General features: G+C 44.8%; 1 protein-coding gene across 1 annotated transcript; it reads right to left on the minus strand.

The window, feature by feature from the left end:
* Positions 1-23,179: 23,179 nt before the first annotated feature.
* Positions 23,180-60,632, minus strand: LOC310792565 (sphingomyelin phosphodiesterase 3-like; the record flags this gene model as incomplete). The annotated part of the gene is made up of 9 exons (XM_083654264.1): positions 23,180-25,780; positions 33,854-34,022; positions 34,538-34,601; positions 36,890-36,979; positions 38,401-38,562; positions 41,513-41,588; positions 56,207-57,440; positions 57,770-58,021; positions 60,331-60,632. 9 exons carry the CDS (start codon positions 60,630-60,632, stop codon positions 25,679-25,681), a joined length of 2,451 nt encoding a protein of 816 aa, XP_083510390.1. The 3' UTR covers positions 23,180-25,678.
* Between the last annotated feature and the right edge of the window lie 7,934 nt (positions 60,633-68,566).

Below are 68,566 nucleotides of genomic sequence, written 5' to 3' on the forward strand. Positions count from 1 at the left end.
AGGACTTTAACAAAAGTGTACTTTTCACAAGTACACTATGTTAGAAGTGCTTGCACTTTAGTATACTTTTTTGAAGTACACTGAAATACAGCTTAAAATGAACTTATATTAAAGTTCACTCTTTGCAAGTACACTTAAATACACTTATAAATAATTCAATTTAAAGTGTACTACAATAAAGCATACTGTTAGTGTATTACAATTGACTTGAAAATAAGTGTACTTTTCACAAGTATACTAAATGACCACTTTACGTATTTGCAATTTAGTATACTTTTTAAAAGTACACTGAAATACAGCTTAGAATGAGCTTATATTAAAGTGTACTATTTGCAATTCCACTTAAATACACTTATAAATAATTCCACTTAAAGTGTATGAGAATAAGGTATACTAAGAGTGTATTACAATGGCTTGAAAATAAGTGTAGTTTTCATAAGTATACTAAATGACCACTTTATGTAGTTGCAAATTAGTATATTTTTTAAAAGTACACTAAAATACAGCTTAGAATGAACTTATATTAAAGTGCACTTTTTTAAAGTAGCCTACACTTAAATGCACGTGTAAATAATAGCAATTAAAGTGTACTACGATAAAGTATACTAATACTTTATTAAAATTGACTTAAAAATAAGTATACTTTTTATAAGTACACTATATGACCACTTTAAAGCAGCTACGAGCAACTTTTTCGATTGTTATTAAACAGTATAAATTTAATATCAATGCATCACATCTTACCTCTAATAGTCGACGATACCAACGCAGAGTAGTCTCGCTTGAACCCCGAGTGAATCGGCCAGTGTTAGTGTGTCTGTAGCCAGGGCAGATCAGGAATTGAAATGAAACGGTTTGCAGCAGCCACTTCGGCCATTACCACAAAATAACTTCCAAAAAACCTGTTAGAATATAACGAGAGATGTTCCCGCGAGTATGCGTGGCGTTCACATTGTTTATGTTATGTTGCCAGGCAGCGCAAACGGCGTAAAAAGGCAGCTGCGTTTCACTTCCTGGTTTCACTTCCGCGTTTCACTTCCGGGTTACCCGGTCCGGTCGCTCTAGAGAGCCCCCTGTTGGCGCGAATTTAGACAGACTATAGACTTAATAATCACCTAAGGGAGCAATCTCAGATACACACGGCTTTGGTCTCGTCGACTATTAGAGGTAAGATGTGATGCATTGATATTAAATTTATACTGTTTAATAACAATCGAAAAAGTTGCTCGTAGCTGCTTTAAGTATTTACAATTTCGTATACTATTTTAAAAGTATACTTAGGTACAATTTATAATACACTTGCAAGAAAGTACGCTTTTTAAAAGTAAACTAAAATACCACTTTAAGTATTGGAAAAATGAGTATATTTATTTTTAGTACATTTAAATTGACCTTAATAGCATCTTTTTTGAAGTACACTTTATAAAAGTACATGTTAAATATACTTTATATTAAGCACAAAAAGTAAAAGTATAATTATAATAACTTTTGTATACTTAAATTATATTTAAAATATACAAAAGTATACTACTTTTTCAGGGTCATCTAAGCATTAATTTGTTCATAACGTGAGCAGGTGCAAAACAATCATTAAATCAACAAGCATGAGATGGCAGATGGCAGGATATAGAATCAAAAGGTTATGTGTGAGATCTTACTTTATTATATTAAATGTTACAATTGCAAACCGTAACAGTTATTTAGGCCTACTTAGCCTATTGCGCAGGCATATGAATGTGTATTTTTTCTTGTCATTCTAAATTTCATTACCTTGTTTCCTCTGATTAATATTTAAATTCAAATACAGCCCGCCCGGCAGCCCGTCTTTATTGTCACACGAACACACTACAACACATGCATGCGGCCACTACACACACTCATGCTGAAGGTGGCGGGTGAAATATGTCCTCTGCATTTGACCCATCCAGGCTTGTCCTTTCCTCCAGGGGGCAGGCCAGGAGCAGTGGTCGCTATTTCTTTCCAGCGCCCGGGGACCCTCATTGGACCATCATTGGACCAACTTCAGATGTTGTCGTCACTGGTCGGATGACGATCTTCTGCTTGTTTTTAGTGGGGGGTTATGTATGGAGGAACCCCCTGGGGGGTACGGGGAGAACATGCAAACTCCACACAGAAAGGCCCTTTCGACGAGATAGCCCACCTGGGCAGTAGGCACTGAAGATATGGGGGGGTCACAACTCCAGCGCCCACAGCGTCCCAGGTGGGAATCGAACCCATGTCATTCTTGTGTTACAATGAGCTGAATTAGTTAGATATATTACTATATCAAAAACATAAACACACTGGCGTCTTTCATGCAGGCTAGCAAGCGTAACTGTCTGCTGTCAGTCTGAGTCTGACCCACTGAGTCTGACGGTCTGACCACAGACTGTAGAAAGAGATGTAATGCAGGTTAGCCAAGCGAATGTGTTTGGATAGAAGTTTGACGCTAGGCCAATCAGAGGCAGAGAGGGGCGGGTTATGCCTTCGCATAGGTTGAGGCTGTACCAGGAAGAGTCAGACTCTGTTAGTAAACACTCCAGTGTAGATCCAGACTGAAGCCAGGGAGACCTGATCCACCATACAGATTTTACTGAGGAATCCTTTCTCCTTTCTGTGGAAACAGCAGAGCCACAGTCCAGCTGTCTGCACAATACAGCTGCTGACTTCAGGTTCAACTCAGAGTACCACTCATCCACTGGTCTCCACACTCCATGTTGTTTCATCTCCAGTTCACCAGCACAGCTGCTAGCTCCTCCCACCAACCTGACATCATCATCTGAACAGAGACAAAAGAGTCCTTATTTAAAAACAGTTCACTTACTTGCAGTTGAAAATAAAAATCAACTCAAATCAGACAAGCTGCTTCTCTGTCTTTTCTCTATTTACCTGTTGACTTGTGTTTTTCTTCAGCCTGGAGTCCTGAGGAGAAAAGATCATCATATTATTATCAAGATGAAATGATGTATTTTCTCATGTCATTGTCTCATTGTCCATGTCTCTGTCAGTCCACTGTTTGTCCATGTCTCTGTCAGTCCACTGTTTGTCCATGTCTCTGTCAGTCCACTGTTTGTCCATGTCTCTGTCAGTCCAATGTTTGTCCATGTCTCTGTCAGTCCAATGTTTGTCCATGTCTCTGTCAGTCCACTGTTTGTCCATGTCTCTGTCTGACCATGTCTCTGTCAGGCCACTGTTTGTCCATGTCTCTGTCAGTCCAATGTCTGTCCATGTCTCTGTCAGTCCACTGTTTGTCCATGTCTCTGTCAGTCCACTGTTTGTCCATGTCTCTGTCAGTCCAATGTCTGTCCATGTCTCTGTCAGTCCACTGTTTGTCCATGTCTCTGTCTGTCCATGTCTCTGTCAGTCCACTGTTTGTCCATGTCTCTGTCAGTCCAATGTCTGTCCATGTCTCTGTCAGTCCACTGTTTGTCCCTGTCTCTGTCAGTCCACTGTTTGTACATGTCTCTGTCAGTCCACGGTTTGTCCACATCTCTGTCAGTCCACTGGGAGGATCATTCCCTCCAGTCCCTCTTTCTTTCTCTCTCTCTGTCTGTCTGTCTGTGTGTGTGTGTGTCTCTCTGTCTGTCTGTCTGTCTGTCTGTCTGTCTGTCTGTCTGTCTGTTTGTCTGTCTGTCTGTCTGTCTCTCTCTCTGTCTGTCTGTCTGTCTGTCTGTCTGTCTGTCTGTCTGTCTGTCTGTCTGTCTGTCTGTCTGTGTGTGTGTGTGTGTGTGTGTGTGTGTGTGTGTGTGTGTGTGTGTGTGTCCCTCTCTCTCTCTCTCTCTCTCACTGTCTCTCTGTCTGTCTGTCTGTCTGTCTGTCTGTCTCTCAATTCAATTCAATTCAAATGGCTTTATTGGCAAGACGTAACACTGTACATATTGCCAAAGCAAGCGTTTTACTTAGTTTCGAACTCAAGCTCTCACTAGTGCCTTAAACGCTGCAACGCAGCCCTATGGAAGACTGTTATTTTGCTCCAAAATTACTTTTCATTAAAACCTGACCACCCACCCGTAGGTGGCGTGGTACCCCCTGGGCCTGACACGGATCCACGTGACTACGTCACGTCCTGCCAGCCCAGGGAATAATCACTCCGTTTTCTTCCAGCCGCTGGGAAAGACGTGTTTGCTATAGCTCCACGGTTAACTTTGAGTTAGCTCTTATACATAGCTTTAGAAATACTAGGCTCGTTTCGTCTGATTTGCCCACCTCAAGGAGGTTCGCGTGGACGGGATAAAGCAGGCTTCGGGACCCGACCCTGTACCCTTCACCCTGCGGCGTCGGAACAAGTCATCAAAGCTAAGAGTTTCTTCCTTAGTTAACTGTTTATTGCTACCGCCGTGTAGCTCTACTGCTATCGCCGTATAGTGGTTATTGCTGCCGCTGTGTAGCTTTGCTTCGCTCCCCTGGCTGGGGCAGCGTTTTCGTTTGAGGGCCGATTTAGGTCCGCGCTCAAACTGTTAAGCTTTGCATACGTGCAAATAGCTTGTACCACGTAGCACAGGAACAAAGAGGCTAAGTAGTCCAGTTGTTACAGATAGCTACCTTGGCACCCGTGCGGGTAGTTTTCGTGTGCTAGGTACTTTAGGCGCCGGCTTTAGAGCGCGCGCGTTAGATAGTTAGCTAGTTTGCTCAGTGCAGCTAGCTTGGACTACCTTGTAGCACTCTAGCTATCTGGCTGCGTCCCCAGACAGGGTAACGCACCTGGTTTTGTGGCAGATAGCTAACGTGCACACGTGCAGTTAGTGTCTGTGTGCTAAGTACTTCGCGCCAGCTACCTCTGTGTAGGGCGCGCCTTAAGCAGAGTAGTAGCTAGAAGCCATGCTCTTCAGTTAGCTAGATACCAGTATCTAGTGATATGTGGCACTCCAGCTCTTACCGTTGCAGGCTTAGCTTGCACGTTAACCCCATTATTCCTGTTAGCAGAGAGAGGGGGGAACAGCTAGGTGCTGTATTAGCTGTGAGGCTACGCTGACCGGTTACGACCGGCACAATTAATTTGATGTGTGCATGCCTAAGGGCAGGAGCACCGCACAGGCGTTGCTGTGACCTACATAAATGTAGTGTAGCTTTTACTGGCGTCTGGGATTTTAGCTGGGCGATTCGCTAGCTAGGTGAGCTCGCCCCGCACCTTGTGTGGGCCGCTTCTCTCAGTACTTACGCCATCTTAGCCAGCTTGCTTGTCTGCTAAGTGTTGCTTGCCTCATGCAATTAGCATCTACTAGATTGCAACTCCCTTTGAGGAGTTTCTTCTGAGATTGACTAGCTTCGCGGGCCGCTGGCCTTTGCTTGCGGTCACGCTTGCTTCCCCGTATTACTCAGGGTAGAGACGCGCTGCACCGGCCTGTACGCAGGCTTGTGTTAGTGCACGCTTGTCTCTCAGTGCTTATGCTAGCTTAGCTAGTGGCTTCCACGTCTGTTCTCTCGGGTTAACAGGTTGTGGGTATTGGTGCCCCCCCTTCGGGATGGGCTATTGCTGCTTACGTTACCATTGCACGCGCACGTTCGCTAGCCTCCGGGTTGCTTACTGTCTAGCCTGTGCTTCTTGCTAGCCTGCTAGCTGGCTTAAGCAGTACTCCCGCTAATAGGGTGCGCCTTGCGGGAGCTTGCTATTAGTGGTTAGCTTCCTGCTTCCTCTTGCTACTGAGCAGGGAAGGTCAGGGAGGGGATGGGCCGTGTGTAAAACTACTTGGCCGAGTATGAATCGGCACGTTAAGTGCGTGTTCTGCCTTGGGCACGAGCACGCTGCACAGGCGCCTTGAACCCTCGGTCTTGTCCACAGCTAAGCTCTTGAGAGCTGACCAAGGTCCGCTCTCAAAGAAGTGTGAAAGCTAGCTTGCCTTGCATAGGTTCAGATAGCAATATTAGTACTGTTTAGCACAGAACGATAGTATTTTGCAGATAGCTGGCGTGCACCCGTGCAGTTAGTATCTGTGTGCTAAGTACATTGGGCGCGAGCTACCTCCGCTACAATAGACATACTGCTCCTTGCTGGCGCTACACGTCCAGCAGGGCTTACAGCTCGCCAAGGTCTGGGCTCAGTGCCAGCCTTTGGCTTGTAGCTCTAAGGACAAGCCCACCGCCCTTGGTGCCCAAGGCCCGGGGTGGTTGGGAGCTCTCCATGGGTCGCACTCCCGTGTTGGGACGCCCCCTGCAACTGCAGGGAGCCTGGCTGGGGGCACAGCGCACCTTGGTCCATGGCCACGGCCTGGCCTCGGTTGGCAACGCCCAGGTCAAGCCCACCGGTTGGCTCACCAAGGCTGGGCTTAGTTCCAGCCTGCGGCTTGTAGCTTTAGACCCACCGTCCTCGGTGCCCAAGGCCCGAGTTCGGTCGGGAGCTCGCCCAGGGTCTCATACCCAGCATCAAGGCTCGCCTTGGTCCATGGCTACGGCCTAGCCTCGGCTAGAGGCTCCTAGGACAGCCCACCATCAATGGCACCAACGGCTCATTGCTGGTCGGGAGCTCGCCTGGGGGCCGCACTGTCGGACAAGTCCACGTGCGTCTCGAGAAAGAACGTTACCTCCGCAGTCCCCCCAGCCTGCGAAAGGCGCACGGCAGGGGGGGGGGGTTACTTCGATACAACAGCGCGTCAGTAGGCGGAGCTTGCGTAAGAAGTTCTCCCCCTGCATGCACAGCTTCTACGGAACTGTCCATGCGGCGGGGGGGTGTAGCCTCTCACGTCCCGCCCCCCCATCAGGGCACCGGATCGAAAGGTGTACGTAGCCGCGATTCTGCTTGCCATAGGGGAATTGAAGGGAGCCCCGTGGGGGCGTACCCTTTGGTCTTGCGCTTCATGAAGGGGGTGCGTAAACTGCGCCCGCCGTCGCGGTGCGTTTTTTCCCCCAAATCGGACCTGGTTACGGTGCTGGACGGGCTAACGGGTCATCCGTTTGAGCCCTTGGACTCCGCCGATTTAAGGGTTCTGTCTTTAAAGACCGCGCTGCTGCTGGCCTTGTCGTCAGGAAAGAGAGTTGGTGACCTGATTGCCCTCTCGGTGCAGCAGGCCTGTGTGGTAATGATGGGCGCACGCACACACACACACACACACACACACACACACACACACACACACACACACACACACGGGTTAAACTTTCTTTCACCATTCATATGTTTTATTTTTGGTCCGAGTGAAATATGAAACATATGTCTCTCCTGATTCCAAATATAGCTGAATCGCTTGGTTTCACCAAGTAAAACTATTTTCATGAGCATTTTACAAAATGTAGATGGGAAAATGGAATGGCGGATGAAATCCCTTGGCTTGTATGCTGAACGCGGAAGAGGACATGACTTTGCACTCTATTAAATAAAATTGGTTATTTCCACAGACAGCTTAGTAGAGACCAGCCTCTCATACAATGGCACTTGACTACTGGATATTCAAATAAACACGCAAGACGCAGATTCAAATGGGAAAACTTTTTTTAAGCAGAAGAAAATAAGCAGTTTGTCGAAGAAGCTTAAAAAGAGAAAAGCTACTGATCTCCCCACTCGCCCACTGTGCCACAAGCAAGCTAGAGCTAGACTATCCTCTAACAACACCCCTCCATAAGTGAGGCATCACTTTACTAGCCTCAAGCATGATCAGAGTAGTACTCTGCATGCAGCTAGGCCTGCCTGGAGGCCTACCTGGAGGCCTACCTGGAGGCCAGCCTGGAGGCCTGCCTGGAGGCCTGCCTGGAGGCCTGCCTGGAGGCCTACCTGGAGGTCTGCCTGGAGGCCTGCCTGGAGGCCTGCCTGGAGGCCTGCCTGGAGGCCTGCCTGGAGGCCTGCCTGGAGGCCTACCTGGAGGCCTACCTGGAGGCCTGCCTGGAGGCCTGCCTGGAGGCCTACGTGGAGGCCAGCCTGGAGGCCTGCCTGGAGGCCTGCCTGGAGGCCAGCCTGGAGGCCTGCCTGGAGGCCTACCTGGAGGCCAGCCTGGAGGCCTACCTGGAGGCCTGCCTGGAGGCCTACCTGGAGGCCTACCTGGAGGCCTACCTGGAGGCCAGCCTGGAGGCCTGCCTGGAGGCCTACCTGGAGGCCTACCTGAAGGCCTGGCTGGACACCAGTCGCACAGCCATGGCTGTGCGGCCATAATCGGGCACGTCGGGCAAATGCTCGGTGGGCTGGCCTGGCCTGGCCTGGCCTGCAAAAAAAAAAAAAAAAATTGGTGCCCCCAGTCAGGCCACTCACTGAACAGCAGGCCAGGCGCTGCCTACGGGTTTACTAGTGGTTTTATTACTTTATTCACGGTTAAAGTGGGTGCATCTCATTGTAAAATTGGACTCGGCCCAAATTGGGCTTCAAACGGCCCAAATCTGGCTTCAAACGGCCCAAATTGGGCTTCAAACGGCCCAAATCTGGCTTCAAACGGCCCAAATCGGGCTTCAAACGGCCCAAATCTGGCTTCAAACAGCCCAAATTGGGCTTCAAACGGCTCAAATTGGGCTTCAAATGGCCCAAATTTTTCACACAGGCCTGGCCTGCTTGCTATCTGATGCCCGGCCTGAATTAGAATCCCAGTCTGCCCCTGCTGACCACGCCCCCAGCCGGGCTGAGCCAGCTAACCAGCGTCTATTGTGGGCGTTCCTAGAGCCTGTATGGGCGTTCCCAGACATGCGGACTGTCTCTATGGGGATCAGAGCTAGGTTAACGCCCAGAGAGAGAGAGCTGTTATTGGTAGCTTTGGGTCAGAGCTAAGGAGCTTATGATGGAATGATCAGTGTTGTCTGCTGACACACAGCTGATCACTGTGACTGGGCAGACGGTGGTGGGGCTGCTGAGGAATGGGCTGCTGAGGCGCGGGCCGTGATCAAACTTTCATAGGCGTCCTTATCCCTGCCGTCTGCTGGGAGAGGCTATGGATGGAGGGGAAAAGAGTTCAGATATAAGTTCTGTAATGGCTCGACCAGTGCTCACTGATCAGCTGCTGTAGGCTACTGACCAGTGCTCACTGATCAGAAGCTGTACTGACCAGTAGTGCTCACTGATCATGTGCTGTACTGACCAGTAGTGCTCACTGATCATGTGCTGTACTATAATTCCCCCTCTTCGGTTGAAGCTGTGTTAGTGTCTGGTGGGAATGAAAACCTGGACCTTTTGGACCTTGATGTCACACTGGAGACAATGGTCAAGATCAGTGTTTCTCAACCTTGGACTGCTAATTTAGTCCACATTAGCCCCCCTCCGCCCAATTTGATGAGATTTAGTCTCAGACCCAAATCTAAGATACAGTAATTCGATTTTATTCAGAATGCAGAAGAGATAACAGAGACAGTCTGACCAAAAACAGTAATTCTTCTACATTCTCTGTGTTCACTTCTAGTAAATGAAATAATGGTGAAGTTTGCTGGGGGCCACCTGGAGCCTCCTCAAGGACTCCTGGTGGTCCCTGGATTCCATGTTGAGAACCAATGTTCAAGATAAGGAAACACGCAATAGTAAAGTAAGTTCCAGCAGTTCTGTATTAGGAAATGGGTGCATTTCCTGGCCTGGAATCAATCAAGTCTTCTCTAAGATGGCAATTTCTAGTAAATACTATCATAATTCTCAGTGATGTTGTCATCCATTTATTTGTGTTCCGGGTTACCCCTAATCAACAACTTTTTCTTTTTTTTCTCTTTTCTTTTTTGCCAAACCTTTGTAATAGTGATGAGATATGATCCAAAATGGGCATTAATAGGGGATTCTGAATGGACAGAAATCATGTTAAGGTAATGTGTGTCACACCATTACAGAATGAGGAATTATGCAGATACTTCATATATTTACTTAACATACTACAATGACATATTACCACATTGGTTGGTTGTTGGATTTCAATAATGAGAGACTAGAAGGAAAGTACGATAAACTTTAATGATAAAACAACACTTAGATTTGGCGAATGACTCCATGGTATGATGACGCTCCTCTGAGACAAGAGGAGGACGTCAGTGATTTATAGGATAGAGAACCCCCATAGGGAGTTCTACTGGAGTCATGACATTGGTGGTGTTCAGGGGAGGAGGAGGGGCGAAGCAGCAGCTACGCAGGAACAGCAGCTATATGGGTGAACAAACAGAGTGAGTTACAACTAGCAAGAGTCTTAAATAGAACTTCATTTAGGTGATTGGCCAACAGCCGAAGAGAGGGAAAGCGTGGGAGACATTGATTGGACAGGGATAAAGAGGGCGTGCATATTTATGAATGGCTGATGTAACCTGAGGGCGTTGCTGCAGGGGAGAGAGAGATGAATGGAAAGGAACCATGGATTAGTGAATGGGATGGATAAACAATCATTGACTAGTGAAGTAGTCTTCATTATTGAAAACAGTCTGAGACATTATTAAGATGCCAATGGCTGGACTTAACATTTCAACTTTTGCAGCTCATAAACATTTTAATGGAGAGACTAGACTGTTGTGCCTACTTATTCTTGTGTTCCCTTTATTTTGACCATACCCTAGCTTTGTTTTGATTTTGCTTGTTTGTTTGAGATCTTTGTAACCGAGTAGGCTAACTCTAGCTTCTTACCTCCTTCACCTGGGTGTGCTTTTTCTTGCGAACCTGTTTCTACAGACAAAATACAACATGATAATTGATGGTGTAAGAGCCAAGACACAATGGGAAGGTGATTTTTTTTAAACTCGTTAGACAACACAATTTACTTACCCTTCCTCTTGTTTGAATCACCTGGTAAGCATCGGTGCCCTCAGGCCTCTTAAGATCCTAGAGGGGGAGAGAAGAAATACCACTCAGCAGAGTGTGTGCTATTTAGTTTAGTTCAACTTGATCTCTAAAGACTAGAGGAGGTCACCCAATTTGCGCAACTACTGCGTCACTAAGACAATCCTTCTTACCTGATAAATGCCCTCTTCCTTCTGTGAGAAATAAAACATGACAAACATAAGTCAAGTCAAGTTTATTTGTATAGCACATTTCATACACAGAGGCAATTCAAAGTGCTTCACACAAAATGGCCGACAAGAAAACAAAAGAATAAAAGAACAGAATAAAATGGACATTTAAAAGCATCACAACAAAACTTTAAGAAAGAGCATACAAAGTGCATTAAGCAACAGGCGCAGCAGTTACAAAAAGAGCTAAAAACTTATAGAGGACTCATAAAGTGAAATGGGTACATGCATACACAAATAATACACATTGACCTATATTGTGGCCCCCAAATTTGTATGAACCTCTTTCATCAACAGCAGCCATTGGCAAGCAAATACAGTGATAGATCATACAAGTGCTTGTCAATCAAATCAAACTCAAACACAGTTGTGATTTGGGATTAGACACACTTACACTTACACCTGCTGGATCCACATCTTCAGAAAACTGCACAGAGAGGAAGAGATGAAAGAACAGACGTTGAAGGAATGGCATTTCCTGTACTTTATAATATACTTTTAACAAGCACACTATAGCTTCCTGTATAATATGGCTGCACTTTATACCTTTCTCACGTTCTCTCTGAAGAGCAATGCTGTAACAATAATGCAGTAAAGGACCAGGAAGCCATCCAGAATGTAGCAGATGATTGGCTCAGTCAAATAAATGGAAGTAGATTCTACAGGACACACATACAGAAAATAATTATTGAGACTGAGACATAGGGACTTGGGTGTGTGTGTGTGTGTGTGTGTGTGTGTGTGTGTGTGTGTGTGTGCGTGTGCGTGCGTGCGTGCGTGCGTGCGTGCGTGCGTGCGTGCGTGCGTGTGTGTGGGCCGGACTGGGATCATAATTCAGGCCGGGCATTAGATACCAAGCAGGCCAGGCCGATACGGGCCGACGCGCGTGCCCTTCGGACGCCGGCGAAAAATTTGGGCCGTTTGAAGCTCAATTTGGGCCGTTTGAAGCCAAATTTGGGCCGTTTGAAGCCAGATTTGGGCCATTTGAAGCCAGATTTGGGCCGTTTGAAGCCCAATTTGGGCCGTTTGAAGCCCAATTTGGGCCAAGTCCAATTTTACAATGAGATGCACCCACTTTAAACCTGAATAAAGTAATAAAACCACTAGTAAACCAGTAGGCGGCGCCTGGCCTGCTGTTCAGTGAGTGGCCTGGCCTGGCCTGCAAAAAAAAAAAAAAAAAAAAGAATTGCAGGCCAGGCCAGGCCAGGCCACCGGGCATTTGCCCGCCGTGCCCGATTATGCAGTCCGCCCCTGCCACACACACACACACGCACGCGCGTGCGTGTGTGTGTGGGTGTGTGTGTGTGTGTTTGTGCACCTATTTAAGTATATCATTAGTATGCATGGAAAACAGCAAATTTACAGAGAAACATCAGAGAATTACGCAAGTCCCCTGAAATAGGAAATAAAACCCCCTCCTATCTGCAGTTCAATACATGAAGTGTCTTCCTGTCAGTGAGTCGGGGTGCGCTGTGGTTGAGGAGATGCTCAGCTTATCTCTCTGTGGTTGGAAAAGAAGCCGTGTTGTGAGAACATGGCCAGTGGTGGTGGTTCACTCATGCTACACTCATGCTACAGTATAACTTCCTGAACGCAAATAGATTTCAAACTGCTTCAACAAGCTGTTCTTGACCTACATGTGAAACATGTTCCAAATGTGTATCACAGTTGGCAAATTTTTTGTGGTGTTATATTATCATCCATCCATCCATCCATTCATTCATTCATTCATTCATTCATTCACATGACTGAAGACCATGATCACATTCTATGGAGCAGACAGAAGAACATACAATAATAACAAAATGATAGCACACGGTATGGAAACCAGAGTCAAATTCCTTGTATGTGTACATATGGCCAATAAAGCTAATTCTGATGCCTAAAGTACAACAAATCCTATAATAATAATGTGACGTGTCTGTCTGTCAGTGAGTGAGTGAGTGAGTGAGTGAGCAGAATTGTGTTCTGCTACTGCTATCGATTGTGTTGAATCTTTCAAGAAGTGTAAAGAGCACCCCTGCGGGTGACCTAACGGAGGCAGATTTTTGAAATAAGTAAGTAGGGCCGACTAAATTGGCAAAAAGTTAATGGCCAAAATCAGTGGTTCTTAAGCTTATTCATGTCAAGGACTCCTAAACTGGCACAAATTAGACCATGGACCCCCATTTGATAAGATTTTGTTCGGGGGTCTCCCATCTGAAGATTTTCGTTTTTAGATGTTTGATTTTTTTATCACATTCTTATTAGTTAGTGCTATTTCTCTCTTTTTTTATTAATTTATCCTGGTTGCTGCTCCACCCTCTGCCAATCTGGGGAGAGCCGAATCTGCCTCCATGCCTCCTCCAAGACATGCGCAGTAGCCAGCTGCTTCTTTTCACCTGACAGGGGAAGCTTCACCGGTAGGACACGAGGGAGGATCATGCTATTCCAACGAGTTCCCCTCCCTCCGCACAGGCGCCCCTAACGACCAGAGGAGGCACCACATCAGCAACCAGGATATTGCATGTTTTGGTGAGGGGGTTCCTATATGAAGGAAACCCCCAGGGGGCACGGAGAGAACATGCAAACTCCACACAGAAAGGCCCTTTTGACGACCCCACCCGGGCGGCGAGCACTCGAGGACATGCAGACGGGCACGCACTCCTTCAGCGCTCCACACACACACACACACACACACACACACACACACACACACACACACACACACACACACACACACACACACACACACACTCTCTCTCTCTCTCTCTCTCTCTCTCTCTCTCTCTCTCTCTCTCTCTCTCTCTCTCTCTCTCTCTCTCTCTCTCTCTCTCTCTCTCTCTCTCTCTCTCACTGAGTTTTAGGTGTTGAGCTCTTACATTGGCTCAGGGTGATGACAGCCAGCAGCAGCACGAACACAGACAGAGCGAGACGAGGAGCAGCCATGCTGGAGTGTGTGTGTGAGTGTGTGAGTGTGTGTGTGTGTGTGTGTGTGTGTGTGTGTGTGTGTGTGTGTGTGTGTGTTCTTTGTGGTCAGTACAGCCTGATAGACGTGACTGGCAGCAGTCACTCCTATCAAAAAGCAGAAGGACATGATGATTGCTGAGTGTTTCTTTCACTTCCTCATTCATGAGTGTGTACTTCCCCATAAAACTTGACCTCATTTACCCTGAGAGAAGATCCCCAGAGAACAAGCACAGAGTCACTAGCTATAGACGTATAGTGTATTTACATGTATTTATATGCAAGTAATTTGATCTCATTTCAGGTTCACCCTAACAGGATAAATGGTCATTAGCAAAGCACTGAGTCAGATTCAGATTTGACGATTTTGATCAGATTTTGATGATTTTGATTTGGGGGGAAAATGGGAAAAAAGAAAGAAAAAAGCACAGATACAAACCTTACAGGATAAGAATAATATATTAGTCATCATAATCATAATAATGTGAGTTGTAAAGAGACCAGACATAGTAGAACATACAATTATGCTTCCTATTGTCAAAATGAGTACGGATTCGCCCACATCCCCTCGAACCCCACAGTGACTTAGGGTCACATATCCTACAAGCCAACGTGCACATTCAGCGGAGTGTTATTGCATGTTTTGGTGAAGGGGTTCCTATATGAAGGAAACCCCCATGGGGCACGGGGAGAACATGCAAACTCCACACAAAAGATGCCATTAGAACTAGTTCAGGTTAAGGTCTTGTATAACCTGTAATGACCAATTCCACAATAAATATGTAATAAATGAAATCATATCAGGATCAGATGGATCACACTGACAGGACCAGTTTGCCTATAGAGCTAAGAGAGGTGTACAAGATGCCACAGCTACCCTACTTAACCTTGTCTGTGAGCACTTAGAAGGCGGTGGGAACCACGCCAGGCTGCTCTTTGTAGACTTTTCTTCAGCGTTAAATACGATCCAGCCTCACATTTTGCTTGAGAAACTTGTATGCCTTTTTTGTTTAGACTTGTTGGATGGATTTTTGACTTTCTTACAAATAGATAACAACAAGTAAGAGTAAACGGAACACTGTCCAGCTTCTTAACAACAGATTCATCATCAAGTACGCTGATGATTCCATCATTGTCAGCTTGCTTGATGAGGATGAGGTTGGCCATGGCCAGGTTCTTCATGATTTTCTGTCTTGGTGTGAAGAAGCCTTCCTCCAACTTAACGTCTCAAAGACAAAAGAGATCTGTGTTGATTTTAGACGATCCTCCCCAGTTCCCCAGAACAGTGTTGTCCATGCGCAACCAGTAGACATGGTGACCAATTATAAATACCTTGGCACTATTTTTGACAGCAAGTTGAAGTTCGATCTAAACTGTGAAATGCTGTGCAAAAAAGGTCAACAATGTCTCTTTTGCCTAAGGAAGCTCGCCAGATTCCAGGTTGACAGGACTCTGATGAAACTGTTTTACTGTGCCTATATCGAGTCTGTAATCTCCTTCTCTATCATCTGTTGGTATGGAAACCTTTGTATTCAAGGGAAGAACTCCCTCGGGAGGATTGTGAGAGCGGCTTCAAAAATATCCGGAGTAAATTTTAGTAGCCTGGATCACATTTTTAACAAACAGGTGCTTAAAAAGGCCATGTCCATCCGCATGGACGACACTCATCCTCTCCGCTCAGACTACAGTATATGCTGCTCCCATCGGGCCTTCGGCTAAAGGTTCCGAGGGCCACGAAAAACAGATACAAGTTTTCTTTCGTTCCTGTTTCCATCACAGCTCTAAATGCTGCTGAGAGGAGGAGATAATGCTCTCTCTCTCTCTCTCTCTCTCTCTCTCTGTCTCGCTCTCTTTCTCTCTCTCTCTCTCTGTCTCGCTCTCTTTCTCTCTCTCTCTCACGCAGCCTAAACGCTGCTGGGTGGAGGAGACGATGCACTCTCTCTCTCTCTCTCTCTCTCTCTCTCTCTCTCTCTCTCTCTCTCTCTCTGTCCCTCATCACAGCCTTATTAGATGCTGGGCGGAGGCGTAGTGCATAGTCTAGCTATGATCTATGCCTCTTAAGGCCTTAAGTATGCACTTTTTTCTTTCTCTTAGGTAGGTAACGTTGCTGCTATTAATAGAGATATATTTTATTTACTTTTACCTATCTATGCGAGCTCAAATAGTCCCTGACTTTTATTACTTTTAAGTACATTGTACGTGTCTTTTACTACTTTTAAGTACATTGTACGGATCCTTTGAGGTGTGACTTTTACTATTTCTGTGTTCACTCGATCCATTCTGCTGTAAAACTGCTGCACATGCTCCATGTTGTTTCACTTGTCCATGTTTTTGTTTTACATGTATTCGCTATGTTTTTATATCTGCTTGCACACAAATTGCCCTTCTGGGACAAATAATAAACTTGAATCTTGAATCTTGAATCTTGAGGAGTGATGTCATCTAGGACACCATGGCTTGATGCTGCTCAGAGAGCAGTAGCCAAATGGCATGAAAGAGAAAAGAAGAAGTTAGAGGTTATTGCATTATGATGGTATAATTCAGTAATTATAAGGTTTATAATCAGGTTTTGTTTATGTGTCTAATAGAGTACAAGGGGTAATCAATGTGTTCTAAATGTGTCTGGTGGATACATATGAAACTACAGTTACAGTGCAAGTACACCCCACAACCACAGCATCCGGCGCATGAGATGCAGCAGAACCAGAGAGAGAACACTCACGTGTAGGATGTAACATTCACGTGCGTGTATCTGAAATCATAGATGGGCTTATGACCATGGGTAAGATGGTAGGCTATGGGAGGTGTCAATGATCAATAATCAGTAACCAATTTTAATGTTGGGTTACACACATGCACAGGGCCTGGGGTTTGTGTGAGGTGTTAGATGGCACATACACACACAGTTAAATACAGTGGAGTATGGGCACGCACACACATTTATATTAAGGGTGTAGGGAGTTAAATTAAGTGTGTTTAGAGGAAAAAGAGATAAATGATTTGATGATAGAAGGGTAAAAGAGGAAATAGAACAGGTGCCTGCTTGGGAAATACAGTGGTTGACTGAAGATATGTGGACATGTTTCCATGGAAAGTTATGAGTGTCATAAGGTATACATTACATTACATTACATTACGTCATTTGGCAGACGCTTTTATCCAAAGCGACTTACAATAACACATTTTTGTCAGCAATAGTGCAATCTACTATGGAGCACACTCTATGATAACTACAACTTCTGAAGGAACAGTGGTACAAGTTTAGGTTAGTGGTACAAGTTTGGGTTAGTGTTTTTTTTTTTTTTTTTTTTTTTTTTTTTTTTTTTAGAAAGAGAGAGAACGAAGTTAGATCAAGAAGGGCCCAGATGGAGCCTGAAAAGGTGTGTCTTTAGTCTTTTCCGAAAGATCGGCAGTGATTCAGCTGTCCTGACCGAAGGTGGAAGCTCGTTCCACCATTGAGGTGCCAGGGACGAGAAGAGTCGAGATCGGGATGAGCGACTTTTGAGTCCCCGTAGCGAAGGAGGGGCGAGGCGACCTGCACTGGTGGAGGAGCGAAGGGAGCGCTGAGAGGTTTGGAACCTGACCATAGATTGCAGGTACAGGGGAGCTGACTGGTGTACGGCCCTGTAGGCCAGTACGAGTGTCTTGAATTTGATGCGGGCCGAGATGGGAAGCCAGTGGAGGTCCTGGAAGAGGGGAGTGACGTGAGAGAATTTGGGTTGGTTGAATACCAGACGGGCTGCAGTGTTCTGAATGAGCTGAAGCGGTCGGATGTCGGTGGCAGGTAGGCCGGCCAGGAGCACGTTGCAGTAGTCCAGGCGGGAGATGACAAGAGACTGGACCAGGAGTTGAGTCGCTTCTCTTGTGAGAAAGATGTTGTAGAGAGAGAACCTACAGGAGCGTGCTGTCGCAGCTATGTTGGCTGAGCTAGACAGCTGGTTATCAAGGATCACCCCAAGGTTCTTAGCTGTTTGGGAGGGAAGTACAGTGGTGTTGTCAATGGAGATGGAGAGATCTGCGAGAGGGCAGTCTTTCCCTGGGAGGAAGAGTAGCTCTGTCTTACCAAGGTTGAGCTTGAGGTGGTGGGCAGACATCCAGTCGCCAATGTCTTTGAGGCATGCAGAGATGCAAGCCTCGATTTGAGTGTTGGAGGGGGGGAAGGAAAGGAAAAGCTGGGTGTCATCAGCATAGCAGTGATAAGAAAAGCGATGAGAAGAGATCACATAGGCAAGAGATCTGATATAGAGAAGGAAAAGTAAGGGGCCCAGGACTGAGCCCTGGGGGACACCGGTGGAAAGAGGACAGGATCTGGAGAGGGACCCTCTCCATGAGACCTGGTATGAGCGGTTCGAGAGGTAGGTATCTCACACCGGCGGGGCAAATGGAGTAAGGTGAATCAGAGGACAAGGCCTGAGACAACCTGGCACGAGGGTTAAGCAGCGGGCATGTCCTAGGTGCCGGTTTGGTCCAGTTTGGGGGTTGCAGGTGTGGGAAATGAGGAAGTGGTGGTTGGAGAGTTTGCAGGTATGGTGTAACAGTGTTGTAAGAACTGCAAGATTTGGCAGAAAAGTTATTATAAAAGACAGGAGAAATCATTAATTGGGGTCTTCGCGTCCCCCGGCGTGCGGATGCTATCTCCGACCAACCACGAACCTGAGACCAGCCAGCCGAGACCAGCCAGAGAGCGAGAGTGAACACTTGCAGAAACCCAGTCTGATTTTGATGGGTACCCTACCCATCAAAATCTTTTCAACAAAGGTTTAAGATGTAATTCGTATAAGGAGAGGTCATCTGTCATTAATTCCCAGCTGATAGGAGCACGGGTGGATGGAACAGATGATGTGTGTAGATGGGCCTTTGGCTGATTTCCTCTGGTTAGGAAACTTAACAGTCTGCGAGCCGCTGAAAGAGCCGCCCGCCACAGTGTTTTTAACTGTTAGATGATATCATAATCCTACAGGCTAGCGATTGGGATGATGTGATTTGATGTGTTTACAGATTTGGTGAGCGAGCTGGCATAGTGAAATAGTATTGTGGGTTTTGCTATAGGAAAAGACCTAAGACAAATTATTCTATTTGGGGAGGATGGATAGAAATGCTCCATAGTCACAAATTAATATTTCCCCTATAGCAGATGTGGGGAAATAAATTATATCATTAAAGATACACCTGCTTAGGAAAGTTGGCACTCAGAGCTGATTGGGTTTTTCTATAAGAAAAGGCCTAAGATAAAGCATTTTATTCTGGGAATTTGATAAGGCAGCATTTTATTCTGGGAACAATTGTACTAGATTTTATCTGGCTGGGAATTTGATAAGGCAGCATTTTATTCTGGGAACAATTGTAAAGGGTTTTATTTGGCTGAGGTGCCTGCAGTAGCCTACGTCTGCAATTTAAACTCGTTTAGGGAAGTTGGAGTAGATCTATTTTTATATGGGTAGGAAACCAATGGTTTGAGGCCCGCTCAAACATATACAGGCTGGTGTTTGACACTCATTTCACACCGAGAGGGGATCATAACGGAACAGAGCCTATAGGAAGCAGGCTATATTTAAGGGAAATACATTTTAGTTATTTACTTTTATCTCAGCTTGATCATTTCAAGTCCGGGACAATAAGATATTTTGGAAGCGTTACTTTGAAGGAGTTTTAGATTTGGATGGGGGAGAGAAAACACTTCCTCTTTTCACTGCATGAAGCAACAGGTTAGCACAAGAGAAAGAGGAAGTTTCACTCAGAGAGTGGCCTGACAGCTACTTTTAGAAGGTGCTGCAGAAGGCTGCGCACACACACACACACACACACACACACACACCCACACCCACAAGCCATGATGTGTTACCTTTCAACACATACGTGTTCATAGAAATACCGGTTGTGTCAACATATTGTTGGTTGATTTTTATTGAAAAGTACACACTGACACAGATCTGTATTGACAATTCTATGAGTGTAGTAGCTTCAGACAAGACACCCCCCATCCCCCTTTTACTGCCAAGAAACACATTGACTGCTCTGCAGTGTAAAAAGACTATCTGAAGTATTTACATCTTTCAATGCATATTGATTCCCCCTGTCTCAATAGGCACGGTCATATAGATTATTTTTTATTCAGCACTTTTTAGATTATTTTTTTTAATCATCACTTTTTAGATGATTTCTTATTCATCACTTTTGAAGGAATATACAACGTGTTTGGGAGATTATCCTGTTGGTCAGTTTAGCTGTTAAGTGATGAGAACATACAATAAAATCATCCGAGTGTTCCCAGTGCTAACACTTTAGCATACAGTAGTATAGTATGCTAAAGTGTTCCCAGTGCTAACACCTTAGCATACACTACAGTAGTAGTATGCTAAAGTGTTCCCAGTGCTAACACCTTAGCATACACTACAGTAGTATAGTATGCTAAAGTGTTCCCAGTGCTAACACCTTAGCATACACTACAGTAGTATAGTATGCTAAATTGTTCCCAGTGCTACACCTTAGCATACACTACATATAGTATGCTAAAGTATTCCCAGTGCTAACAACTTAGCATACACTACAGTAGTAGAGTATGCTAAAGTGTTCCCAGTGCTAACACCTTAGCATACACTACAGTAGTATAGTATGCTAAAGTATTCCCAGTGCTAACACCTTGGCATACACTACAGTAGTACAGTATGCTAAAGTGTTAGCATGGAGGAGCCTACTCAGTGGCGTGCCGTCCATTAGGCGAACTAGGCAAATGCTAAGGGCGCTTGAGCCGTTAGGGGTGCCAGAGAGGGTAATTCTTTTTTTCTTTTTTTTTACAAATACTTTTTCATGATAATAGGCCTACTATAATTTTACAATAGTAGACAAAAATAAGAAGAACAACGTCTTAAGTCTTTAAATAATAGTGAAATCATTTTTCTAATTCTGGCTTTCTGGCTGCCCGGGCCCAGCACTTTCACCATGGTCCCTAATCCATACCACCCCACCCACTGCGCGGCCGCGCCCCCTTCTACCTGCTCGGAGCTTTTTCCCAGAGTGGGGGAAGGGAGCTGGAAGGTGGGTGCTGAGGGTGCTGCAGCACCCCCTGGTGGCAAGAAATGGATTTTCGAAATTGTTGGATTTGGCTGTCTTGTGTTTATACCACCAACAAGATGCATTAAAAAACAGTTTGTGCTACCCAGCTCTAATCTTATTTCAAACGCTCTCTCTTCAAAAGTGTTTGATTTTCATCATAATCTGGTTTTCCATAATAATAATAATAAGTTCAGTGTTTATGCCTGTGTTTCTGTCTGTTGTAGTGTAAAACGACTAAAGGGAGAGCAGGTGCTTACATGAAAGTGAGTGAGAAAAGGAGAAGATACTGAATAATGACATCACAACAGTATAATCCTAATGTTAATTTAAAATTAAATATTCTTCTAAATATGGATGAAAGTCCAAAAAACGTAAAATTTTCTTTGGCGCTGCCCTCGCGGGCAGCACCGAGAGACCCTTCCTTACAGCACCCCCTACCTAAAAGTACTTCCAGCGCCACTGGGGAAGGGCGATTCTGAGCCTGCACTGCAGTGCTGGATTAGCTGCAGTATAATTTTTATTATATTTTCTTTGGGGGAGGGGGGGGGGGGGGCACCAGCAAAAATCTTGCCTAGGGCACCAACTTGGTCAGGCACGCCAATGAGCCTACTATCACTTATGCTGCCTACACACTAGAGGATTTTCAAATCTTAACCGATTTTAAAAACATGAGAGACCACAGACATAAGGAAAATTTCATCAGATTTTAACATTAAAATCACCTGAACGCACACACTAGACAATTGGGCCAGACTGCGAGACCACACACCAGCCGTTTCAAGTACCGACTCAAAGCGATTCCAGCAACTAGACTGTTAGGCTGTTTATATCCCACAAAACCGCAATTTTTTCCCACAGGCAACAGCAGATGGCTCTCCAAACATGCACCGAGCGGCGGGTCCACTACAAGCAGGCTGACACCCTCGCAAAATGAGCTAAAACAACGTTGTGTCTGAGAGCTCATATTACAGCATATCCGCTCCCTTGAAGCAAACAAACCGCTCCGCTCGGCACATGTTTGGAGAGCCATCCGCCGCTGTAAGCTGCTGTGAGGATGCTGGGGAGAGAGGAGCTACATGGCACTGCTGTTGCTCGTTTGTTGTGAGCGCTGCATTAACATCCGGGTATGACACGTCGACGCGTCCCGGTCTGCTCGCTCTCATTGGCTATTGCGGGTTCCGTCGGGAGACAGCCATCGTAAATATCAAACATGTTTGATATAGGCTCCGATTCAATCAATAATTTATTGACACCAGACACTTGACAATTATTTTGACAAAAAATCGGTTGAGACTAGCCTCGAATCGGGCCACGCCCCCCCCGAGGGGAATCGGGCATTAAATCGGGCATTTTATTCTCTAGTGTGTGGGATTAGCCTGGTAAAAAAAACATCCTGATCACCACGTGACCTCCCACTCTGTTTCTCTCTCTGTATCAGTCTGGAATCTCCAGCCGCTCACATCGATTTTAGTGGGCGGGAGTAGCCTACTTCCCTTAACAGACAACTCCTTCAGCCAATCAGTGTCCACTCCGAAGAATGGCGAAAACTTATTTTCTGCCGAGAAACTCTGCTGGTGCACACACTTGCATCTATTTCTGCAATAAGTGCACTTAGCAGCAGAGCCAACGATGTAGTCGGGGCACATGGATGATTGTATATGTTCACTAGCAATGTACCCGGCGTTGTGTTGGCCACGTTAAATAGGCACAAAGCAATACAATTGCGCCTTTTGCTTGGCCGTAAATGGTGGTGGTGTCCAGGTGGTTTGTAAGACTTTCCAACCTGCCCATGCCCACCTTCCCCAGTTTATAACCCACTCCCATGCACATTTTCATCCCAATTTGACCTGGGGTGTATAATCTCAAGGGAAGGTTGACCAACCTATCTGTCAAAATGGCCCAGATGCCAGTTGAAGATTTTTTGATTTTTACTTGAGGCATCTTTAAAGTCAGGGCAATACAGTCATGTCTCCGGCTAAAATATGTATGTATATATTCTAGCTGGAGACAGTGTGAGACAGTGTATATTTCAGGATGCAGTGCATCCCTCGGAATAATCACGTTGGATCTAAAATAATCAGATTTCAAAATATGATACATATGATAATATGATAATGAGATTTCAAAAAAAGTGGTCTCTTGGCTAAACTTGCCCCCGATGAGTGGTAAGTTGAGCCTAGGGAGAGGATAAGTTGAGCAACATGGGGGTAAATTGTGCCATTGATTATGTTGAAGTAAAACAGAACATTTTCACCTCATATACTGTAATGCTACATCAAAGCAAGACAAATGCAACGCCAAATGACTTCATAAAGGTTTTATTTAAAGATAAAGTTTGAAAGATAAAATTCTAACAAAAGCCCCTGATGAGGGGTAAGTTGAGACTAGGGAGAGGCGTGGTATGATGGGTTTTTTTGGTCTAAAATTCAAAATGTCACATCATTTCGGTGAGAAAACAAAAGAATGCAATGTAGAATTATACAGTAAAATAACACTTTAATAATAATTATAAGTGGAGGCAAGCTGAGGCACTGGCTCAACTTCCCCCAGGCCTTTTGGCTCAAAATACCCCACCCCGCCATTATAACAAACATGTATCATCCAGCAGTTTAGAGCTAACATCATGCTAACAGTATAGCCTCATATTGTAACTTCCTACACACTAAACACTAATACTGTACATGTGTGAGCTTTTTTCAAACTTGTTTGTAATTGTTCAGACACAAGAATGATGATTCCTTGAACAAAAAAACAAAAACACATTGAACGGCAAAAATAAAATAAAAATAAAGTTAAATAATTCCATGGGCCTCTTTCCATCACAGAGTCAAATGAATGACTCTTCAAAAATATGTCGTCACATGACCAAATTCTGTCTGTCTAATGGTTGCCTAGAAACACGGGGTGGCTAAACCTCCCCGCAGGGCTCAAATCACCCCTCTCTCCCCTATGTATTGTGTGTGTTTAGTGTTATTAGCTGGGTGGAGTCTCACATGCAGTCGCAGACATGTCACACCAGGGGGCAGTGTGTGTTTCAGGGGGAAAGAGCTTGCCGACTCTCCGGGGCATCCAGACTCAAAACAAGCGTGGCTCAAGCTGTTATATCAAGGTTGTAAACAGTTAAGTTTCCCATCATGCACCAGCACAGCCTCAGCTACCTACGATCACGTTAAAACGTCCTTCGCCGTGACACATTTTCACCTCTGGTGACTGAAAGACATGCTATACTGTAAGCGTTGCATTGCATCCAAAAAAAAACTTTTACTCCAGTTTCCCCCCTTTAATACCCCTGTTTAGAAACATACCATAAAGTATTAAACAGGCAACTCCCTACAAAAATGGTGTGGCGACCATATTAGAAATTGTATTATATTATTTTTCTCCTTTAGAAAGACCTTTTCTTTTTCTTTGATTCTCTTCTTTTTTTTTGTTTTTTTTTGTTCTTTTGTTAGAAAAAAAGACACTTCAGTTGAGGTTCCTGGGACTGAGGTGGGAGCAGTAAGGTGAATGACTGACAGTTGAACTGACCAATAGCCTTCTGAGGGAGGAGCACAACACAAGGACACAGACGGTCAGTAGTGTGGACGGCCAGCGAGTGTAGCTGTGCGCCGCGATCTCGTCACTTCAATGTAGGTGTTGCTTTCTTTCCGATTCGCGGTTAGCTAAGAGCGAGGATCCAACTGTCCCTGAAGGTAGAAACATATATACGCACAGTACGGCTAAAACAAATCTCATTAAAGGAGCATGTGTAAATAGGCTACAGTACATGGAACAATTGACTGTAAATAAAACCCTCGGGAGTCTGTTCGAAAAGGAGCGTGTCATCCGTAAAGAGAGGAGAGGAGCGGCCATGTTGATCAACTGGAGTGTGTGTTAGCTACTTAGTCCCAGTCCAAATGTCCCACCTCCAGACCTGTGGACTGATGCTGCGTTCAAGACACCTCGGAACTCGGGGGGAAAAAAAGCGAGCTGTGACTTGCTAAAAATGAAATCAAAGGTTGTCCAACTCGGAATTACAGGTCAGAAATTCATGTTTCATTTAAGAGCTCGGGTTTGTCCGAGATGACGTCATCAAACATGGCGGCCTCCATAGTGATGCAATATGTGTTTATATTTCACTCTGATAATAGCAATTATGTTGAACAGCTTAACAGCTTGTTTAACAGCTTTACCAATGACATTTGTGTTGGTTAGCTAACCGTAGCTATCTAGCTAGCAACGTTAGCTGTGTATGTTTTTTAACCCCGAGTTAAGAAACAACATGAACGCAATAATGTCGGAAGTCTCGAGTTGAAACTTCCGACTTGTCTTGAATGCAGCATGAGCCCTGGCAGACTTCAGCACTCGCAGACTTCCGGGGAATGCGCCCGCAAAGTCCGCTGCACGTGCAGTGAAGTCCGGACATTTGGATAGTGTTTGTGTGTGTTTTGCCCAGGGAGATGAGTAACTGCCTCACCACACATATCCCACAATTCTCCAATATCTCTCCCCTCCGGAGTCTTTCTCTTTCGCTCCTCTGCTACCACTCCTCCCTACTTTCTATATGCTAATTCATCCCTCCATCCCTCCATCCTCTATCCACTTCTTTTCCTTGGTAGCTAAAACATCTGTCATTCTGCAAAATCAGTTTGAATTCACTTTCTGTGGCTCTCTCTCTTCCTTGAATTCACTTTCTGTGGCTCTCTCTCTTCCTTGAATTCACTTCCTGTGGCTCTCTCTCTTCCTTGTGGTCCGTCGCTCCTCCATGGCAGTGTTGAAAAAACGCTCGGGTCGGGGGAGGTGTGGTGGCGGCGTGGTCAATCTAAGGCTCCTCCTCCCCGGTGGAAACAGCCAATCGCATGGCCACAGACAGGTGGTCGGTGAGGCCGGCCAGTTGGGTGATGAAGCTGAACTCCTCGATGTCCTGCAGGGGGGCGGAGAGGACAGCCGTCAATCATCATGAGATCAGCAAGCTTCCCTTTCACTTTGTGATGATTTGTTTTGAATGAAAACTGAATTATAAATAACATGCATTACTACACAATTTAATAGTACAGTAATAGTAATTCAAATTATTAATAGTAATTCATAATATTAGATAAAATCATAATGATATATTAACAATATATAGACCTAATAATAAACAAACTTGTTTAACAAATTGATACATATTGTAGTACTACTTCTACTAACTATTAATAATGATAATAATGAGTAGCCTAGTATTGTCACGGTTATGTCATGGTCACACGCTCTCGGATTAGTTATTCTTGGCTGTCAATCAAAACTGGGCAAAGCTAAGTTAGTGACATGATACAGATGTCCTTATAGAGGCTTCTGGGGCAGCGTTAGCCCTCCTCCCTTTCTGAATGGTAACTAGCGATCCTAGAAACGCTGGGCCGTGACAGTAACAAATATACTATATATATATATATATATATATATATATATATATATATACACACACACACACTCTTGCCAGTGAGTATTTATCACAGTAGACAGATATAAGCACCATTGGAATCCCTTTAGTCTTGTAATTTCTCTGTATCTTTGATTCATGTGTTGCATGCTGAGATTGAAAATAGGGAGGTGACATGATGGAATAATGTGTGCAAATCATATTATGTGGAAATGTATGCTGGGTTGTTTCAAGAGAGCAGGCTGGGTTATTATTGGGGAAGAGAAAACGAGAGCCACTTTATCATCAGTGTTTCCCATTAATTACCTAGACCAGCGCTTCCCAACCTTTCTCGACTCATGGCCCACTTGAGAATCTCAAAAATGTCCGCGGCCCACATCTGACTATTCACCTTATTCACCACGCCCATTTTTTCTCTCTTCCGCGTTCAACGCAAACATATTTGTTCTTCTGGTTCAGCGCTAGTTGCCTTCTGTGGCTAATATTAGCCACTAGTTAGTTATGTTATATGGCAGTAAAATGCCACTGAATGACCAAATTGATATAACTTTTAACCATTTCGAGTAACACTGTTTCCATACGGATCACCAGCGTTAGTTTGTTGTTTATAACGTGGCTATATATTCATAACGTTTCTATCTCGGATGCGTTATTTCGAATCCCACCTGGTTTCAGGACGAAACAGTCTCGACTCCACTAACGTCATCTTTAGAGCACAATATTCCTGGAATGCAAGTTTAACTAAACAGTTACATGCCCTCTGCATTCTACATAAAATTAAGATATTACGGGTTGTTTTATTTTGTATGTTACATACATATTGGCCAAGATATGTTAGTTTATGGGGGAGTAATTTTGCCACTTTAGGAGGGGAGTGTGCAGGATTTTTGGCAAGTCAAAACGGAAATACTATTACGAAATGACGTAATGCGGAAGCGTCCATGTGTGGGCAAAGAATAAGGTGAATAAACAGTACGGAGCGCTCTCACAGCACCTCTTATTTGAACGATAAAAGGAGCTGTCCATCAGCACCACACAGAAATCAGAAGCTCAAAGTGAGGCGCTAATAGGCTAATAACAAATTATTGATTAGAAATTAAATACTGTAATGGTGTCATTCAACAATGGAGAAATGCAGTTCTGTTGTGACGCATTGTGAGGTAAAACACGTCACAACAAAGCATTTTGCCAGAGGAGGAAGCGGGAGCTCTCCATGTGGAAAACATATCGAGAAGGTAAACACTGGCCATGTGCTTATATTACAGAGATTATGAATGATACAAAGTGGGTTGATCATCGGTAAAGCCGTCCTTTAACTTTCAAATGTACACACTTTTCTCTGGGGGAGCATGTCCCCGGACCCCCCTACAGGGTCCGAGGTCCACCCATCACAGTCTCACTCAATCCTGTGGGAAACACTGACCACTCTTAAGGTGCGTTCACACCGACCTATTAAAGTTTTTCGCTGGCGTCGAGTTGACATACAAAGTCAATGCAAACGAGCGATTGAGCGTATATTCGCCTGGGAGAAAAATCGCTGGGCGTCCGAGCGGCAGAGACAGAGCGATAGGGAGAAAAATACGCTCGTCGCTCGAGATGAAATATCTCAACTCGAGCGAAATTACGCTGGCATCAGTCGCTCGCCGCTCAATGCTGATTGGCTGCCGTGAGAGTGAGTCAAGGATCACTTGATGACTTGGAACAAACCGCTGGTTTATTGTGTGGCAACAAACCGCATTGACAGCTGACAGCTGACATGAAGTGAAGTCTGTACTACCGGTATGGAGCTCGCTTTAGGAGCACGCTGATAGGCTTTAGCTTGTAAACAATGACGGTGGCTCGTAGTGGACAAATATCATGACATTGCGTAACGTTATATCCCCCACATGTCCGTCATTTCGTGTGCCTGTTGATGAGTGATTTAAACAGAGCGACAGAGCGATTCCAAAGGGTTGAATCAAGCGACAGAACGAAAAATAAATATCTTGGTGTGAACGCACCTTTACAAGGCAGCCAGTCGGTGTGAAATGACGTGTCCTTACAGTGACTACAGTCTGCCACAAGGTGGCAGCTTAACGCCACTGAGAGAGACTGAGAGAGACAGAGAGAAAGAGAGACTGAGAGAGAGAGAGAGTGACTGAGAGAGAGAGGAAGACAATCTATGCAAATGAGGTGATTTGGTTTTCCTGATCTGTTCTGATCCCCCAGACAGACTGATAACAATCTCGCCCTTGTTCCCTCCCAGTTTGTCTTGTCCCTCTCTAAGCTGTCCTGTCTTCACATCTCACTTGTCTTCAGACAGAATCAGATCAGCAGACTAGCATCAAGTGCTGTCCAATAAAAGCACAGCTATAAGGTCGCTTTCACATAAGCTGGTGGACTCGGTGCGATTCGGGGGGGTGAAGTTGCAACATTGTTAAGATTTTCATTTGGTCTGGTTCACTTTCACACAGCAATTTGTCACAAGCGCACCAAACTTTCTGAACAATGTGACGTGGTCGAAACAGTCACTCGTCTATTGGACAGAATAGAGAAGGGAAATCTCTCCTCTCTTCAGCAGGCTTCTTGCCTGGCTGAGGGCTGACTGAACAACACAAGTGAATCCGCAAGACACAAACCTGCGATATTGGGATTTCTGGTTTTACTTTGATGTTACTATGAAATAAATATTTGACAAGAATGTGCCCAATATGAGCAGCAGATGAGGCAGCAAGCTGTTGAACATTTCATTCTGCAGATGAGACGAGTAGCCTACATACCGAAGGAGATAGGCAACCCGGGGCCAGCTGTTGAGAAATGATGTGTTGTTATGACGACGTACGTCACGATGCGCGGCGCGCAGGTACTGTACACCTGTGCACGCCGCAGTGTTTGTTTTGCTCCCTTCTACCGTCTTCTACTCATGACGCACTGCATGAGTGCATCAGATGCACTGGCGCTCTTGTGTTTAGTCCGGTTTGCTTTCACACAACAAACGAACCGCGCCAGGGTTCACTTGGAAGCGAACCGAGACCCACGTTTTCAAGCGGACCAGAGTTTGTTTGTTTGTTCCGCAACAGAGTTCGTTTGCGCTTTCACACCACCCCAAACGAAGCGCATTATCCGAGGAAATGAACTCTGGCGCGGCTAAAGCGGACTAAACAGCTTCTATGTGAAAGCGACCTAAAAGTGCTGTACTAGCTGAGTCCTGATGCAAAAGACCCATTGAGAGCCACTGGTCCCCTGCTCTGGCTCTCGCCTATAAATAGCTTTCACTGTGTGTGCAATTACACTGAAGCGCATTAGTCTGGCCCTGCTTCAAATCCCAAAACGGACCAGTCTCTCTGATTTACCCACCATTCATAAATCAAGGCCGGGACAGGACGTCCCACATGGCTGCAGAACCTGACTCAGGTTTGATTTAGGCTCGAGCTTTGATGCATCTAATACTTGTGTATATTCACATTATGTTATGGAAGAGTTTGACTCAAAAGCTCATGCTGTAATCTTTTCTTTGTAAAGTAATGTATTATTACATACTTTATAAGGGATTTTATTGGGGTGCCAGTATTCTACAGGTTGGAGTAGCAGGTTCCAACCCCCAATTAGCTTTCCCTGTATGAATAAAGTTGAACATGAAAAGTGATTCAATCATCTGACAGTTATTACATTATCGGCTGCTCCATGCCCTTTTGGATGCATTAGGTAGGTTGTGAACCAGATTTGAACCTGCAAAGACTCGAAAACTAGGGCAAAGCTGTTCTGATAGAGTATCAGCAGGTTAGACTTTTAATTTGCTACCTGGACTTGGATTTTAGTTTACGGTAATTTAACCCCCCCACCGCCCCCGCGAGGGAAAAAAGTATAAGAAAAAAAGATCAAAACGGCTTTGATTTAACAGTAATGAATGAATGAAAGAATATGAAAGTATAAGAAAGTATAAACCATATGAGAAAAAGGACACCAGGGGGGTGAATACTTTGGAGATGCGATGAGCAATTATTGTACGGGTAACTTCCTAATTTCCGAATAACTCCCTCCCAGAAAGAACCATGACACAATGTAGTAATTCTAGGGAAAATAGAGAAAAAGTTGAATGGTATTTTGGTACAGTAGTTGGTTGGTAAGTACCGCCAATCCCTTCTGGAGTTTCCAAGACGATGAACCATGAAATGATGTAGTAGAAAGTCACCTTTGTAAAGCCCAATTTATGCTTCGTCTGCCGACACTTTTGAAACGGTCGCCGACAGAAATGAGGACTTGAGTCGACACTTTCAAGTGTCTGCGAGCAGTGTCTGCTACCTGCTGAAATGTCTAGTGTCGCTGACTACGTCATAGTATCGCGCAAGTCTGATAGGCTATATAGTCGGCATGCGTTTGACTTCCTTGTTTTGGTTTTCACTCGATTGAAATGAATGAACGTGTCCCCGCTATTTTTATCAGCCTGTCCTTGATCTATGACTTCGTGAAAATCACAAAGAACATTGTGCATTTCCCAGAGAGAGAGAGGAGGTGAGTTGTGTGTCGTTTATATGCGGCTGCAGTCAAGTACGTTACATGTTGCCTCCGATGTGGTTTCACTGTGCGTTCCCTCTCTTCTCTTGGCTGTCAGCATTTAATAGCGTTCGAGTGTCACGTGACCGTTAAACAGAAGCGAACGTTCACTGAAGTATAAATGCAACACCATGAGCGACACTTTCTTTTTCGTCTGCGACCATGTGCTGAGCGACACTTTCTAATAAGTATAAATTAAGCTTAAGAGTCAACATGATGCATGTGGGCCCAACTTTGTGTGAACAACAGTCTGTACATAAAGCTCTCATTACATGGTGGAGACCTCTGAATACTGCACTTAACACATTTGAACTTTTTGGTGTGAGTTGCCGAGGTTTGGAGGTACTGTATTGGCTGTGGAGATGTCTGCCTTCTCTCACTATTTTATCTAGCAGGTGTAGTTGGGTCGAAAGAAAATAGTTTCTACATGAGACTGCTCGCTGCAAGGTCTGTGGATTATCTTGAGTCACCGGCTCATGATTTCTGGATAGATACATTGCTGTTGAGTTGTTGTGTTTTTTTGTGATGCTTTAAGCATCACAAGCCAAGTGCCATCCAGTTCCATTGTCTTTGAGAGAAGGCAGACATCTCTACGGCCGATATCTCCAAAACTCGGCAATTCACACCTAAATAATCTAGATGGATAATAGCACTACAGTCAAGATGAAAAATATAGTATTTTTTTTAAATTTTGGGGTGAACTGTCTCTTTAAAGGGATAGTTCACATTTTTTAAAGCCTAGCCCTATTTGCTACTTACCAACAGTGTTGGGAGTAACTAGTTACTAAGTAACTAGTTACTGTAACTTAACTACTTTTTTCAGTAACTAGTAATCTAACTAATTACTTTTTCAAATTCAGTAACTCAGTTACAGTTACTAAAATAGTAACTGGGCTAGTTACTAGTTACTTTAGGACATGAAAATAACGGACAACTTCCGAGGATTACCCAGTTTCTGATCCTCAGACCTAGTCCGGGGAGAGAGCTGCAGCCAGAGCCCCAGAGGCTAAGGACCTTGATAGGCTATAAGCCTCCCCAATAAGCAAATGTTCAATGCCACACTGTGGCACAGCAACACTAACATAATGTGTGCATTAATAACAATCGAAGCGGACTTTTAAAAGTAACGCAAAAGTTACTTTCCCTAGTAACTAATTACTTTGAAGTAACTGGTAACTTTAAAGTAATTAAATTACCTTTTGAGAGAAGTAACTAGTAACTATAACTAATTACCAATTTTCAGTAACTTTCCCAACACTGCTTACCAATGATGATGTTGATTGCTACAGTAGAGTGCTCTGTCAGCACAACCCATGCTGTTCCTCATAGTAGCTCAGGCCACGTTCTGTCCAGTCAATTTGCTTTAATGCCCTCAGGCCGGCGCTATTATGCGCCCCCCAGGGGAACTAAACGGTACTGCGAGTCCTTCTTTCCTTCAGCTGTCAGGCTGTTAAACACAGACAGTAGTCACTTTACATGATTGCCTTCCTTGCTTTCAACTTGTATGAGCACACAACAGGTTGTACGTATCCTGTCTGTGACTAACAGGTTAGGCTTGTTTATACATAAGTTAGAACACGGCTCTCTTGAATACTCGATTCTGATTGGCCAATCAACAAGATTCACCTGTCATTATTTCTCGACAACCGACCGCTGCTCTGCCACACCTGGATTAATCAGTTGATAAGAGCTGCAGCCCGTCTCGTATTCAACCAACCCAAATTCTCTCACGTCACTCCCCTCTTCCAGAAGCTCCACTGGCTTCCCATCTCGGCCCGCATCAAATTCAAGACACTGGTACTGGCCTACCGGGCAGTACACCAGTCAGCTCCCCTGTACCTGCAATCTATGGTCAGGTTCCAAACCTCTCAGCGCTCCCTTCGCTCCTCCACCAGTGCAGGTCGCCTCGCCCCTCCTTCGCTACGGGGGCTCAAAAGTCGCTCATCCCGATCTCGACTCTTCTCGTCCCTGGCACCTCAATGGTGGAACGAGCTTCCACCTTCGGTCAGGACGGCTGAATCACTGCCGATCTTTCGGAAAAGACTAAAGACGCACCTTTTCAGGCTCCATCTGGGCCCTTCTTGATCTAACTTCGTTCTCTCTCTTTCACCGAAAAAAAAAAAAAAAAAAAAAAAAAACTAACCTTAACTTGTACCACTAACCTAAACTTGTACCACTGTTCCTTCAGAAGTTGTAGTTGTCATAGACTGTGCTCCATAGTAGATTGCTCTATTGCTGACAAAAATGTATTATTGTAAGTCGCTTTGGATAAAAGCGTCTGCCAAATGACGTAATGTAATGTAATGTAATGTAAAGAGCCTTTTGTCAGCAAGACACTACTAATTAGGCCAACCAGTTGCAGCTGTGGTGTCTTGTGTGCCAATTATGAATGAAACCGCTTTGTCGTTGAAAACGCTATAAAAAAATCAATTTGAATAATTATTTTTGTCAGATTATTGAATGATTTAGTTGTAGGCCGTGTTTTAAGCGGGATAATGGATAGTGAGCGGGTGATTAATGGAAATAATGACCTTCAGGTGAATGATTAAGCCCTCCACTGCGTGTCGGGCTCAATATCACCTGTCGGTCATTATTTCGCCAGTAATCACCGGCTCACTATCCATTATCCCTTACATATATATGTATATATTTTATTTATTTCCTGTACATGTTCCCATGTTTATAATTTTTTATTTCTTCTTCATATTCATATGCAAACTGATCTGTTATCTCTGACATGGTATGCTATGTTTTATTTGTTATGTCATGCTGTTACGTTATGTCCCGTCATGTCTGTCAGGAGTATTTGTCGCTCAGTCTGCTTGTACATACAGGAGCGTGACCCCATTGACCTTGCATTCATTTTTGCCTGTTTTTCCAGAGCTACAGTACTATGAGGTACAGCATGGCTTGTGCTGAGAAATAACTACCAATCAGCATCATCATTGTTAAGCAGCTAATAAGTCTAGACTTTAAAAAAAGTGAACTATCCCTTTAAGAGTTTTGAAGAACCCACAGAGTAAAGCCTCCACTAAGCAGTACCAGTTTCCAGTCCTGCTGCAGGCCCTCGTCACTGTACAGGATGTAGTCGATCCTCCGCCCGTTGCCTTTCAGAGGGATCTTCCTCCCCTTCTGGCTGCTGCCGGGACACTGGCTCTTACCGGGCGGGAACACCAAGTACTCCTTTCTCCCCTCCTCGTTCTCCATCACTCTGACCAAGTTTAGACAGAGAGAGAGAGAGAGAGAGAGACACAGAGAGAGAGAGAGGGGAAGAAAGAAAGAGAGAGAGAGACACAGAGAGAGAGAGAGGGGAAGAAAGACAGACAACGTGTTATTTCACTGTGCTCCTGTCCTTATTATGAGGAGCAAATGTCCTCACAAGGATCGAAAGATAAGGAAAATCTGGCAAAGTGAGGACATAAAAAAAAAAAAATCTCTCTCTCCAAATTTTCAAGCTGAAATTAAATGAATCTAGCACTGGTAAGGAGACACCTGAATGCAGGAAAAATATGACAGATATGCATATCTTTATAAATATTTACATTCTGGGCCATATATTCTTATGATTCCATGAGGGTGCACTTGAGCACAAATTGGATTTCCATTTTAAGGATAACATTAGTTTATGATTAGTGCTTGGGTTGTGTGTGTGTGTGTGTGTGTGTGTGTGTGTGTGTGTGTGTGTGTGTGTATACTTGCACACACACCCCCACACATTGAACTCACTTTTGTAAACTTTCAGGTGAGCTGGCCTCGTCGTCGTAAAGGCCGCTGGGATCCAGGAGCGTACCTGTTGAACGACAGCACAGTGTGAGTGTCATCACGGCCAGGACACAAACACACACTCGCTCACAACACAACACAACACAACACAACACACACACACACACACACACACACACACACACACACACTCACTCACCTCACAACGCACACACTCGCTTGCTCACAGTCACAGCACAGCACACACAGTCTAAACAGAAACACCCTCCTGCATGGAGACAGCCGCACTCTGTAAAGTTCCTCTGGTCGCTCGCTGGTTGCCAGGGCGCTTATGAAAGAGAGTCTGCTTTCACAAAGTCTAAGAGCCATTTTTAAATAGCCGGAACATGTTTGTTTCGGCTATTTAAAAATGGCTTGTGTGAGGTGTCAGGCAGGAACACTCAGCCACACAGACAGGTAGAGAAACGAGCCTCCTACTGGACACACTGTGTTACTGGACACACTGTGTTACTGGACACACTGTGTTACTGGACATACTGTGTTACTGGACACACTGTGTTACTGGACATACTGTGTTACTGGACATACTGTGTTACTGGACATACTGTGTTACTGGACACACTGTGTTACTGGACACACTGTGTTACTGGACACACTGTGTTACTGGACACACTGTGTTACTGGACACACTGTGTTACTGGACACACTGTGTTACTGGACACACTGTGTTACTGGACATACTGTGTTACTGGACATACTGTGTTACTGGACATGCTACTGTGTTACTGGTAAGAATAAAGAAAGGAACTTCTGTACACTTAGGTCTATGTCAACTTTCATTTAATTAACCACAAGCAAGGTCAAACAAGACCTTCTTAAAGGCACAACGACTTGTTTGACCGAAAGCTTGTACTTAAAAAGAAAATTCCTCATTCTGGTGATCAAACCTTTTCAAAATGCCATGTCGGGGCACCACTTCATGCCACATGTTTTATTTGTGGTTGACATTGCGGTGTTTTGTTTTGCTCACAATAGCCTGCCTGGCTGGCACTCTGTCTGCCTTCCTGTCTGCTGTATGTGTGGAGGTATAATCTCCTTTGGATAAGCAGGATGAGACGGGATCATCTTTCCTTCTCTTCCCTTTCATGCATTCTTCCTCTCCTGCTGTCTTCCTCTGCCGTCTTTCTTCCCCTCGTTGGCCAGTAGCCAGCAGCGACGGACCCGTCCCTCTGGCGTCCCACGTCTCAATAAGCCCCGCCCCCTTTCCCGTACGTACGAGCCCTTTCACTCCGCCCCCCCTGCTGCCCACAGTGTCCCCGGAATACCGCTGGCCTAAATAACGCTCCAGACCCAGACCGAAAGCCTCCAGCGTTTTCCTTTTCCTTTTTTTTAACATCACTAAAGCCTGTGTAGCAGCAGCAGCAGCACAGCAGCACAGCAGCACACTGTACTGGCTGTTTTCAGTTCACACAGTCCACATTTAGCCAGACAGAGCTAGATTAGAGTCCGCTCTGCAAAGCTGCCAACCTTGAGACCTACAAAAAAAATTCAAAACCCAAGCAGACGGGGGGTTGTTGTTGGGGTGTCCTCCCCCCGGGGGTGTTAGTGCTATTTGTTTAGGTATACTGGAGCGCACCTGTGACGCACGTGCACGCACGCACGGGCACACGGTGAAGTTGTGGTTCATTTAGAAGGTTATGCGCGTGCTCTGTGAACCTAAGCTACCCAGTCTGGCGCAGAGCCTGGGATTGTGGAGCAGTGAGCGCCCTGTGCACGCGCTCTGCGACCCTACCCAGTCTGGCCCAGAGCCTGGGATTGTGGAGCAGTGAGCGCCCTGTGCACGCGCTCTGCGACCCTACCCAGTCTGGCCCAGTGCCTGGGATTGTGGGCGCACGTCCTCTACGGAGGATGGAGGCTCCACCCCCGGAGTGACTCGCCCCGGTGTGGGAGAGAGAGAGGGCGTCCTCTCTGAGACACAGTGCTGGGAGCGGACACACACACGGGCTCACCCATGACCAAACGTAGTGACACATTCCTCCACCTCAGCCCAATCACTCCCTCTACTGGCGAGAGTGGGAGCAGCACCTATTGATCCTGATAGCCCCATATTGGCCCAGCAGACCCTGGATGTACACCAGATGCGGTGTGGCTCGGCTGTATGGTTTCCCTCTGCCGATGCGATGGCGTGTGCATGTGCACCGACACAGTATCTGTGTTTGGATGTGTTTTCATGGGATTTGCATACATAACGTCAGCCTGGAGCAGTGTGCCTCGGCTTGTGAGGGGTGTGTGCGTGTGTGTGTGTGTGTGTGTGCGTGTGCGTGTGTGTGTGTGCGTGTGTGTGTGTCCTCTCACCCAGAGCCCATGGTTTGTCCTCCCCGGGCCCCAGGCGACATGGGTCCTTGTATTGAGTAAAGAGCCCATGCTGCTGTTCCAGCTTGTCCTCTGGAAAAAAAAACACAACACAACACACACACACACACACACACACACAAACACGCATGCACACACGCACACGCACACAAACACACACGCACACACACACACACACACAAAAACACGCACACACACACACACACACACACACACATTACAGATGCATGCAGGGACAGCGAAAGCTTTGGGTGCATTCAGCAAAAACAGTCATACATGACAACATTACTTATGACTTTATTGATTACTGCCTGCGAGTGTTAAGAGAAGTCCGTTCCTCTCTTCACTTAATAATTCACATAATTAATTAACACGTTCAGTGCCAGCGACGCCATATGGCGTCATTAGAAATTTACCGTACAGTGCCAGCGACGCCAAATGGCGTCATAACTCCAAATTGTTTTTTTGACGGGGGGGTGTCGATCTAAGCTTCTTACGTCGCCTCTAACAATATTGTAGCTATTGGAGGTCGATAACCTATTTTACAAACCCATTAGGTGGCGACAGCACTCTCCTGATCAGAGAAAAAGGAGCCAAACACACAGAAATAGTCACTGGTGAAAATGAGGAAATCGCATTGCATCCGTCCATATGCATCGACGTGCCTCCATAAACGAGCACAACGCCAGCTGTGCCCCCAGCAGCAGCATCCGCTGTCACAACTGAGCACCTCCATGTACGCTGCAAACAGCACATTCACATAATCAGCATTATTATTCCGAACTGGAAGCATGCCAGCCCGTGACAAACACACGCGGAACCAAAAAGCTGAATGTCGCGCCCCATTCACTGTGTGTGCGCAGCAAACTCAGCAGAGACTGAGAGCCACCAGACACATAAGACACACCCAGGAGGCGTGTGCAGTTGAGGGGGGGGGGGGGGGGGAGCACGGAGAGCAGCAGAGCAGCATACACTTCACCCAGACAGACCCAGACATCAGAAAATTAGCTTCAGAGTCAGAGATGTGCTTGAAATGTTTAATTTCACAAAAGGCTCATTATCTCAGCTCGTAGAAAAAAAGGTATTTTTTTCGTTCAATCAAGCTATCTTCTCCGGCTCATAACTAAAGAACGGAAAATGGGATCAATAAACTTTTTTTTGCAGGTGATAGAAGAGAGTCTCATCGTTATTTGTGCGTGTTCAGTGTTTACATAGTAATTATTAAAAAAATTATATGACTGTTTTAAAATGCATTGCGGCCTATGTGGCACAGCAAGCAACCTTTTGCCCAAGGGCCGTGGCACTGAAAGTGTTAATTAGCAATTAACATAATTCACTATATATATACCTAACCCTAACACAGGTACACCTCCAATCGACTCAAATTATGTAAATTATTAGCAGAGGCTTCTAAAGCCATGATGTGATTTTCTGGAATTTTCCAAGCTGTTTAGAGGCACAGTCAACATCAACTAGTGCACCCTTCCCCTTACCAGAGGAGCAGTTGTCAAAGTTGAGGTCTCCCAGGATGACGTCGAAGGCCACCAGGTCTTCCAGCACCTTCTCTCCTTCAGGTGCTTGTGATGAAGCCTGGCGAAACTCCGCCCCCCACTGCAGCAACAGGTCCAACTGCTCACAACGTACCGCTGCATCACCTGGAGGAGGGAGGAGTGTGTGTGCGTGTGTGTGTGTGTGTGTGTGTATGTGTGCGTGCGTGCGTGCGTGTGCGTGTGTGTGTGTGTGTGGTAGAGAGACGGGTAATTAATACAGTGTGGCCTGTCAAGCCACTGAGCGTGTCTGAATTAAATTGAACTGAACTGAACTGAGAAATAGAAAAAGCGAGAGAGGAAGGATGGAGAGAGCTGTCTGGGTAGGTAGTGCCAAGGACCTCACAATACGACTCAATGTGACACAATGAAACAATACAATATGAAACAACAAAAATATTAAATTAATTATAAATTGGCATAAGCGGGACAGAAACAAATGCTGCTAAAGTGATATTTATGTATGCTCCTGCTGGGGCAGTGTTTGTTTCTGGCCGTTTGTGCCTGCCAACAAAGCCAATATAACACAAAGAAGAGAGAGGGAAGGTGAAGAAGAGGTGAGGTGTGTGGGTGACAGAGTGTGAGAAACAAAGAGATGTACAGAATACTGTGGGGTGAGTAGGTGGCTTTGGCTTTGTGTTGTGATTATTTCCAGCTCAAGTACATGTGAAATATGTGTTTGTTTTTGTTTTGGTACTGTAGCGTTCAACAGAACACTTATAGGCCATTTACGCCTGGCACTAACATGTGTTTTCTGTGATCGGATTGCAATCTGATAGTGCTTGACCACTTGAGAGTACAGGTGTAAATGCCCACCAAGACACATTGAGGACGGATTGTGATTTGATTTGGCCAAACCACCTCCGGATGTGGTCAGGGACGCATTTTGTGACCACATTGAACACAAGTGTAAATGCGATGCGTCCTCTCAATCCACATACAACAAACAGTCACTGCTGTTGTTATGCTGCTCTATGCTGTGGAGCTTTCCTGATCCGATCGCAATCTGATCTCAATGTGGACACTGGAGACACATATTAATACCAGATGTAAATGTAATCAGGTTAATGTGGTCAAGCACTATCCGATTGGAATCTGATCACAGAAAATGCATGTTAGTGCCAGGTTAGTTTTTAGTTTAGTCTGCTCAGCAGACTCTGCTGTGCGTCTGAGCCAGCCAGTGGGTTTGGCAGTAGTGTTTATTGTTTTGTATTTTTGTTCCTTTTAAGTCCAGTAAAGAGACATCTCTGCATTTGGGTCCACATCTTCATACACAGTGTTACTAATATATAATACTGTATACCAGGGCGCTCCATTCCTAGGCTTGCCTGCTGCGCAGGCTCGCCCGCCCTGCAGGTCGGCTGCTACATGGCCTTGCCTGCCCTATTGGCGCATGCAAAATCTCCCTCTCTCCTTCAGTCTCTCTCCCTCTCCTCCTCTCCCCCAGTCTCTCTCCCTCTCCTGATGACATCATTAGTGAGGTCACAATGCCTATGTATGACATCAGTGATGACATCATCAGTGATGGTATGACATCACTGATGACATCACTGATGTCATTAGATAATTAGGGCAATCACCTAATTAAAAGATCCGGCTCCGTCAGGTCACCCGCACGGCACGGGTGCTCTTTACACTTCCTGAAAGTGTCCCGATCGCACATAAAACAGCATAGCTGTGGCCGGCCAAAATTCTTGAAACAGACAGAGTCCACATTGCCAAATTTATCGGTCCGACCCTACTGCACACGCGGACTCATACACACACGCACACACACACACGCACGCATGCACACATGTAAAACACACACACACACACACACACACACACACACACACACACACATACATGTAAAACAAACACACACACACACACACACACACACACACACACGCACATACATGTAACACACACACACACACACACACACACACACACACACACACACACACACACACACACACACACACACACACACACCATGCGCCCCAAGGAGGAAGAAGATTCTCATAGTCAAGTCTTCTCACCCAGAAAAAGAACCAGGTCTCTCTCTCTTCCCTACGTTTGATGCATCTTTAGAAACAGCCCCGGTCGCTGTTGCTATATTTAGGTCTGTGTGAAGCGTAGGAACCAGGAATAGCAGTGGACGGAGTCGGGGGTGGTGGGGGCGGTGGTGTGGGTGGTGTGGGTGGTGTGGGTGGTGTGGGCGGTGGGGCGGTGGGGGACGTGTCTCTGGTAAAAAATGAGGGAGGCGTCGACCAAGCCTTTAAATAGGGCTGTGACGCCTTAAACAGCATGAGCCAGTCGCCATGGGAACGGCAGGAGGAGGCGCGCCGAGGGTTTTGATGCGCCCATTTATCTGGCTATCTGGATACACAGACACACTTGCGCGCTATGTGTGTGTGAGGGTAGTTGTAGCGTTTTGGCCCGATCGAGGAGAAAGAGAGAGGTAGTGGACACTCTAGAACAGCCAGGATTAGTCAATTAGAGTCAATTATTCGATCTGTCGATCGACAAAATTGATTGCTAACTATTTTTGGAATTGTAATCGTTTAGACTATTTAAGAAAAAAAAAATCTCTCGTTCCAGCTTCTTAAATGTGAATATTTTCTGGTGTCTTTAGTCTTCTATGGCACTAAACTGATGAGCTTTGGGTTGTGGATTGTTGGTCAGGACAGAAGAAGACATTTGAGGATTTCATCTTATGGGCTTTGAGGAAACCAGTGATCAAAACTTTTCACCATTTTATACAGCAAACCACTAATCGATTAGTCGAGGAAATAATGGTCGAGAATGAAAATAATCGTTAGTTGCAGCCCTAGGACAATCACAACGACACGCACGCACACACACACACACACACACACACACACACACACACACACACACACACACACACACACACACACACACACACACACACAGAGCAATATCCTCTCCACAGTACAGAACAGTGAAATACATGTAAATGATCAAGATATTCATCTGTGCAAATGCATGCAGAGAGAGAGAGAGAGAGAGAGAGAGAGAGAGAGAGAGAGAGAGAGAGTAAATGTACCTTCTATGGCGTGGAGGTGTGTGCAGGTGAGGTATCCCACAACCCTTTGCTCCTGATGGGAGGTGCCCACCTGGACCTGTACAGGCAGACAGGACAGGACAGGTGAGTTTACATCCACAGTTCACACAGCTCATATTATAGCATAATCGATCACTGTGGGAAAGTGGCTCGTTGCAGTAGCAAATAGTAACAGGATACAGCAGAGAATAGCAATAAGAATGAGAATTTGTAACATTTCAACAGCTTATTAGTTGACATTGAACAATTCAACATATTATCTATAGATGGTTTTCACAGAATTGTGTTGCTCGGCAACAGTTTGGAACATAGCTTATGTGCTGTCGGTTATTGTACTAGCAAATACTGCAACCAAAAGTAAGCTGGGGGAAATTTAGTATATAATGTGGAGTTGATCTGTTACAATTCATGAACATACTGTACCTACATAATAGAGTGTAGGTGGAGGCGTTGTTACGCTGTTACAACAACTTCTACAAACACAGTCAAACAGTTGAATGGTTGAATGTCAACTAATGTCAAGTGTTATCACGGAGTGTATTAAAAAAAACACAACTGACAACAATTATGACACAAAAACGTAGTGATGGAAGTGTATGAATAAAAAACTTATGGGGAAAAATGACAGCAATAGACCATACAGAGGTTAAATAAATATGTGCAATATGAAAATATAACGAAGATGTGAAATGAGATATGAGATAAGTTAAAGAAATATCAAGTAACATGCAATAATGTGACACAGAATGGATTTAAGAGCGAATACACACACTGTCAATACAAAATGTCACATTTGCATGAACATGTCTACGAAAGCACGGATATCTGATCAAATATGCCCAATTTACACACGCGAGCTTGAATAAACACAATGTTTTGATTATGACAATAGAAACTGAGCTAATGTAGCCTGTTGAAAACAGCAGTAAATGGGATCCCATGTACACATCCAAGTGCATCCTGGGAAGCATAGTTTGTACGCGTTTTGAGTAAAATTTGTTTTATTTATACACGGGGAGTCTCACTGAGAGCAATGCTCTCTTTTTCAGGAGTGCCCTGTTCACATTCACACACACACCAACCCGATCTCCAAAAAAATTGTAAAATAGCAACGTTTGTGGACAAACGTTGGTATTTTACAATGTCGGCTAAGAAATTGTAAAATGGGAACGTACGTGTCTACAGCGGTGGGCGTGGTTTGGGCGTGTTTTACGGAGATTTTCTGTTTCTAACCCCTCCCCCTACTCTAATCCTAACCCTAAAATCTCAGAACGTTACTATTTTACAATTTTCGAGCCGAAATTGTAAAATAGCAACGTTGGTCCATATCGTTGGTATTATACAATTTTCTGTGAGACTGTGTTGCACACACACATTCATACCTGGAAGCTGACCAGTACAACCACAGTCTGATCTGCTGGCCACTGAGCAGCTCCACTGGAGCAGTTGGGGTTAAGGGCCTTGCTCAAGGGCACCTCAGTGGTGGTAATGAGGGCGGGGCAAGCGCTGCCTTTTCACTTTACCCGCCCAGATTTATCGTGCCGGTCCCGGGGATTGAACCAACGACCTTCCGGCCACAAGGTCCCATATTGTTTTCATGAAAGCAAATGCAGCCCCGCCCCCACCCCCTTTCAGACAATTAAGATGACTGATTAGTGGCTGATAATTGATTGCAGCCTGCACTCCTGCAGCAGCGTAGCAGCTGATAACTGATTGGTTACTGCACTCCTGCACTCCTGTAGCAGTGTAGCAGGCAGCATTAGCTGGGACATTAGCATTGCGATTTGCTGCCGACGACTGATGTTACGAAAAAACCAGCATCAAGAAGTGTCCTCGTTGTGTCAGATATTGTTTCTTTAACACAGGATATCTCAGAGATTCTCGAGAGAATAGCCTATAGACCATATTGAAAATTGATATACCTAGTCAAATATGCACTCAATACACATTGTGAGGACCTAATTATCTTAGGATACATCTTATTTTTGTCATGTACAGGTATGTGTTCCAAATATTATCTTATGTCATGCATGGAAATATCCAAGCTCAATATTATTTATATAATACTGGTTTCATACTGGAGTTAATATACGAGACTGAAAGTCACATCGTCACTTTGAATTCTCTAGTTTAGAGTGATGGTTCTCAATCTTTTTCATGTCAAGGACCCCTAAATTCGACCACAGACCCCCATTTTATACAATTTTGTCCCAGGGTTTCCCATCTGATAAGACTTGTGCTTTCAGATGTTTTATTACAGAAAGTGTGTGAAACTCATGAGCATAACGGTCATACATTCTGTCATCGTGGTACTTATGGATGGAATAGAGCACCGCAGGGATGACGTATTTTTGTAGGCTTAGCCAGATATCGCCGCCATGTTGGTTCTTCAGGGGAAAAGGCTATGGGGTTTTAGAATGGGGATTTTGATTAAACGCATGAAATAAGGTCTGTGGTTAACACACGTTTATGGGAGTGGATATTTGTGTTCAGCAGGATAATCTTCACAAATGAGATTTTTTTTTATTACTTTTTAAACGTTTTCAGAAAATAAATGATTCCCCTTATTGCCCGGGACCACCTGGACCCCTTCCCCGGACCCCACTTTGAGAACCACTGCAGTCTAGTCTAGAGAATACGAACCATTTCCAATTTGGCATATTTTTTGTTGGGTTTTGTTGACAAATTCCATATCTGATGAAAGCATTCCCTCATATTATTTATACATTTTTCAATATTGCTTGCCAGCCTCCGTTTCCAAACCCCCGTCCCCCAGCATGCAAGCGAAAGCTCCAATACATTCATCACGGCTCGACATCTAATCAGACGAATCAGCGTGGAGGAGTCCTTCAGACACAGAGCCGAGAGGAGATGCAGGTCTGGAGTGCAGGTGGGTGGATATGGACTGATGAGGAGGAGGTGGAGAGAAACCGATGATGGTGGGGTGGTTAGGTTGAAGTGGGAAAGTGTTTGGGTGGAGAAGACCCAGAACAAGACAGAGCTGGGACTGGATGGGGTAAAGCTCCATCCTCATAATTAAAGAGGTATTTTTGGGCAGCTGAAGGATTTTATCCTTGAATTATTTTAAGCTTTTAAAGTAATAATCCATATTTTCATCAAAATTGTGTGTTTTGCTACGGTCAAGGATTGATATAACACAATAGCAATTCATAGCCTGCCCTTTACGAGGGATCAGCCGAGCAGCATTCCGGTAAACAAACCGCGTCACTTGGTGGAAACGGCAATTGGGACCCTATGGAGCATGAGCTTGAGTGTCTGACTCTAGCCGGCTGACCCTGTTTACATTTTAAAAGCTGCGACAGTTCACAGAACTTTAAAACGACATGCATATATTATACATCAAACCCCTGAGCTAATTCTGCTCTCGGTCAGAATGTCAAAATATAAGCGATTTTTGAGATATTAACGTTTTAACTGCCACGGGGTTCCGCATTTCTGGGTGGTTGTGACATCACGCTGATTCGTCCTATAGCCTATATTTGGAATAAACAGAAGAAGTGGGTAGTTCGCATGAGCAGTAATAGCCAGGGAGACAAAGATCGTATATTAATAATAATAATACATTTTATAATGCACTTTTCATTAGCAATACAATCTCAAAGTACAAACTAACAAAATATTGAAGGCAGGAGCGAGGCTCTTATCTTTTTTGGACAACAGTCAACAGCCATGATGTTGCAGTGGAACAAGGTATAAGCCTTTGGTTCTTATCAATAGACGATCTTTGGTGCAAATGAAGACACGTGCACATGTACGTTTTCAATGGTGTGCAGGTATGAAAAAGTGACTGGAGGGGGCTTTAAGGATGACCACTTTAATGATTTGACTCTTGTAGTATTTCTACACTTTGAAAGCAGCCATAGTTTGTAAGTGTGGCCCTCAACTCCTTGATTCAGACAAATTCATGTGCATATCATCAAGATTAATTCACTATGTGATTATTACATTATTATCTCTATTGCAAATACCTATGGTGTTACAGTGCCGCCGTACTGGGGAAGGGAGCTTCACTCAGACAAATGGCAACGGATTGCCAGTAATGGGATGTCTGTTTTGGCCTGGTATCTATCTGTACAGAGCTCCTAATGAAAAATCCTAAGAGCAACAATGAAGCATTAGTCTAATTAGGCCTGAGTTTAACACAGAACACAAAAAGCTCACATTTGATACCGGAGCGCAGTAAATCCAGTGCACCTCGAGGTGAGCCGGAGTGCAGTAAATCCAGCGCACCTCGAGGTGAACCGGAGCGCAGTAAATCCAGCGCACCTCGAGGTGATATCTTCCCCCTGTCTAAGATTTGTAGCATTAGTTTAAGCTGCACTTAATGGAATGACTGTTCGGTCTGAAAGACTGGACCAGACTGGACCAGACTAGAACAGACTAGTCCAAGTTTGTTACAGAAGCTGAACCAAAATTCAGCCATGACCCAAATAGATTAAGACGGCCATTACTTTCGATTTAAATTACAGACCGGTTACGATACGACACCTCCAGTTTGGCTTTGCACAGAAGTGTCACACCAAATACTTGTGAGGTCTAAAACCTCACTGTCATTCCACTGACCATGTTTGTGATCACCGGATGACTGCCATCATGGCCCTCCCTTCAGCGCAGAATAGTGACGAATTCGTCGATCTAGACTAGAGTTACGTAAAAAGTCTCATGAAGTCTGATACGGGTCACATGTCTGTTCACAGTCACACTGAGGTCGCATTCCAAAAGAAATCTGATCTGTTGATCAGTTGGTAAACATAAGCAACGTTTTATTTGCGCAACATTTTTCAAATTAACCAACATTTGTTTTCAAATGGATGTTGAGATCCAAAAACTTTCGAGCCATTATTGTAAAATTGTTGTGTCAATTATTTTGGAGATTGTGTTGTTATATGTTTACATAACCCCCCATGTATTTCTCTTGTATTATCACTTTTATTCTTTTTTATTTGCTTAGTTTGTATTCAATCTGTGCACTTATATTCAAATTTTCTTGTGTTTACCCGATTACGTTTGCTGCTTCAACAGCCTCATTTTCCCACGGGGAGTTCAATCTTGTCATTGTCTTATTCTTTCTTAATCCCATCCGGCCAACTCATTCCTTCTCTCTCTCTTCTCCCCATGCCCCTCCTCCCCCCTTTCTTACTGCCTGGTTGCCAGAATAAAATGTAGGTTTCTGAAGATCACGTTTCTGAACCAAAACGTTCCATAACACTTTCTAGATCATGTGTATATCAACGTACACGTCATAGAGTCTGCTATGGAGATAGTGCTGTGGCCAGTAATGGCGTTGTGGTTGGGGTGCATGGAGGGTGTAAACACCCCTCCCTTTCCCACTGGAGGGCCGTGGTTGATCGGCAGGGTTTCGCCATTTTAACGTTGTTTGTTATTTAAGCCGAACCCAAACCAAAATCCTAATTCCAACTAAGTTGTTTTAGTTGCCGAAAGTTTTTAAAGTTGTTTTTGTATTTGTGTTTGATTCTGGCGATTGGGTTGCTTTCTTCCCCTCTTCTCTGCTCTATTTGCATGCTGTCTATTTGCACGCTGTATTAATATTTCAGGGGCTTATTCATGCTTGAATAGGTGTGTGCACCCTGAAACTCACAATGGGCCTGAGGGGCTTCTCGTCGAGTATGTCTGGCTTGGGTTGTGTATGTGTGTGTGTGCCTGTGTGCCTGTGTGTGTGTATGTGTGTGTGTGTGTGTGTGTGTGTGTGTGTGTGTGTGTGTGTATGTGTGTGCGTGCGTGTGTGTGTGTGCATACGCGCGTGTGCGTGCGTTTGTGTGTGTGTGTTTGTGTGTGTGTGCGTATGTGCGATGTGCGTGCACTCATGCATGCAAGCCAGAGTGGACTTCTACATTTGGTCAAAGTGCATACTGTACTGTATGTTTCTATGTGCTTCTGCCGCCGTATGCAGAAGATGCTGGTCCTAATTGCAGTCCTGTGTACCGACAAGAGAAGCCTGAAAGGAATTCAGGTGGAGATGAGTGGAAAGTGTTTTTAATCTCTGTATGAATAGAAATGAAATCAGAATCAGAAGACAGGATATGAGATGCTAAAACATGATCTCTCCAAAACACTTCCTCTCATCGCACCATTTGAGACGGGGTCACGGAGCTAAACCAAACTGAAACGAGCTGTGTCGGGTCATCTCACACTGGAAGCCAACCAAACAAAGGCTGATTATGAAAACCGCCATTTGCTATAACGAATCACCCTTATGACATCACTGATGATGTCATAGGCACTGATGATGTCACAGGCATTGTCACATCAGCGGTGATGTCATAGGCATTGTGACATCATCAGTGACAGTGATGTCATCAGTGCCACGCAGCGGCCGAGCTGCAGGCGAGGCCACGCAGCGGCCGAGCTGCGTGTGGCGCCCCCCGTGTAGCGGGCGAGCCTAGCGGGGCCGAAACCCTAGTTATTTTAGTTGACATCTTTCTATAGTCCCATTATGATGAGTGGTTTAGGTTGACATGTTGCTATAGTCCAGTCATTATAGATGAGTTGAACCTCTGCCTATGTGTTATTCTATCATGCTGCAGGTGAATCTCTTTGTTCCAGGCTTGGCAGCAGCATCACCATTGTCTTCTTTGGAGAATGTAGCGTTTCTAAACTTTTTATGCAGGAGTTAGTTATCCTGTAAGTCACTGTTATTAGTCACAAATACCCAAAGGACCTTTTCTCAAAGTAAACACCAGGTGGTGGTAGAAATCTACAGTTTCCTGGATGGAGTCCCGCTTGAAGCTGATTGGCTATCACTTTACTCCATCAGACAAATCTCAAGCGAACGCCTCTTGTTAGCGCTGGCGCTGCCTAGAATGAAGTTGTGCTGTGCCTATCTCGCTGTCAACTCCTCCCATTGACTTGCATTTGGTTGTGAAAGGGCTATGTACTGTATACTGTAAGCACAAAACACAAACGTATAGACAAATTATAGAGAGAATAAGGTAAGAGCTAACCATCAGCTCTTGTTTCTAGGTCTTTCTGATCATAAAAAAGACAGCATTTTGAGATAATAAATAAATAAATAAATAATAAATAATTATAAAGGAAGTATAGAAGGTCCAAAACAGACGCAGGGTAGTAGTAGTAGGCTAGTAAAAGGGCTAGGATCATTTAAGCTGAGACCTCTGTAGCATCCAGTTACCCTGGCGAATGTTTGAACAGATGCAGAGAGAGGCTTTGGGCCTGAAGAGGAAAAGCAATTTGTGTCAATAAATTGAGTCGACCTAAATAGTGACTCCAGGTCCTTTTGGCCATTATTAAAGGCATGGGGTGGATTTGGGAAATTCTCCCATTGATTTCCATTCTATCAATTTAGATTTGTGTGTCCCTGTTTTGACACACGCGTGCGTGCACACACACACACACACACACGCACGCATGCACACACGCACGCACACACACACACGCACGCACACATTTGAAATATTAATTTATGTCCACATAAATACAAGTATGCAAAGGACATAAACAGTAATAGTGCAGTCAAATGCTGGGAGTCAGTCAGTTACATGAGTGCCCAGACGGCAAACACAATAATGCATACACATAAGAAACACACAGGATGATAACATGGCAGGTTGATATAGTTATACTGTAATGCAAGATAGCCTCCTCCATATTGAGCGGCTGCGATAATAGTAGATATTGAACAATACACACACTCTCTCTCTCTCTCTCTCTCCCTCTCCCTCTCTCCCTCTCCCTCTCCCTCTCTCTCTCCCTCTCCCTCTCTCTCTCCCTCTCCCTCTCTCTCTCTCCCTCTCTCTCTCTCTCTCCCTCTTTCTCTCTCTCTCAGGCCTCTTCAACCATGAACTCAGTAGTTTGAAATAATTATAAGAGGGGATAAATGTTGAGATAGATTGAAAAGCTTTAATTACTGCTGGCACTGGCTCACTCGTTAGGGAAACACTTTTTAATTAATCCCCCCCCCCCCCTCATCTTTCTCTCTGGAACACAATTCCGGCTTGCTGACCTGCTGTTTTGGGGGGGGAAATGCATCCACAGGGAAACAATACTACGGTTGCCCACAGTGAAACTGACGAGAGATTGAATTTATAGAGGAGAAATAGCAGTTGTGCACATTAACATGCTTATTAGAGGCTATTGAGAAGAACAATTAGCAGAAGGAATAATAGCAGATGTATAAGGTTATGAAGTCATTGTGTAACTTTGCTACACAGTTCAGTGCAGAGATAATGTAATTATACACACCAGATATTTTGGCACTGCTTTTACCCAAAGCGTGTTACAACTTGAGTATGAATAGAACCTCTAATCATGCCAGCATCAGCGCTGTTACTTAATTGAACCATTAGGCTAATTTGTTGCCTGCAATCAGACGTTGGAATCCGCCCACTCCAGAGAGTTGACTGTGCTGCTGTTCATGAGAAATGGAATACGGCTCTGTAGAAACAGTCACTTGTAATGCAATTGGATAACGGCAATGGGACCCTACGGAGCCAGCCTTGAATGTCTCACTCTATGTTGTTTACACTATAAAAACGGCGACAGTTCACACAACTTTAACGCAACGTGCAATGCATAGATTATACATTGGACTCTTGAGCTACTTCTGCTCTCACTCAGAATGTCAAAATATAAGCGATGTGATGTATAGTGTTTGAGATATGAACGCTGATTCCTTGTATAGCTTGTCAGAATGTACTGTAATAAGGTGTCCCTCTAATACCTGTTCATGTAACAAATTACCAGATAAATCACAGCATCCTCAGATTAATCATTAACTAATGATTCATTGAAGTTACACCCTTATGATGTAATAATTGCCAGTAATTAAATGTATTAATATCAAGTTTAATTACAATTTATTAATATCAGGTTTAATTAAATCTTCAGTTGTTAAAGTATCTACTGTTGCGACATGGTTTCAGTCAATGATGCACATGGGGTTTGACAAGTTCTCGTATATTTGACTCGAGGCGTCGCTAGTTATGAACACATGAAAGTGTAACTATTGTTTGGTGTGCCTTCTCTTATTGGCTGGTCTCTTTCCCCTGTGTAGCGCGAGACCCATTCCTGGCTGTTCATTGGCTAATGCGTCTCGCATTTTGGTCCTCCGCTGACGCCACTCTCTCTCTAGAGGACACTAGGTCAGACAAGCCGAAAACGCCATGGTCTAATTCAAGTTGTTCTCTTTACTACAATTGTTGCTGGACTTTCTGACCTCCATTTGTCTGTTCTAAACAGCCCGTGTCTGGTAGGTCTTTACTGAGAAAAGGGCTCCTTTTGAAAAAGAGGTTTCGATCACAATAGGACTCCTCACCTGGTTAGATAAAGGATAAATACAATAAAGAAAATAGTATACAAAGACACGTACAAACTGCATCAACAGAAAATCCTAGGAAAAAGACGTCACAGTACTGGACTGGACACACTGTTTGATTGACCTCTGGTGGGGAAGTGCATTGTAGAAAGATCCAAGATGGAGACTAAAAATCAAAGAAGCCCATCTTGAGCATGACCACTTTAACATGTTCACCTTGACTGGGCCTCCATGTTTTTGTTTGTTATGAGAGAACAAACAGAGCAGAGAGGGAGGCAGCGTGAACATCAGGTACATCAATGAGCTGCATCTAATGAGATGCGTCCCAGCTGGCTGGAAGGGAACAGAACACGAGCCAGAGTGTCTCGTAGTACTGAGCGAGAACGACCAAAGGTCCACGCGGAGGAAGTTCACGACAAGACGCTGGTTTTGGAAAGCTGCCAAGATGCCCGGGGGAGGCAGGGGGGGGGGGGGGAGGGAGGGAGGGAGGGGGGGGCGCAGAGTGAATATCAGGCACAACAAAGCCAACCTTCTCTCTGTAGTACTTTCAATAACTGATTTCGAGCATTTCATGCATTCTCAAATGGTTCTTTACAGCACCATAAAGATCCATAAAGGTTGTTCACAACAAGCATGTTCTTGGTCTGATTTGAGCACTTTTTGAACTTGCACTTGATGTTCTTATTATATTGTGTGCCTGTTAGCGTTTCTTTTTTGGGCTCCTTCATTCATTCATGTTCTCAGCGGGTTTGTTCGAATGTGCATTTTAAAACTGATTTACCCTTTAGTTTGGTTTATTTGGCCAGGTGAGAACAATGCCATATGAACTCTGCTGGCACCAAATCACGGCACTGAGACACCTGAAAATGCAGCTTTCAGACTGACAGTTACAAGAGGTTCATTAGGAGTGAGAGTGTCATCCAACTACCAACTACAGGAGGAGACAACCCTAAAAATGCAAGGGGCTATGGATATAAGTTGATGGATGTTGACATCTGATAGCCAGCAGTTCCGTATTTGCTTAGAAAGTCTGGACTGATGCTCATATCCATCCAGCTACAGTATGTCTTCATCTGAACTGGTATGATATGAACACCAGAGAAGGAGAGACAGACAAGTCCTGCTCAAGCTACAAGGACTTAAAGTTACTTTAAAGTTACTTTACAGTTTGGACCAAAGACAATGAGAACCATGACTGCACTCTATAGAGAGCCAAAGTGGAACATCACTTCCTGCTTCAACACTATACCAGAGATTTTTTTGAACCGGTAAAACTCTTTTTATAAACATTTTACGAAATGTCAATGAGAAAATAAATGGCGGATGAAAATCTCTGGTACAGTGCTGAAGCAGGAAGTGTCGTTCACTTTGCCTCTCTATAGAACCATTTTCTGCCACTATATAGAATCCTTCTGTTTACCATTGTTAGAAGCAGCGTCAGCCAAGGTCCTCTAATACTGACTGATGTTGCATCAGAGAATAAGCAGCTTGCATCCAGAGCTGTCCCTGCCAGTTGGCTGTCAGCCAGCCTGTCAGAGGGACCTGAGGTGACCCGGGGACAGGAGGAGGGGATGTAAGCTGGAGTGACAGTCAGCAGGTAGCACGAGCTAACAGGAGCTAACAGGATGACCCTGTCAGCATGCAGGCTGTATGGAAGTGTGTCTATTAGATATACAGCACAACCTGCAAAGCATAGGAGGGATATAGGAATTGCCTAAGGGCAGGTATGCATGCTCACACCTAGGCAAGGAGTAGCTCCGTTTGTGAAAAACGAAGCCAAAGGCAGAAGTGCCTTAACCCTGCACTCTTTCTGATGGTCTGCCTATGGGGCGACTCCACTGGTTCCAGTGTTGCCAGATGGCAAATGTTGAATTATCGTACCAGAGGGTCAAAATTATCGTTTTTGGAGTGAAATTATCGTACGCCCCCTCCCCAGCGCCTATGTCCGGGGGCTGCGGTTGATCACAGGCTACTTTTGGGACTTGCCATGATTTTTCAACACTGTGATCTCAGCCTGCGTTGCAACAACAACAAAACACCCTGCAACAGCTTTGAGCCAGCCAGTGAATAAAGCCTTGCTTTCCCATTCAGTCAGGGTACATTTGTTTTCTGTGCTTACTTTGTATAAACAGATAGAGTGATAGACGTAGGATTCGACTGAGTGTCACAAAATGATGAAATTATCGTACATTTGGGGGATTTGGGGATTATTGATCGTACATCGTACAGAGGTCGAAATTATCGTACAAATACGATAATTATCGTACGTCTGGCAACGCTGACTGGTTCCAACAGGAAGTCCGATTGCATGGAAGTCAATGGGAAAATGACCCTACTTCTCACTTGATGTATGACCTCAGTAAACACTTTCCGAATGACTTGTTTATGGTCTCAATCGCTCGTTTCAAGTCTTCTTCAATACAGCCTGATGTTCATTTTGTAAATTACGCTCCCGTTTCGAGTCAAATAGATGATAAAGCAGACTATGTTTTGGGGTGTGATTGACAGGTCGCCTGTCCAGTGATGGTGCAGCTCGCAGATCGTGGACCAATAGCAGGCGGCGCTGCGGCTCTGTGGGAAACCCCTGGTCTCACGCTAGCTGCTTCTGGCTCCAAATAACCAAGATGGCGACGGTCACAACGCCAAACTCGTGGCTTCAAAACAGGAGGCCATAAACTAATGGGTGACGTCACGGTGGCTCCATCCATATTTTTATACAGTCTATGGAATTGCCTAAGCCGGGCACGTATGGATGCACAAATGCATGCTCTCACACTCACACACACACACACACACACACACACACACACACACACACACACACACAGGTACCCACCATCGGCATGGGGTTGTGTGAAGCGGAGGCTAACCAGCGGGAACTGGAAAAGATCCAGGCTCAGGTCGTGATGGTCACAGTACGTAGCTGATTAATGAACGCACAGAGTGCCAACACTTACTGTATCACAGGAGCACGCACGGACACACACACACACGTACGCACACACACACACACACACACACACACACACAGACAATGGGACAAACACACAAACCGTCTAACACTTCATCACGATTACGTAGCACGATGTCTATATAGGATTTACACTGTGCGCTCCTCCATTTTCTCCCACAGGAGAACAGCCAAACTGCTGCCTTTGTGTATTTGACAGATAAATGGAAGCGACAGCGTTTCATAGACAAAGAGGATGCAGTACAAAAGACGGCCACAGCGTGAATCAATCCTAAACAGACCATACAGGACAGTTAGAGACTGCTAGCCAAAATGGTGAAATGGTCATTGTAAAAGACTAAAAGTGCAGCCACTTGCCTATCCAGGTGAGACTCAGAGATTTGGGATGTTGGAAATGTTCAGCCAAATAGAGATGCAAAGTGACCGCCTACTTCCTGCTTCAGCACTGTACCAGAGATTTTTATCCGCCATTTATTTTCCCATAGACATTTCGTAAAATGCTTATAAAAATGGTTTTACTTGTTCAAACCAAAGAAGTTCAGCTATATTTAGAATCGGGAGAGACCAAAGAACATTTCACTCACATTTAATTTCATTTTTTAACGTTTTGTCAGAGTGAAATGTTATGTGGTCTCCCCTTTTTCTAGATATATCTGAACCGTTTGATTTGACCAAGTAAAACTATTTTTATAAGCATTTTACGAAATGTCTTTGGGAAAATAAATGGTGGATGAAAATTTCAAGTACAGTGCTGAAGCAGGAAGTGACGTTCCACTTTGGCTCTCTATACCTTTCACCATGCTACTGTACCATATCAGTTTCCGGAGTCTCAAGCACCGAAACCGATGCCAATGATACATTCACATCATGCATTCAAGCATCCTCTGGTAGCCGTCTTAGGTGTGCAATCCAATAGACCAATTCAACAGTGTTATTCAACCAGGTTTAGTTATAACATCCGCAGGTCTACATGTGCTACAACCCTGTACACATTTTCAATCTAGAATCTAGATGGAGAAAACTCACTCATAACTGCAGGTTGAGTCCTCACCTGGTTGATGAATATGATTCTGGATCTGCTTAGGTCAAGCTAATTAATGTGATTTAATGAAGACAGGCTGCTGACAGGTCTTCTTTAGTCTAACTGTCTCCCTCTCTATCTGTCCCTCTTTCACACTCTCTTTCACAAATGTATAATATGATAATTTAGTATAAATAGACTTAATGGGCAGATTCAATTACTGCCTTGCCAAAGTTACAGATAATGGCTTTGGAGATGACAAGATTATAGCCCTCGGCTGAAACGGCCTCAAACAGCCATCATGAAGCAGACACATTTCTGCTTTGGGGAGAGCATGGAAATTAGGCGTGGAGTGACAGTTAGTTAGTTCAGCTCTGTTTGAAATGGAATGAGATGTGGAAGAAGCAACATCGTCGCTGTGAAGAGAAGGAGAGAGAGAGAGATATTCATATTCTGACTTCAAAAAACGCCCCCAAGGAAACAGGAAACCGTGTTTTCAATAATTCAGGGTGTCTGTTTCGGAGAGACAACGGGCCCTATCGTCGCAAAAGTGCTAATTTAGCGCTTGCACGTGTTTAACGCGCAGTGCAAATTGGGGGCGTGGCCAATCGCTTTGCTATTTTCCCTGCACCGCAAAATGCCTGTGCGGCCGGCACAAAGGCTTTAAATGGGTGTGGTTATAGCGAGAATTATGCAGGCCACACTGATTGGTCTGATTAATGTAAAGCCCAGACTCTGGGCGTTACATCAAACAGACCAATCAGATTCCCTCTCTCACTCCCTTTATACCCTTCGCGCTGGTGTGGAGAACCCAACACGTGTATTATCCAGGATCATATTAACAAAAGATTTTCACCTCATAATTTTCACATAGATCACCCAAATAATGTTATTTTTTAATCTGCACTCAAGGGTGTTGTCTAAGAACGGCATTTAACTAGCCTGGTAAACCAGCCAAGTGCAAAAAGGGGATAGCGCTTGTTCGACTGGGGTATGAGTTAAGATGTATTTCAAACGGGTGTAAACCTTGACTTTCCAGATAGAACAACTCCAAAGCTAATCTCTAAAAGCAAGAAGGAAATTATGAGGATGTCTGGAAAGTCTAGTATGGAGTTACCCGAAGAATAATCTCAAACTTTTCATTGTAGGTTGAAATTGAATGAAAGTATAACAACGCTTCAGGCATAGAAGGCGTGCACCTATTTGTATTTGTGTGGAAAATTATATATTTGCTGCATTGCTGATTTTGTGTTGATCAGTCTCGCAATGTGACTGGAACGGCAGCTATTCTGAATGCATTCCAGCCACAACTTGCATGTGAGCGATGTGAAAAACAAGTGGTAGAGAGAGAAGTCATATAAAGCATCTGACCTTGGCAAACAGCGCCCCCTTGGCAGCCAGTGCGTCCTCCCCTCTCCCGTTGGGGTAGCACTCGTACCGCGCGTCCAGGATCGGGTAGCGACTGGCCAGCATCAGGCCGCTGTTCAAGAACTTGAACCTGGAGCAGCAGCCTTTCCAGCCGTAGCGCCCGACGTCGCTCAGCACGTACGGGAAGTAGTGGTGCAACTGCCGCCGCAGCCGCGTGGTCGCTCCGTGGTCGAACACCTCCTGCAGAGCCAGGAAGTCCAGGTTGGCGGGGAAGAAGGCGGTGATCTCGTGGTCGAAGCCGTCGTCACCGTGCCGGCGCTTCCGTCCCGGACGCTTAAAGACCGAGGTGCGCGGGACGTGCGAAAGAGTGTTGTTGGAGGATATTCCCCCTCCTCCGTCCCTCCCTCCGTCGCATCCGTGGTAGCGAGCGAGGGACTCCCGAGAGGCAGTCATGCTGCCCGTGTCTCCCGCCGCCTCCCCGGGCCGGTGATTCCCCGTTTCGGCCTCCTCCTCTTCCTGAGGGTCCGGCTCCGGGGCGCTGATGCTGATCTGAACCCCTGAGGTATGAAGGGGGCAATCTGTGGAGGGCTTTGGTGGGGCCCCTTCCCCATGCATGGGGCAGCAGTCGTGGTGGCCCGGGCTGCTCGGAGCCCCTGGGGAATGCACACGACAGTCTGGGACCTCTCCTGCGGTGTGAACGGGGCAGTCTGAGCTGTTGTGGTTGGCCCCCGCAGAGTGGAGGGGGCAGTCCGCTGTGCTGTGTGCTCCGTCTGCGTGAAGGGGGCATTCAGGGGAGCCCTGGTCCCCTGCGATGGGGTGCGCGGGGCATTCAGAGGAGCCCTGGTGGTCCCCTGCGACGGGGTGGGCGGGGCATTCAGAGGAGCCCTGGTGGTCCCCTGCGACGGGGTGGGCGGGGCATTCAGAGGAGCCCTGGTGGTCCCCTGCGACGGGGTGGGCGGGGCATTCAGAGGAGCCCTGGTGGTCCCCTGCGATGGGGTGGGCGGGGCATTCAGAGGAGGAGCCCTGGTGGTCCCCTGCGATGGGGTGGGCGGGGCATTCAGAGGAGCCCTGGTGGTCCCCTGCGATGGGGTGGACAGGGCAGTCGGTGGCACCTGAGGGGTGGATTGGGCACTCGGTGAGGGGTTCGTTCTCCGTGGTGGTGTGTGTCTGGTCTGGACGGTGGTCCAGAGAGGAGGTGCGCCGGAAACCTGTGGCCAGGCTGCTGAAAGACGCCGCACTAATGAATGGAAGAGTAACAAATAAAGAAATAAGTCATCTGCAAAGAGTTTTCTCTGCCTGTGAGTAGAGTCATTCACAAAAGCAAAGCAATGGTAGTATGTGCACACAAAAATAATCATCCTTATTATGCATTAATATTATGCCTAATAATCCTTATTAGGCAATAATTTTAAATTAAAACTTTTGCATGAGAGGTACGAGTGTGCAGCTTCTCCTTTCTTCTGATGTTCATGACCTGAAAGCCAGCTCAAGTGTGCATTTTTTTCTTCTCTTCCTTAGATACACACAATCAGACACTAAGACTGATAGGGAGCGAGCTTTCCTTACCTTATGGAGGTGTTGGTGGGTGAGTCGATGTAGATCTTAATCTGTGGCCGACTGGCACCGTTACGGATCCTCTTCCCCACGTCGCGCGCTCTCCTCTGGGTGTCTGACAGGTTGTTGAACCGGGCCAGGGAGTCCGGCAGTAGGCAAACGTTGGCACTGCAGAAGCAGAAGCTCCTGCCCTGGGGCCTCCATTCCCCAATCCCGGCTCCCCCCGGCCCAGCCACGCCCTGCTCCGCCTCGTGCTTGTCTGGTCTGCAGAAGGTAAGTAAAAAAATATATACAGTATATATATATATATTAGGGCTGGGTATTGGTTCAAATTTCAAGAATCGATTCGATTCCGATTCACAAGGTTCCGAATCGATTAATCCTGATTCGATTCGATTAATTTCAATATCGATTTGGTTAGTGATACTAAAACATGTTTTTGAGCTGTAACCTGAATTACATGACTGTCCAGTTATGTAACACAGGGGTTCCCAACCTTTTTTGCGCCAAGGACCGGTAGATGCATGGGGGGAAAAAAGTTGCGGACCGGTTATTAATTTTAATGGTTCTAGTTACACATATATTTAGTGGTGACAAAGGGTAAATAACAGCCTTTTCATCTGTCAATAAAAACACTTTCACAATTATGCACAGTGATTTGATTTCAGCCTATATCATTTCTAAAAGTAGATATTAATGATCAAACATTTCCATTTCTGTAGCCTACAGTATTGTTGTTACTTTGTTTCAACTACAAACATAAATAAACGTCAACTTGAAACTATGTTTCAACTACAACACACAGCCTATAATATTATAGCCTATGTTTATTTAAAAAAAAAAAAAAAAAAAAAAAAAAATCGATCTCTGGACATGAATCGATAGGATCGAAGGATTAAAAAAAAAATCGATTTAAAATCGGAGAATAGATTTTTTGAACCCAGCCCTAATATACTGTATATATACCAGGTCAAGTCAAACCAGAGGCATTGGAGCTGTCTGATGTTCCTCTGTAATCACCGTGATATATTAACCATAATTAGTGGATGCAGAATGGAAATTAACAGCCAATGATGAAAAAGGAGCCACTAAGGTCAAAGCAGGAGCCCGGGGTCAGGAAGTCGTCTTGAATATAAATGTATTTTATATATCTTGGCCGAGAGGAGCACGTTTGTACATTCACGGATGGGGGCGGGGCCGTTACAGGCTTACACACTGATGAATTGAAAGTCACCGATAGGCTACTTATAGTGCACATTAAGGCATAATCAGGTTTGTGTACATGAGATTAAATGGTTTGACGTACATATGACACCATCTATGATGCTATCAGTGACCCAGTACAGAGTACAGAGTACAGAGTGCACCGTGACTGAGAGGGAGAGAGCAACTGAAGGGAATGTGGGTCAGAGGCTGTCCTTAAAATGAACCGTGTAAATGCGTGCCTGTGTGTGTGTGTGTGTGTGTGTGTGTGTGTGTGTGTGTGTGTCTAAGTTTGACTCTACAATATACTATAATACACTATATATATATATATATAGAGAGAGAGAGAGAGAGAGAGAAAATATGTGCAAAAAACATGAAAAACTAAAGAAATGTTGATTTTTGTGATTTTTTTTGGGCATACATTAGGTGCACTGAACACCCAGGGATGTGATCTAAAATAGGGGGGGGGGGGGGGGGGATCATTTTTCATTTCAGCTCGACTTTAAATCAAATACCAAATATTCCTCTTTCATATTATGGCAAGAAATCTCAGTTCCAGACCAAAGTAATCCAGTCATTGGTATTGTCAACTCCCCCACAGATATATGCTGCTCACTTAGTGCTACGGGACGTATTTACAGATCAGCAGTCCCTCTTTTCAGAAGCTTTATGCCCAGACACTTGGGATACTGCAGAACTTGAGATATTGGTAGACAAGAAATAATGATACACTGCTGAGTGGTAGACACTAAATAATATGAACTCAATAAATACTAACTTGCAATAGGTGTGGAGATAATAATAATAATTATTATTAGAGTTATAGAGTATTAGAGTTGTAGACTAGCACATGCTTCCTTCGATACCTTGCAGTCGCCAGCTGCTTCTTTTCACCTGACAATGTCGTCGATTGTAAAAAAAACGACGGAAGGGGCGGCACATCCCCGGAATATCGACCGTCTGTCCCAGACTCATATTAGTCATATTAGTCGTCAGACTGGGTTCCCAGAGTGAGTCAACACTAACCTGTGGTAGGTGTAGAGGTATCAGCACTAACCTGTGGTAGGTGTAGAGGTATCAGCACTAACCTGTGGTAGGTGTAGAGGTATCAGCACTAACCTGTGGTAGGTGTAGAGGTATCAGCACTAACCTGTGGTAGGTGTAGAGGTATCAGCACTAACCTGTGGTAGGTGTAGAGGTATCAGCACTAACCTGTGGTAGGTGTAGAGGTATCAGCACTAACCTGTGGTAGGTGTAGAGGTATCAGCACTAACCTGTGGTAGGTGTAGAGGTATCAGCACTAACCTGTGGTAGGTGTAGAGGTATCAGCACTAACCTGTGGTAGGTGTAGAGGTATCAGCACTAACCTGTGGTAGGTGTAGAGGTAGGGCTGGCGGACGGCCTGCAGAGGAGCCCAGAGGAGGAACCCCAGCAGGGCGAAGGGCAGGGAGGTGAGGAGGAGCAGCAGGTAGAGGGGGGCGGACAGCAGGACACACAGGCTGAGGAAGGAGCAGGGGTCCTGGGAGCGGCGCCGCTTCTCCAGCGAGGTGGCCACGCAGGACGCCAGGAGCCGGTCCAGCAGCCAGTAGCAGGGGAACACCAAGCTCCACGACAAGCCATCCAAGAAGTGCAGACAGGCACCGGGGAAAGGGGAGGTGTGAAGAACCATCTCTTTCCTTCTGTCTTTCGCTCTGCCTCGCTATCGCGTTCTCCTCAGCTCACATGCAGCGTCCACGCCCGCACGCACGCACTCTCAAAAGCCAAGGAGCACGAATCGCGTCCGAAAATGGACCAACAAACAAAAACACACAAAATAACTCAAAAGTCAAATGTAGACCCTCCCCCCAGCTTGGAGAAAGGTACACTACATGGTTTGGGCGACTGCTGTTTAACTTCACTGGCAAGCTGGCCACCTTCGCCTCACTTCCTTCCTTCCCCCTTTCCTTAGCAATTCCACCCCCTACAGGAGGGGTCAAGTAGCACAGTCTCGAGGTAGGGGGTTGCCATGATGAGAGTTCTTTCCCTTGGTGACAGATCTATGATTGTAAGGGCTCCACCGGCATCGGGAAAGGATGGCCATTAACCATCACCATGACCTCAGGACCTGGACAGACAGACAGACAGAGAGAGAGAGAGAGAGAGAGAGAGAGAGAGAGAGAGAGAGAGAGAGAGAGAGAGAGAAACAGATACTGTCAGTGGCAGCGCAATCGTGCAAACCTCTACTCATAGGGCTTTCACACCGGCAGGGCTCCGTGCCGTTTCCGGTTCCCGAACCCAAATTTGAAACGGCCGACGTGTTCAGACCGAAAACACAACTGGTTCGGAAAAAGTTGGTTCTCAGCGGAACCAAAAAATAGTTGGTTTTTCCTTGCAAACCATGACATCATCAGTGGGCGTGTCTTATTCTAGGCTGTGAAAACGAGCAGGAAAAAAAAGAAGGCAGCAACAACATGGAGAAAAATAATTTGCAGTGGTCTCCTGAGGAAACCAAATGTTTAGTGGCGATTTGGGCATCTACCGAATGTCAAGAAAAGCTAGAAAGCAGTACAAGAAAGAGCAAGTTGTATGCCGCTCGAACACCAGACCAAATTATTAATAAACTTAAAAAACTGAAGAAGGACTACCGAATAATGTCCTCCCACTTTGGTTCCACTTAAACTGGTGTGAACGCGGTCTGGTTTGCCAGAAAGCACCATGGTTCTGAGACTCCAGAACGGAGCCAGAGCCAGAACCAGAACCAGAACTGTGTCTGATAGAAAAATAAAGTTTGTCTCCCGACAAAAGAAAAAAACTTTTGTGGAGAGTGGAAGCGAGCAAACCTTAAAAAAAACCTTAAAAAAATCCCACAGCAACACTGGTCTTTTTAGTAGAAAATGTTAAAAAGCCTTTATTTTAAACATGGCTATAGATTAAAAAACACACCAACATGTTTCTGCTCAGGGAGTAAGAGGACATGTGAATCTAAGACAGCCCTTATGTAGACAATCAGCAAGATTACATCATTGGATGGCCATCCAATCAGAATTCCACAATTATGCAAATAGGAAAAGAAGAGAAAATGCAGTCATCTTGGTGCTTAAAGGTACAAGACCACATCAAAGTTTAAATAGGAATTGCAACAACATTTACAGCTGGCATCGACTTATACCAGAAATAACCAAAGCATCAGTACACATCATGCAAAGAAGAACCCAGAACTGTGTCTGTCTGAAAGCGGTATGTGAGAAGCCTCAGCTACTTCTCCACTTTTTTCACAGTCAAAATGACACAAACCACCAAACTGCACAACATCTTAATTCCTCCTGCCCAGATATGACCTAACAGGAAGTCACAGTCCCTGTGTGCTTTAGGCCAGAGTGGGAAGTCAACCAATCCCGTCAGTATGAATAAATGATGACTAGATAATTCATTCATTTTACTGTAACAGCTGTTTTTTTTCTTCCCAGGCAGGGACAGAAGGAGAGAGTTGACCTCAATATAACCGCATGGAGTCCACAGGGGCCACGGGAGAGCCTAAAACACAGGACATTTCAATGAACACGGTGTCACATTGTCCAGTGGAACCCAAAGTCACCTCAATCCATTAACCCATAGATACCTGATGCAGCATTTGTGTGTGTATCCCTTTAAGACCACGAACCGCGTTAACGCGGTTCGCGGTCTTAAAGGGATACACACACAAATGCTGCATCAGGTATCTATGGGTTAAGCGTATATGATGCACCACTGACCAAAGCCCATAAAGTGGAAAGCAGCAAACCTGCCGTCTGCAGAAACGCACCATTATGTTTCATACCCACAAGACAACAGGAACACTTAAGTGCACTTAAGATAATGGCTGTGGTTCAAGGTATGAAGCTGTTGTGCAGCATAATGTAATAACTATTGAACAACACAATAACCTGTCAAAATGTAATCAAATGTCCGTCAAAATCGGTCAACAATATAATAAATTGCCAGATATATATATATCGTAACAATATATATGAACATCTTCATATATCACTTTGAAGATGTTATGACATTAACCAGCCTAATTATATTTCCAGCCCATTTAGAGGGATATTATATGACATACCGGTATTGACCAATTATGACATTATCTGGCAGTTATGACATTATCGGCTGCTCCATGTTGTAAATCAAGGCTGCCCGCTATAGAGATTTTTGATTTAATTTTTGAGATGTTTGGATCGGCACCCAGTAACTATCTTTAAAACGTCGGGTTGAGCACGCCAGTTCGTTGATTAGTGCCCGCTATAGAGGCCTGTAATCACCATTCTCCCATCAAATCACCTATAAACACAAACGGGACAAAGACGACACATGTTGTGTTGTATTAGTGAGTTTTGTGTCCAGGGTCTATGATGCTTTTTTCCTTCTCTAGATAATGCAATGATCATCAACAAAGCCCCTCTCTGTCTGTCTGAGCCGTTAATCTGCCCTTTTCTTCTGAAGACTAGCAGCTTTTGTGAGGCGCACTCATCCTCTGAATAGCACATCTCTTATCAGAACAACATCTCTGTCTCTCCCCCATCGCACTAATCATCTGTACAGTGCAAAGCCTCTGTATGCAGTAATGATCCATGTTATCATGACAGAATGTGGCACTTATAAAATGGACTACGTTTATATAGCGCTTTTCTGCTCTTAGGTGAGCTGGCTGCTGACTTGCTGGCTTGTTTTACCGCCTGGCTGCTACTGCTCGGCTGGCTGATTGACTTTGTGGCCCGGGCGGTTGACTGGGCTGACCGACTGTCTGACTGGAGAACAGCTTATCGACTGGATGTGACTGTCGGCCTGTCTGACAGACCGGCGGGCTGCCTTGCTGCTGTTACCAAGCTGCCATGCTGCTGTTACCAAGCTGCCATGCTGCTGTTACCAAGCTGCCATGCTGCTGTTACCAAGCTGCCATGCTGCTGTTACCAAGCTGCGTGTGTTGGATGGGTTATTTGTTGTAGGACTCGCGGTCACATTTACTGTAAGACGTCGGCTGCCAAGGTCAAAGGTCGAAACATTCATTAATCCATCAAAGTGGATATCGATTTGGGAAATTAGAAAGTGGGGGGGGGAGAGAGAGAGAGAGAGAAAGAGAGAGAGGTAGAGAGAGAGAGGGAGAGAGAGAGAGAGAGGGAGAGAGAAAGAGGGAGAGAGAGAGAGAGGTAGAGAGAGAGAGGGAGAGAGAGAGAGAGAGGGAGAGAGAAAGAGGGAGAGAGAGAGAGAGGGAGAGAGAGAGAGAGGACAGGCGAAGAGAAAGCGAGTGAATTAATGAATGTGAAAGCTACCCAATCTCCATTCACTCATGGCATTGCAGCCTTGCGTTAAATATATATATATTTCACTTTTCACATTAAAATAACAGACACATGATTAGGCTATATATCCCTGTGTTTACAAATGGGTTATATATATATATATATATATATATATATATATATATATATATATATATATATATATATATATATATATATATATATATATATATATATATGAAGAGTTAATTTGCAAAAACAGGTAGCCTATCTCCGTTTGGATTTTTTATCATTTTATTTTATATATTGATGTATTGATACTGTAATTAATTATTTTTGGGAAATGTTTATTATCAATCATAACTAAAACATATTCATCTGATAATTTCCACATAAATCACCTCAATAATGTTTTCTATGTGCACTCCAGGGAGTATCAAACAGATGTTGTTTGTTCATTTTAAGAATGGCGTTTACCTGTTTTTGCAAATGAACTCTTCATATATATATATACTGTATATATATATATATATATATATATATATATATATATATATATATATATATATATATATATATATATATATAACCCATGTGTAAACACAGGGAGAACATGTAAACCCCACAGAGAAAGGATCGGGGTAAAGATCCACTGAGCCACCGTGCTGCCCACAGAAGCAAGGTAAAACATTCTGTTCGTTTGCACTTTGTGTTTTCGTTCTACTGTATGCCTGAATAAAAGCTCCTATGCACAGTCCCACGGCCCTGGAAACTCACTCATTCATATCACAGGCTTCTATTTCTCACTGCAAAAAGAAAGTTTTCTCCATTCCTGGAAAGTTGACTTTTTGAAACTGCGCTGACAGCAACCACACAGAGACGCAGCCGTCAGTCAGAGTCGACATATCAGCGGGTGCAAACTGTCACACTGGGTCTTAGTGCTGGAACACAGCAGTGCATAATTCATACACACATACTGTGGGGAGAGATGAAAACACACAGTAGTCGTGTTTCCATTACCCTCATAAATGCGCAAAATCTAAATATCGCAATAGAAATTGGGTAATGGAAACACGTAAATTTCGAAAAACCTCCCAAATATCGCAAAACATTTTTGCGCTCTCATGAGGTGGTTTTTCAGACGTGTCGATATAGCAGTTTATCGCAAAAGTGTAATGGAAACAGTTTTTTCGCATTAGCACGTCATGTGACCCATTCTGCTTTGGAAAAGCAGCGAAAAATGAGGAAGAAACGGTTCGATAAGCCGTGGCAAAACCTCCGCAGCAATGGAAAACTTTGAAGCAACGCTAGCAGAAAGACGAGTGTTATGCAAAATAAATATAAAATAGATAATGTTTAATGGCAGAAATCGGTCCATGGTGACAGGCTGCCTGTGTGCGCGCATTTGGCACAGCGCGAGATAAGGGATGAAAAGCAAGCACACACCGGTGCGGTGCGTGCTCCTGACTGAAGTGAATACAGTGACTGTGAGTAATACATTACACACGTTTCAGGTGCAGTGTTATAATTATAATAGCTACACAAAATTGTGATTATTGACCAAATCAGCCTTTTCCCCCCTCCATCTCTAAATCGGACCAGTTGTAGGCTATTAGGCTATTAGGCTTTTTTCCTCTGCCTGTCGCGCTCACTGCATTCACCGCAGCCAGCAACATTTTGCAACTAATTTTCTTTTGAATTGATAATCAGGCTCGTTTATATGTGTTGTAACTTCATGTTGTGATTTGCATTGACCATTGGTTGGATTTGAGCATGCAGGGGACGGGATATGGGGCAGATCCGCGTGCGTAATCACTGTGGCAGCTGCTGGTAACGGGAATTGCGAAACTCAACTTCAATGGAAACGCCTACAAGTCGCAATTGTACATTGTCGAAGTTGTAGAAATATCGCAATTATTTTGCGAAAAACTGTAATGGAAACACAGCTAGTGACACCAAAAGATCCCAGAGAATCTATTGCAAGACACACGCGCACACACACACACACACACACACACACACACACACACACATGCATGCACGCACACACACACACGCGCGCACACACACACACACACACACACACACACACACAGATACAATGGCTTAGAAGGGATTTCTTGTAAAAATGATTATTTTATCAGGATGTTTTGGCGCCATAGTGTGCTTTACTTTGATGCCAAGAAAGCACAGTGAATGAATGTTGATACGTGTTGTAGCGTTTTCTGCCACTGAAAATTAAGACTACATTTCCCAGATACGCTGTTCCATGATGTCCCACATGTTCTTGACACCTTGTCATTCCCAATGGGCACGCCTCACCGGCCCGCTCCCAGTGGGACCAGGATCAGATCGGATAAACTACGATGACACCATGACGCTGCGAGCCCTACGGGGAAATCGGGCAAATGATTAACACGGCCGCTCATGTAGTTCACCGTAAACGCCATCGATGCTCTTTCCCTTTCACACCCAAATCACTCAGCGACAGTAAGCTGTCAGAGATGTTAAAGGACGAGCAGGTGAATTGTGTTTGCATGTTTTCATCTGAAGCGCTGCCTCGTCAAAACTGTTCATATTTGGCCACCGCTGTGAATGAACCCTGAGAGCGGCCCGCTTTGCGTGACAATGGGATCGGCGCGTGCGTCCGGCGTCCGGCGCGGTACTGTGAGTGGTGCTTCCGTGAAAGAGCGCTGCGTGGGAGTCCGCCTCATTGTGACAGAAAAACCACGCTGGCACTTCTCCAAATTACCTTTCGGTTATTTACACACATCCTAAACAATGTGAATAACAACATGTTCTATTCTGTGCCCTATTATGAGTTTCAGCAGCATCTGAGAGAGAGAGAGAGTTTTTACTCGGTTGTTGTTGTTGTTGAGTGGCACGCCCATTAGCGACCGAAATGTCAAAATGTGCAACACTTTCTTCCTGTATAATTCTATAATTATGCAAAATGGGAGCTGTGATCCAAAGCAAAAGAGAATATTTCCATTCAATATTAACAACAGGGAGCATGAGCAAACCGCACGGAACACAGTTTTGAATTTGAATTGGGAACCAATTTTATTTACTTCTTTTGTGCCCCTATTGTCTTGTTGTTGTTGTTTTTAACTTGTGTTGGTTTTAATGTATTATTATGTGGAATTAACTGTATGCGGCTGTCTTGGCCAGGGCCCACTTGAAAAAGAGATGGAAATCTCAATGTGATTACCCTGGTTAAATAAATAAAATAAATACAATTTTAATAAAACAGTATGATCTCACACACAAACACACACACACACACACACACACACACACACACACACACACACACACACACACACACACACACACACACACACACACACACACACACACACAGACACATTTTAATTTACCTTTATTTGTGTTCACATTTAGACAAAAAATCCTTGAACACAAACAATAATAGATCCACAATCAATGGGAAATATTATAGTGACAGATGTATCTAGTCTGAATCTATGGATAAAGAAAACAGCGCCTCCTCAAAATGTGGCGACTGCCAATTATTGCAGAAATAGAGCAGAATTTGGCCAGAGCCTTGACTCTCGGTCTGGGCAGTCCTGCCCTCTGCAGGCCACTTACGACCAGCCTATGGACATTACCAAGGCTTCCAAATATGAAAACAAGCAATTTACAATTATACCCAAGCTGTAAAATGGCATCCTTGAGCAGTTGGTATTTCAAAACCTTGGTGATAAAAGCTTCTTCCAGACTGGAATCAAAAGCACACCCACTTCCAAAATGGTGGCCTCTCTACTGTTCTCATCGACAACAACAACAACATCAGGTGTATTAGCTGTCACATTTGAAAAGATGTCATATTCAGTATTACACAGTTTGAACATGGCAGTTGAAACACGGGAGTGTTTATGGATTTCAAAAGAGGATGGAACATAATGACCTTATGTCTTTAACTAACAGGTCAACAATTCTGTCATGTCTTGCAATATACATTCCCTTATATACAAAGCAACCATCCAGAATATGAGACATGGATTCAATGACTGGATTATGATCATCATGGTGCAGACAATGAGGAGAAAAAGTGTTAGGATACCAGAGAGAGAGATTGAGCCTGGACGGGAGGACTTGTAATCTGGCTTTAACTGTAAAAATGACTATGTCCTCATAACACACACACACACACACACACACACACACACACACACGCGCACGCACGCACGCGCACGCACACCAGGCACGTGCACACATAGACATGAAAGGGGGCTTGAGCCCCTGCCTTTTTTTCAGTCTGTAAAAAGTGCCCTTTTTTTTTTTTTTTTTTTTTTTTTATTATAATAATACATTTTTCATTTTAATT

This window comes from Poromitra crassiceps (assembly GCF_964638095.1).
Source record: "Poromitra crassiceps genome assembly, chromosome: 18".
Lineage (NCBI taxonomy): Eukaryota > Metazoa > Chordata > Actinopteri > Beryciformes > Melamphaidae > Poromitra > Poromitra crassiceps.